Raw genomic sequence first — 71,821 nt, forward strand, 5'->3', positions numbered from 1 at the left:
GGTGCAGGGTCAGCGGCGGGGAGGAGACACGGCCCTGACGGCGGCTCCGGGAGCAGCGATTGGCGCTGGGCCGCCCGCACTGCAGAGAGCCGAGGCCCTTGTGCCTGCCCCTGTGCCCAGGGCGCCATTCCCCGCCGCTCGCCCGCCCGCTCGCCCGCCCGCTCGGGGGAACGCCCCCTGTGCCGCCCTCAGGGCCGCCCCTCGCCGCTGCCCCGGGGGCTCCCGGCGCCAGCTGGAGGGCCCCAGGCCTCGGCCTCACCCTGCTCAGCCCAAGGCCTGGAAAAGCAGATTCAAACACCCACCCAAAAAGTGCCCCAGGATTCCAATCTTTTCTCTACAGCACTGCTTTGCTATCAGAGTCTGCATGGGATTATAAAATCACCAGGAGAAAAGAGCATGAACAAGTTCTGTTTTGGCAGTACCTCAAGGCTTTGAGGGAGAGGGTGTGGTGCTTACTCGCTCACAGGGATGCACAGAAAGTGTTGAAATGGTAAAAATAGTACAAACCCCTTAGAATTTGGAAGGAAAACCTGAGGCACTGGCAGCTAGCACCTCAGAAACACCTGGCTTTTGCTCCTCTCTTGCACCTGAGAGCTTCCTGGGCAGGGGCTATTCTTCCAATGGCCATGGCTAGAAAGGGCAGCGAGCATGTGGATTTAGCTTCTCCTGCCAGCCCTGAAATGCCAGTTGTCATTTTTGTGCACGGAGGATTCCGTTTCAGACTCTGAACTGGCGCAGCTGCTCCTCGGGTGCTGCTCGCAGGCAGGCACAGTGGCGCTGCAGCAGCTGTCCCGCACACAGGGACGGCTCTGGATCCTCCCCGGGGCCACCAAGGAGCACAGGAGGGAACGTACCCGGGATCTGGTGCAGCAATCTGGGGTTGGGGGGATCCTTCAGTCTCTTTGATGGGAGGGGGAGCGGGGCAGATGGAATGAAGATGAGACAGGGATCAGACAGCCCCACACCAGGCAGCGTTTTCTCCTCTGAGAGCTCCTTTGAGCTGAGCGAGTTGGTGAAACCTGTGGAGCAAATGAGACCCAGGAGTGAGGGAAAGGCTGGCTGGGAAGGAGTTAGATAAAGCCTGTGTGGGCATTTCTCTTTCCAAGGGGCTCCTGGGAGACAAAGGAGACAAGAAGGATGTCCCATCCCACGACATTTCCTGGCATATGCTTTGGTGGTGGCCTTGGCAGTGTTAGTGGTCTTAGGTTATTGGGAGGACTCTATGATCTTAAAGGTCTTTTCCAATGGAAACAGTTCTGCAATTCTAAACCTCCATTCCTGCTTTGGAAGCATGCACTCCCAAATAGACCCACATTTGTGTTCTTAAGGAATTTAGCATCTACCGTTCCTTGAAAGTCAGAGAAATCAGGCTTTTAATGCTCTCAGAACACTTGAATTCCTTGATCTTAAGCTGTGTGTTTGAACTGAGGCGCTTTTATTCAGAAAGGTTTGACCATGGGATAAATGCAGGCAATTCAGCCACAATGGCACTTGCTTCATCTGCTTTTCTTCTTCCTTTCCCCATGGGTGGCTGATTTGGGACTATTTGTCTTGTACTTTAAGTTCTGGCTCAGACTTGCTCATGCATGTGCTGTAAAATCTTATCTACTCCTTTGTAGTGAAAAATGCTTGCAGACTGGTGGGAATTGCTAGAGACAAGGCTTACAAACCAGGCCCCAGTATGATTAGCCCACTATCCCTGCTTAAATCCCTGCTTGTGTTAAAAAGGAATGAGCTATTCTAACTCACTTGTCCCCTCCCCCTCCCCATTTTTTTTGTAGCTCTTGGGGCAGTCCTGTATGCCATTCCTGCTCTTTGTTATCAAATGTGTGAAGGCATGGTGCTGCTGTAGCTGCAGCCTGAGTTCAGTGGGAGCATGTCCAAAGCACTGGGTCCCACAGCAGTGGGCACGGTGAAAGACTGGCCTCTGCTGCCATGGCCATCCAGCCTGGGGAGGGCAGCTGCTGGGGCTTTCCCCATTCTGCCAACAGCAGTCTGCCTCCAGCACGTGGCCTGTATGGCCATGATTTTGCCAGAGTGTTGAAAATGCATTGTTTGAATGTATTTTGATGGTGTCCAGTCAGACATCACCTGACTGGAGCAGTTTGGTGGGCAGGGCCGTGGCAGGGATGGGTGGCTGGCACTGGCACTGGCACTGGCAGTGTTATTTTCCGAGACAGGCTCCTGGTACAGCTGTGGGGGAGGGCACCAGCAGCTGTGTCAGCCCAGTGAGCAGCAGAACATGGAGGAGACCCTCATCTGCAAAGAGCCCCTAACCCCTTTGCTCCCCCATGGCAGCGCAAGATGATTCCGCCACAGGTGAAGGGCTGCTGCAGGCTGGAGACTCCTGCAGCCAGGCCTTGTTGCAATCTCCTTGCTGCAGCTGTGCCTGGGGGATGTTGGCCTGCAGCAGCACTGCTGATGCCCGGGAATGCTGCTGGGCTCAGAGAGGCAGAGTGTGTACAAAAGCTGCATTCAAAGCGCTGATGGCGAGACCCCGGAGCCGCTGGCAAGGGCAGCAGCTCTTCTTCATTCTGTGCAGGTGAGAGCCCAGCCTTGGAGCCTGTCCCTGGGGACAGGGAAATGCCCTGAGCATAAGTTTGAATTTTCAGGGACAGTCCAAATGAGAATTGCTTTGTGTCGCAATGTTGGGTTTGGGTGTGTCTGCAGGAAAGAAAGTGGGAATAAACCCCTTGAACAACAAAGGAGAACTCTGCATGGCCAGTTTACACCCTACAGATACACTGATCATATTGGCCCACTGAAAATTGGGGGCATCTAATGCAGAGTGCAAAGCTTCTTTGAATAGATAGGAGAGATGAGACTTGAAGAAATAATTTTGCAGATTGAGAAAAAGGGATCAGCCCCAGGGGTCCCACAGATTGGACTTAGTTCTGCCAAATCAAGGATGTCAAGGATGAGTTGTTTTTACCTGCTCTATTGGGGAGTATTTCAAAATGACTGCCCCTTGCCATTTCCATTAAGAAAATTTGGAATTTTCAGGAACTGCCAGGATCAGAAATGTTTTGAGGCAGATCATGTTTATGTTGGGTTCGGGTGTCGGTGCAAGAAAGAACGCAGAGAAAAAAACTCCAGGGAACAATGAAGCAAAGCAAAAGGGGAACGTTTGAAAGGTCTGTTTGTTCCCTACAGCTCTCAGCCAACTGATTTTTGGGTCATCTACCTGGGAGTGCAAAGCTGCTTTTACTTCCACTGCCCGGTGTCAGAACCCAGGAAATTCCTCTGGCTGCCCTGGAGGACTGGAGCCCCTGCCCAGGGGTCTCAGAGACCTTGGCACAGAGCCCAAGACCCCTGTGCCTTTGATCTAGCCCTTGGAAAAAAGAATTACCAACCTTATATGAAGAATTACAAGCCATGAAATTTTCAGTAGAATAATAGTTAGCTTGTCACAGGGTGAAAAATAGATTTTTGAAGCTTTTAGAATGAGGGCTTGGTGTCCCAAGATGGAGGAATTTGGGTGTGCCTTGTCCTTTTTCCTTCTTCCTAGCCTCAATCTTCAGCTGTGATGTTGGCACTTTTAGACTGGTTTAGAGTAGAAAATTGTCTAACATAGATGACAGGTATTGGAAAGTAATTGTAAACATTGTACACGTAGTTTTTAGTAAAAAGAGATAACACTGCCTCAGAGGCAGGCAGAGTGCCTCTGACATTCTTGCTGAGCGGACCTCGGCAGGTGAGGAGAAAGAAGTTTATAGATAAGATACAAGAAACAACCTTGAGACCGAGAAATGAAGAGCTCTGACTCCTTCTTCAACCGCCTGGCTGGGAAAAGAGACTTTCTAACTTAACTTGGGGTCTTCTGACCAGCTAGAGTCCTGAGAGCCCGGTGCCATTGTTTGTGTCCCACCACTTTGTTTGATGTGAAGAGAATTAAACAAAATCCCACACCAACAAGCTGCAACCTAGAACTGAGTAGGAATTACAGAAATAAAGGCCCTGAAAAGTAGCTTTGGAAAGGGTCTCCTTCCTATGTTATAGGTAAAAGTTAAGTTAAATAAGGGTATAGTTCAATTATATTGTATTAATTATATTAATTGTATTATGTTAAGAGGGGGGGGGGCCTTATTAGAATGTGCTAGGAGAAGGGTCCAGGGTTTGGTGGAACAGTGGTCTGGTGGGGCAAGGCGAGGTCAAAGATGGATTGGATGGAAGATCTGACCAATCATTCGAAGCCCTGCAGAAACGACTGGTCCAGAATGAACGGTGTTAAGACCAATGAGAAGCCTGGAAATGGACCAATCGTCATGCGGATCCAAAATGGACCAATCCTGGACTCAAAAGGGGCTATAAATGGGGGGAGTTCGGTTAGGTTAGGGTTCTTCTTTTTGGGTACTTGTTTATTTTGGGGACAGTGCACTTGGGGTTAGCGTACTGTTCTGTTTTTGGCTTGCTGTGTGGGTGCCTGGGCTTATCCTGGGTACTCCGTTCCTTGTAGTTATTTTAATAAACAAGAACCTCTTTTTCTGGAGAAAGTTTGGTCTTGTTCATATTCATAACACCTAGACAGTGTGAAATGCTCAGGCCTGGCCTGGCTGGGCTTAGGACTGGCTGCCCTTGGCAAGGGAATGGAAGGGGATGGAGTTGGGGTGGGGTTTTGCAGCCATGGAAACGAGAGAACCATGGTGAGCGTGTCACAAAGGGGCAGCCCATGCTGGGCTGGTGCAGGTTGTGCTGGACACGGCCCCAGTGGCAGCAGACACGTCTGGCTCTGCCTCTCTGTGCTGAGTGCCGGCGACTGGAGTAACTTGGCCTTGTTCAAAGGCTGGGACTGAGCTCCCGGTGCTGACTGCTCTGAGTGCGTTCCTAAACTCAAACCCAGACACTTCTGCCAGGCAGAAGCACGGGTTCAAACATGGATTTTACGGGAAAAGGAAAGACAACTGAAGGAAAAGGTGAGGATAGAAAGGAGATGGAAGGCCAGAGCCAAATGGAAAAAAATCCCCCCAGATTTGAAAGAAAACTGGTCCGTGGTGGTCAATGCTGACTCTGTGTCAGAGTAGGTGGCTGACAGCTACAGATGATCCTGCAAGGATGCCCTGAGGCATCACAACATTCTATCATTAGTTTACTCTGCTTTCTCATTTTTGACAGTAGCCAAATCACTCCTACTGTCAGCCAGGACAGGGACTGTGGCCATAATTGACCACAGGTTGGACATGGTCGTGAGATGCAAATTCTGTTGTTTTCTTTGCCATCAATTTTGGGTCTCATTACAGATAAATTACCCATTCTTCCTCTGCTTGCTAATAAGGTCTGAGCCTGAGGGTGGGGTTACGGTGCTACAGATACACAATAGGGCCTGCCTGTTTGATTGGAGATCTTTGTGGTTTGCAGAAATAACATCACAACTCTGAGAGTTTTCCAGTGGATTCACAGGCCAGCCTCAAGAGGGAATCTTTTTTCCCCTTTTTAGCATTGGAGGCTTCCAGCTTTCCCTTCAAACTTGCTACCTCAATACTGCTAAGAGGAATTAAATGCAGGCTAGTTCCATGAGAAATAAAACCAAATAAATTTTCTCAATAATTAAAAATTATTCCCCTTGAAGACCACACCCATTAAGATGTGTTGATGATAAAGGTGGGAGTTCACCTAACTGACTTCTCCCCTTGTGAGCATGGCTCAGCCTCACACAGAGGTGAGGGGGGAGCTGGGCCAATCTCTGCTGGAAGGAAGGGTCTTGTGGCAGCCCAGAGAGGCTGTGCACATTGCCAGGGAACAGCTGTGCCCTGCATGTGCCCCTGCAATGAGCTGTGCTGCTGCCAGTGCCCCTGGAGCTGTAGGGCTGCTGAGCTGTGGGGCAGGGAGAGGAGCAGGAGGGTGCATGTGCAGCTGAGCCATTGCTGGAGAGCACAGGGCTCTGGGCTCCCTGCTGTCCCAGGGCAGCCCAGAGGCCAGGCTGTGCCTGTGCCACCTCTGGGCAAGTGGCTCAGAGTTTTGCCCTGGCCTGCCTCAAGTGTCTGCCAGCAGGAGCATGTTTCCCTGTGCAGCTGTTTAGAAGTTTGCAGGAAATGTGTCCTGTGAAATATGGAGCTTCAGCTGCTTTAGGTTTGCATTGTGGCCTCTGTTCTATTTTGTGTCTCCACTTTGCAGGCCTGACCGGCTACCCTCTTGCCAAGAGGTTTTCCCAGGCAAGTTCCTCCATGCTCCTTCCCTCCAAGCCGTTGCCTCCCATCCAGAAGAGCTCTCCTCCTACCAAGCCAAGCCCAACATGCAGCAGAGAGCAGGAGAATGGGGAAAATGGCACCGGCTGGGATGAGGAGAGGAGAAAAAAACAGGAGCTGAGTTCAGAGGGAAAAGGATATCAGGTAAGGAGACCGAGCAAAGTCCTGTGTGGCAAATGTTCAGTTTATGTGCTGTTGGCAGAGCTCGGAGAACTTTTCCCTGACAGGAACTGACCCTTTCAGTGAAGTTTGAACAGGTTCTGGTTTGTCTCTTTATCTGGGCCCGTAATGATGGGATACTGAGGATGAGTGTGCACCTGCCCCTGCTGCCTCCAGCCCCATTCCTGGCCATGGCATGGGGGCCCTGGAGCACCTTGAGCAGACAGAGAACTTGCAGAGAGCAGCAGGGCAGGGGAGCTCTGCTGAACTTCCTCAAAGCCAGGGAGCCTGAAATGATGGATGTGTGGGAGCTGGAGAGCAGCCAGCATGCTGAAAGCTCAACAGCACCTGGGCTCAAAGGCTGCTGGGGAAGTGTAGAAGGGAAGGGCAGCAGCAGAAGAAATGAGGGGCTTGAGAAAAGCAGGTTTTGACATCCTGCAGAATGGCTTTGTGGGGTCTTGGCTGGAGATCAGCCCTGTCTGTGAGACAGCTTAGGGGCAGGGAGAGAACAGTGATCTAAAGCCACTGCCATGCCATCCAAAAGGCCAGTAGAGGCAGTGGCACACCAGAACATCCTGATGTCAAACATGTGAATGCCAGCTGGGAATGCCACCACACTTGCAGAGGAGTGAGCACGAGGGCAGAGGTGGTAAATGTGTGACATGGTCTCTCCCTCACCACTTCGTGTTCCCTTCCCCATCCTGGGCCAAGCTGAACGATCAGTTTGACATTTCCTGGCAGGTCCCAGTTAAATGCATGGCTAAATGTCTTGAGGCATGAATGGAGGCAAGGCTGGATGCTTGATCTGATCACTATGTTCTACTCTTTCCAGACTTCCTTGCTGTATTCCAGGGGTGGGGATATGAAGAAGGGGTCACTGGGACCACCTCTGATCCCCCCCATACGCAGGGCAGTGAGTCCCCCTCTTGGCAGTGCTGCAGGGTCCCTGCCAAGCTCTCCTCAGCTGGAATTCCAGGAATCCCAGGAGATGAGGTAAGTCAATGTGTCTGCTGCTGCAGTGTGCTGTTTAGCTCTCTCTTCGTATCTCGTGGGGTCATTTTGCCCAGTCAGGTGTCCCATGTATTTAGGCAAACCTCTGTGTATTCTCCATTTTGGCCATCTATGATGATCCAGCACAATGTCAAAGGCAACACCAATGCCCTAAGAGCAGAGGTGGTGGTGGGGAAGAGGAGGCAGAGCTTCAAAGCACCTCAGATGCGTCATCTGCTGGACCTTGGCCACTGTTTCATACAGAGCTTGGCCAGCTCTTTGTGACTCCAGCATCTGAAAGCTTAAGGACAATGAATTAGCTGTGCATCCTGTTGGGTTTATGGGTTGCATTTCCTCCTTTATCATAGTGACCATCCTAAGAAGTTTTGCCTCCTTTCATGGTACGACCATTCTCTCCCTTCTCTTTCTACCTCCTCACATGTTCTTTTGTCCTCCATTTTCTCCAGGCCAGAATCCAGCAGCATAAACAAGGGAAAGAACTCTGAACATGCAGGTAGGTACAGGGCATGTCTGTCCTAAAATGACCATTGTAGTCTTGACTCAGAGTTGACATTTGGAAAGTTTGGTGAAAACCCATTAAATTTAAAAAAGGCCTTTAAGTTCATTTCAATTTCTTGATGGGCTCGGTGTTCTCTCTAAGAGCACAGTTACTGGGACTGTGGTCCAGTAGTGCAGTGAAAATTCCTCCAGTGTGAAGTGTTGAGCGGCAGTTGCTGGAGTGGTACCTTGGGGCCATAGGAATGCAGTGCAGGGCAAGGAATCATTCCTCTCCATCGTGCTCATTCTTTTTATGTCCGTGCAGCCTTTCTAGTGTCACAATTAGTAGGATAAAGAAGGCATTTAGCATGAAATGAGAAATGTTCCCACTCCTTCCTCCTGCTTATGAAGCAGAAAATCTTTCACTGGTGCATTTTCTGAGCACAACCCTTTGAGATGTGAAGAAGATTCATGGACATTGCCTGGTATTGTATTGGTAGAAATAGGGAAACCACCTCTGACAGGATGTCCTTATAAATTTTCCAGTTAGGGAGAAAGAGCCTTCCAAAGGGATGCATCCTACGCAGGGTGTGAGTTTGTCATCCTGTGACAGCACAAGCCCAAAGCCACCTATGGCAGGTTCACAGTGACAAATCTCTTCCCTGGCTCTCTCTGCCTGTGTCAGTGTTGCAGGCTGAGGCTGGGGCAGGAGATGCCTTCTGCCTTGTCTCTGTCCCTGCCTTGCCTGCTCCCTGACAAGTGGAATTGTGCCAGACAAAATGCAGTCTCTGGTGCATCTGGGTCAGGCAATGCTTTCAAGTTGAAAGCCTCAATGACGCTGTTGTTGTTCCTTTGGCATCTCTGGGTGCGTCATGATAGGAGAGATGAGACTTGAAGAAATAATTCTGCTGATGCAGAACAAGGGATCAGATCCCCTTGTCCCTTTGGGGGTCAGGGTTAGTTCTGCCAAATCCTGGCTATGGCCCCTTTGGAATGACTCCTTAATTACTGATATGAAGCTGGAATGCTTAATGCAGCTAGGGAATAGTACTGCTCAGTAAGTAAGGTGTCATTTTTTCTGGACTAATTCTGTACTAGAAATTACTTAACTCATTAAACATTACCAGTTGCAGTTTTAAAAATGATCTAGCCATTCTTCAGGAATAAAAAAATACATATTTAATAATGGGTTTCAATTTATGATCTGCCCTATGTAATCTCCACTAAAATTTTTTGAATTGTTATAAACTGCCATGATCAGAAATGTTTTGAAGCAGGTCATGTTTATGTTGGGTTTGGGTCTCTGCAGGGAAGACAGCAGGGAATAAAGCCAAGGAGCAATGAAGCTGAGCAAAACCGAAATATTTGAAAGCTAATTTGTTCCCTGTATATTTGGGTCTTTGAATACTGGGGATTTGTAATGGGGAGTGCAAAGCTTCTTTTACTTCTGACATGGGGTGTCATTGTTCATGTACCAGCACTTCCTTTCTTGTGAAGAGAAATGGAATGAGTTTGGAACTAAGCAAACCTAACCAAGAACTGAGTGGGAGCAAAGGCCATGAAAACTAACTTTGGAAAGCAATTACTTCCTAGGGGTAATTGTCAAATTCTGGAGACCACTGTGGGTTGCCAACTGTTCGGAAGGAAAGGGATTTCAAAGTAGTGGATGGGCAATGCGCAGCACCTAAGCAATGTAGTAGAGGCTTTCTGTCTTGGCTTGCCAGCTCCATACAGTTAAGAGGAATTCTAGTAATGCTAATATCATGAAAAATAAAAACAGAGTGATCTTCTGAATAGTAAAAAACCCTTGGATAACTAATCGTTCCTCGGAGAGATTGAGTGTAAGGGTGGGAGTTCACCTAACACACTTCTCCCCTTGTGAGCATGGCTCAGCCTCACACAGAGGTGAGGGGGGAGCTGGGCCAATCTCTGCTGGGAGGAAGGGTCTTGTGGCAGCCCAGAGAGGCTGTGCACATTGCCAGGGAACAGCTGTGCCCTGCATGTGCCCCTGCAATGAGCTGTGCTGCTGCCAGTGCCCCTGGAGCTGCAGGGCTGCTGAGCTGTGGGGCAGCAGAGGAGCAGGAGGGCGCATGTGCAGCTGAGCCATTGCTGGAGAGCACAGGGCTCTGGGCTCCCTGCTGTCCCAGGGCAGCCCAGAGGCCAGGCTGTGCCTGTGCCACCTCTGGGCAAGTGGCTCAGAGTTTTGCCCTGGCCTGCCTCAAGTGTCTGCCAGCAGGAGCATGTTTCCCTGTGCAGCTGTTTAGAAGTTTGCAGGAAATGTGTCCTGTGAAATATGGAGCTTCAGCTGCTTTAGGTTTGCATTGTGGCCTCTGTTCTATTTTGTGTCTCCACTTTGCAGGCCTGACCGGCTACCCTCTTGCCAAGAGGTTTTCCCAGGCAAGTTCCTCCATGCTCCTTCCCTCCAAGCCGTTGCCTCCCATCCAGAAGAGCTCTCCTCCTACCAAGCCAAGCCCAACATGCAGCAGAGAGCAGGAGAATGGGGAAAATGGCACCGGCTGGGATGAGGAGAGGAGAAAAAAACAGGAGCTGAGTTCAGAGGGAAAAGGATATAAGGTAAGGAGACCGAGCAAAGTCCTGTGTGGCAAATGTTCAGTTTATGTGCTGTTGGCAGAGCTCGGAGAACTTTTCCCTGACATGAACTGACCCTTTCAGTGAACTTTGAACAGGTTCTGGTTTGTCTCTTTATCTGGGCCCGAAATGATGGGATACTGAGGATGAGTGTGCACCTGCCCCTGCTGCCTCCAGCCCCATTCCTGGCCATGGCATGGGGGCCCTGGAGCACCTTGAGCAGACAGAGAACTTGCAGAGAGCAGCAGGGCAGGGGAGCTCTCCTGAACTTCCTCAAAGCCAGGGAGCCTGAAATGATGGATGTGTGGGAGCTGGAGAGCAGCCAGCATGCTGAAAGCTCAACAGCACCTGGGCTCAAAGGCTGCTGGGGAAGTGTAGAAGGGAAGGGCAGCAGCAGAAGAAATGAGGGGCTTGAGAAAAGCAGGTTTTGACATCCTGCAGAATGGCTTTGTGGGGTCTTGGCTGGAGATCAGCCCTGTCTGTGAGACAGCTTAGGGGCAGGGAGAGAACAGTGATCTAAAGCCACTGCCATGCCATCCAAAAGGCCAGTAGAGGCAGTGGCACACCAGAACATCCTGATGTCAAACATGTGAATGCCAGCTGGGAATGCCACCACACTTGCAGAGGAGTGAGCACGAGGGCAGAGGTGGTAAATGTGTGACATGGTCTCTCCCTCACCACTTCGTGTTCCCTTCCCCATCCTGGGCCAAGCTGAACGATCAGTTTGACATTTCCTGGCAGGTCCCAGTTAAATGCATGGCTAAATGTCTTGAGGCATGAATGGAGGCAAGGCTGGATGCTTGATCTGATCACTATGTTCTACTCTTTCCAGACTTCCTTGCTGTATTCCAGGGGTGGGGATATGAAGAAGGGGTCACTGGGACCACCTCTGATCCCCCCCATACGCAGGGCAGTGAGTCCCCCTCTTGGCAGTGCTGCAGGGTCCCTGCCAAGCTCTCCTCAGCTGGAATTCCAGGAATCCCAGGAGATGAGGTAAGTCAATGTGTCTGCTGCTGCAGTGTGCTGTTCAGCTCTCTCTTCGTATCTCGTGGGGTCATTTTGCCCAGTCAGGTGTCCCATGTATTTAGGCAAACCTCTGTGTATTCTCCATTTTGGCCATCTATGATGATCCAGCACAATGTCAAAGGCAACACCAATGCCCCAAGAGCAGAGGTGGTGGTGGGGAAGAGGAGGCAGAGCTTCAAAGCACCTCAAGGTGTGTCCTCTGGTGGACTTGGCTATTGAATTCCTCTGTAGTTTTTGTGGTGACATTTGGGGACTGTACTGCCTGGGATAGGGTCCTGCAGGTCTTTGAATGCTGTTATCCTTGGGCAAATACTGGCTACTGGAGAGGTGTCTGCAAATTCAGGTGCTGCTTCTGTAAACATCAGGTGTAACTTCACAGTGCCTGTGGCTCCACAGTGAAAAAGGATGCCAGATAAATTTTGCAGTATAGATGTAAAATCTGATGTATAATCTGATTGGTATTTAATATTTTGATCTGGGCTTAAGATCAACGAGGTAAAGGTGCTATGGAAGAGGCATAGGACTGTACCTGATGGAAAAATATTGGCTTGGATATGCAAAAGAAAATGAAGCTATTACCCTTATGCAAGAGCTAACAGTAAAGAGGGAGTCACAGAAGTATCATGCCAATTGCGAATCTTTAGTGGGGCTTTTAAGGTGGGATCTGAACATCCCTCCCTAGCAGCTGAGTTGGTAACCAGCCTTTGTCTTCTTGAAAGAGCCAGCAGGTGTAATATCATTCTCAGGAGACAGCAGTGCTCTGACCACATGTAGCACGAGGCTGTCACCAGGGTAAGGCACAAGCAGGCAAAGTCAAGCTTTGGCAGCTGTACAAAAGTAGCTGCCCTCCATTCAGAGTCATGATTCAGCTCAGCAGCTCCTGCTGCTTCAGAGAGGCTTCAGGAGCCACTTGGCTCCAAAAGGAGAGGCAGCAGAACTGGAGAGTTCAGACAAAGGTAGAAGAATTACTGCTGTGTTTTAGCTGGAGCTTGGCCACCTCTGTGTGACTCCAGCAATGGCAAACTTAAGGACAATGAATCAGCTTGGCGTCTTGTTGGGTTTATGGGTTGCATTTCCTCCGTTATCATAGTGACCATCCTAAAAAGTTTTGCCTCCTTTCATGGTACGCCCATTCTCTCCCTTCTCTTTCTACCTTCTCACATATTCTTTTGTCCTCCATTTTCTCCAGGCCAAGACCCAGCTGCAGAAGCAAAAGGAATTCTGAAAATGCAGGTAGGTACAGGGCATGTCTGTCCTAAAATGACCATTGTAGTCTTGACTCAGAGTTGACATTTGGAAAGCTGGGTTAAAACCAATTCTTTTCAAAATTTCTTTAAATTCATTTCAGTTCTTTGGTGGGCTAAGTGGACTCTCTGGTGGAACAGTGAAAATTCCTCCAGTGTGAAGTGTTGAGTGGTACCTGGGGGCCCCTGAAATGCAGCGCTGGAAGAGGATACCTTCCTCTCCATCCCGCTCATTCTTTTTATGTCCCTGCAGCCTTTCTAGTGTCACAATTAGTAGGATAAAGAAGGCATTTAGCATGAAATGAGAAATGTTCCCACTCCTTTCTCCTGCTTATGAAGCAGAAAATCTTTCACTGGGGCAGTTTCTGAGCAGAACCCTTTGAGATGTGAAGAAGATTCATGGACATTGCCTGGTATTGTATTGGCAGAAATAGGGAAACCACCTCTGACAGGATGTCCTTATAAATTTTCCAGTTAGGGAGAAAGAGCCTTCCAAAGGGATGCATCCTACGCAGGGTGTGAGTTTGTCATCCTGTGACAGCACAAGCCCAAAGCCACCTATGGCAGGTTCACAGTGACAAATCTCTTCCCTGGCTCTCTCTGCCTGTGTCAGTGTTGCAGGCTGAGGCTGGGGCAGGAGATGCCTTCTGCCTTGTCCCTATCCCTGCCTTGCCTGCTCCCTGACAAGTGGAATTGTGCCAGACAAAATGCAGTCTCTGGTGCATCTGGGTCAGGCAATGCTTTCAAGTTGAAAGCCTCAATGACGCTGTTGTTGTTCCTTTGGCATCTCTGGGTGTGTCATGATTGGAGAGATGAGACTTGGAGAAACAATTCTGCTGATGCAGAACAAGGGATCAGATCCCCTGGTCCCTTTGGGGGTCAGGGTTAGTTCTGCCAAATCCTGGCTATGGCCCCTTTGGAATGACTCCTTAATTACTGATATGAAGCTGGAATGCTTAATGCAGCTAGGGAATAGTACTGCACAGTAAGTAAGGTGACATATTTTTCTGCACTAATTCTGTGCTAGAAATTACTTAACTCATTAAACCTTACCTGTCTCACTTTTATTACTGACTACAGCATTCTACAGGATGAAGAAATCCAGGTTTAAGACACTCATCCTGCTTGGCTGCCATATGATTTTATTCTCTGTGCAGCCATGTAAAGAACTAGTTCTCTTAATTCTAACTGCTTTGTTGGAGAATATTTAAAAATTACCTACCCTCTGCTATTTCCATTAGGAATGTTTTGAATTGACAGTATTAGCCAAGATCAGGAATGTTTTGAGGCAGGTCATGTTTATGTTGTGTTTGGGTGTCTCTGCTGAAAAGACAGCAGGGAATAAACCCCTGGAACAAGTAAGTAGAGCAAAATTGGAACTTTGGGATGAGCACTTTGTTCCCTACCAATACAGGCTCACAGAATACTGGGTACATCTAATGCAGAAAGCAAATCTTCTTTTTTATCTAAAACGTGGTGCCATTGTTTGTGTCCCAGCACTTTTTTTGTTGTAAAGAGTAATGTAAAAATCCCAAAAAATGCAAAACCCGACCTGGAATTGAGTGGGACCTACAGAAACAAAGGCCTTGAAATTACTTTTGAAAACAAGTACTTCCTTGCCAGTGTCAGATTCTAGAGAGCACTGTGAGTTTCCAATTGTTTGGAAGGAAAGGGATCCTGTAGTAGTGGGGAGGCAACGGGCACCACAGGAACTAGTAGAGCCCTTCTCTCTTGGCTTGCCAGCTCCATATTGTCCAGAGAAATTAAACTGATGCTCGTTTCATGAAAAATGAAAAACCAAGCAATCTTCTCAGTAACTAAAATACACCTTGAATTCCTCACCCATTAGATGGGTTGATTGTAAAGGCATGCGTTCAATTAACTCACTTGTTCTCTTGTACCTGAATGTCAGCTTCTTCTGAGCCTACAGCAAAAAGGCAGAGGAAGAAGTGAAAGAGCTCTTGGTACAAGACGGAAGCTGGGATGCCTCTGTTCCCAAGGAAACCGGCTGAGCTGTTGGGCTTGGAGCCTCCTGTGCTGGAGCCCGGCCTTGGGAATGGAGGTCTGGGCTCATGGGCGGCTCAGGGGCCTTGGCCCAGGAGCCCCGGCAGAGCCACGGGGCAGCGCCGGCCCCAGGGGCACTGCAGGGAGGACAAGGACAGAGGGCAGGGGGAGCTGGGCTGCTGGCTGGCACGAGGAAGGGTCTTGTGGCAGCCCAGAGAGGCTGTGCACATTGCCAGGGAACAGCTGTGCCCTGCATGTGCCCCCGCAATGAGCTGTGCTGCTGCCAGTGCCCCTGGAGCTGTAGGGCTGCTGAGCTGTGGGGCAGGCAGAGGAGCAGGAGGGTGCATGTGCAGCTGAGCCATTCCTGGAGAGCACAGGGCTCTGGGCTCCCTGCTGTCCCAGGGCAGCCCAGAGGCCAGGCTGTGCCTGTGCTAGCTCTGGGCAAGTGGCTCAGGGTTGTGCCCTGGCCTGCCTCAAGTGTCTGCCAGCAGGAGCATGTTTCCCTGTGCAGCTGTATAGACATTTCCAGGAAATGTGTCCTGTGAAATATGGAGCTTCAGATGCTTTAGATTGCATCTCCGTCTCTGTTACATTTTGTGTGTCCATTTTGCTGGCCTGACTGGCAGCAGTGGTCCCAAGGAGGTTACCTTGGGATCTGTAGTTTCCCTGCTAACATCCCAAATTCTTTTACCTTCCAAGGCCCTCCTTTCACAGAGCTGCTATCTAAGTCTCCTTTTTTATTATTATGCTGACCATTCTGCAGGGGCAAAAAATCCTGATTTATGACATTGCTTTTTTTCTACTGCATTGCCACTTAATTTATCCTCTGTGAAGCTGTTGTATAGAATTGCAACTAGAAAATCAGCCTTTAGTCAGCCTGGCCTGAAAGTGGCCCAATCTCATACAGTTTAGAATAAAAATCCTTGGGGAAAATGAAATATCTAGTGTCAAGAACACAGTTCACACTTGGGTAACACTCCTGCACTCCTGCAATGCTCAGATTTTCTTTGAATGTCCTCTGAAATATTCCAACCATGAGAAGACAATGTTGGTCTAAATGCATCCAGGTATTAGAACCTGGGGCTTCTTTCAGGAACTGGAAAGATGATGTTTACTACAATCAGCATAATAAGGGCAGATAAGAATCTCTGTCAAGAGCAATCTTCATCTCTGCCCTTCTCTATCACACACCGAGGCTCTCCAGCATGCAGGGGCTGGGGCCTTCATCAAGCAGCAGGTTTCAGTCTGCTGGCCAACAGAGTCATGTCATGTTTGCTGCCAGTAGCCCATCCCTTGGGAGAGGGTCTAGGCATTGTACCTTGCTGCTCTCAATCCCAATCTCTGTGTCTTGAGAGCTCTGCACTCTGGAACCTGTCTTGCCTGTTGCCCAGCATTGTGTTTTTGGGGGCTTGAAGTCTGTCAGAGGTATACAGGAACCTTTGCTTCCATTCCCAGGCCTCCCACTGAGCCAGGCCAAGGAGACAGATCATCCCACCAGTCCTGGTCCTACGAGGGACAAAGAGCTGAGGGATGCCTTTGGAAAGGTAAGGGATAAGAACAGGGATGAGTGAACTTCCTTTCCAGTGGCTGTTTAGTGCTTGGCCCAAAATGTCACTGAAAATCATCATCTTCCACTCTTGGGGAATGGGGATTCCCTTGGGAATATATTGGACAGCTACAGAACCATTGCTTGGCTATTTGCAGTGGTGCCAAGGTTTCTGGTTTGGAGATGGTGCTAAGGTCATGCCAGAAGCATTCTTTATGTGCAAAGGCTGCTTTAGAGAAGTTCTGAATGACAGAGCAAGCTACACATCAGTGAATGTGGGCAAAGTGCATCCTTGGAAGCAGAGAAGCAAAGATTCTAATGTTGGGTGCAAGCAAGGCTGCAAAAGAAAATGGGAGAGGTTGATTTTTCCTGGTTACCTTTGTGGCTGTATCTCACAGCCCTCTCATTCTCAAGTTTTCTGCTCATGAACATCAATGCTTCTGCAACTTGTTTTCACATGACTCCTCCTTTTGGTCTCCTGGTCTCAGAGACCAAGCCCTTCAGAGCTGAGTCCTTCAGAAGCCAGGAAGTGAGAAACAGCTGCAATTCCTGGCCATGAGTGTTAAGCAACAGCTCATTAGCCCTCCTTGCTGGGTATTGCACATGGTTTTTATTCTCCTGCTATGGCCTGTAGGAGCTGAACTGCCTGCTCCCTGGCCATGTCAGCTCTTCCTCTGCCTTGGAGCACTGCTATGACTTTCATGCTTCAAGCAGGGCTTCCTGACATTGGTTGCAGTTGCAGCAGTGTAAGGGTGTGGCACTGAAGTGTTCCACCTCACTGTGTGTAATTGCCAAGGTGAGGACAGGAGACATTCCTCTGAAACTGTTGGAATGTGGATGGAGCTGCATTGAAGCCTAGGGTACTCTGTGGACTCTGTGCTCCTGATGAGATGTTGTGTGTGGTTTGTGTATCTCTGCTTACAGTCTATGATGTATTTCCATTGCACCCAGATCCGTGCATCTTTGTGCATGTTGGCTCAAAAGAACTTGGGGCGGAAGGACGCAGAGCTTTTGGAGAGAGAGATGAAGAAAAGGAGACAAAGGAAAACATCATTGCCACCTATTCCTGAGACAGTCAAGCGTGGGCATGCAGCTGAAGCAAGTAAGTAGTGGCTACACTTGTGGTGGTCCTTTTTGACCACTTGCTTGCCCTTTGCACAGTGCTGCAATCAGACTGGGGAGCTGCTCAGCTTGCATCTGAGTGGAAGCTTGCTTGGGATTTAATTCTTTTTCCCAAAGAAAAATACGGAGGCATGGAGTGTCTTGCCCACGGCCTCACTGAGTCAGTAACAGAATATCAGCTTCCCTCCTTCACCTCTAAAGTCTTTCAGAGAAGAAAATTCTGTCTTGCAAAGTACACTGGAGCTTTAGACTCTCTCCTAGAGAGCAGCCTCCAGGGAAGGGGAGTCCAAAAGAATGCTTTCCAACCAGGCTGCAGCCTGGAAGAAACAAAATTCAGCTCCTTGTAATGAAAACACCAGAGATCCTTCTGCCACTCCCTGCTGAGGAGCTGGCACTGTAGGGCTGTGCTGAAGCCCCAGCCAGGGCTTCTGTTGCAGCCCCAGGAGCAGCAGCAGAAGTTGTGGATCCCGAGTGGATCCCGGCTGAGGGGCTCTGCCTGCAGGGCTGTGAGCGCTGCCGGAGGGCGGCAGCGGGGCCCTGAGGAGGCAGCACTCAGCCCAAGGGCAGCATGCAGGGTTATCTGCACTTTCCTTTGGCAACTGCCCCTGCCAGCCTCTGGAACAGGAGAACAAAGGCAAAGCAATGCTGGGTTTCCTTGTTTCTTAGGGGAAGCATCACTGCAATTTGGTTTTAAGCTAGAATAAGGTAGATTTAGATTAGACATAAGGGAGAATTTTTTTTATAATGAAGGGGATGAAAAGCTGGAAGGTTTTCCCAGAGAAACTGTTGTTGGTCCATCCTTGAAGGTGTTCAAGGCCAGCTTACATGGGGCTCTGAGGAACCTGATCAGGATGAAGATGTCCCTTCTCACAGGGGTTGGACTAGATGATGTTTAAAGGTGCCTTCCTACCCAAACTCTTCTAAGATTCTGTGATCATTGTCCCATGTTCATTTTATACTTGGTATAAAGTGGTATTTCATTGTTATACTTGAAGTTCTTTGGCGTAACAAGCAGATGTTACCCAGCTCCAGCAAGTTTTCTGGTCCTTTCCATTGTCACCCTGTCCAGCACTCTCCCCTTACAAGCTCCTCTTTGGTCCCTGCAGCCATTAGCCTACCACCTGTTGATGGCACAGCTTCTAGAGGGCACAGAAAACACCCAGGTAGTGCCTTGAAGGAGAAGGTCTTGAGGAAGGAGGACAACGTGCCCTTACTGCCCAATTCACCCATCATCCATGAGGATGTCAGCTTCCCATGCAGCTCCTCAGGTAAGCCTGCTCCATGGCAGCTTTTCCCACTTGGGTTTTTCCTTGCACAAGGAGCACAAAGTGCCTCCTGCCTCAGCCAGCACTGCTGGGATCTTGACTCCATAGTCTGTCCTGAGAGTGAACAGCAAATCTACTTTTGAGTTACTCCAGCTTGGACGTACTGGAGCAGTTGGTTCTTAGAGATCCATTGGAAAGTTGAACTGAATAAAGTCGTGGTAAAGGCCTAATCTCTGGCTTTTGCCCATCCTAAGAGTCCAAACTACAGCACTGGTGCCAGGAGGCAGCTGTGACTGCAGGGATGAGCTGCAGGGCAGTCTGCTGCTGTGCTCACTGTGCTCCTACGAGAACCACCATGATCAGTTGTTCACTCACCATCTGGGCCCTGTGCCTGTGCTGCTGTCCAGTTCTGCAGCCAGCTGTTCTGCTCTCCAGCAAGGGCTGTCTCTGCAGGGCAGTCAGTGGCTTGGTGCAGTCGTGCTGCTGCTGCTCCCAGAAGTGCCCGATGGCTCCTCACTGCAGCCACCCCACAGCCTGCAGTGCCAAGAGGGAACAAGCAGTGCCTCCTGTGTCAGCCAGCAAATACAGCACCCCTGTGCAGCAGATGGCAGCCAGGAGGGGCTGCCTGCTGCTCCCAGGCTGTTTGCTGCCTGCAGCAAATAGACAGCAGAGAGTCCCAAGGGCTCTTGTCCCTCCTTTGTGGGTAGCCCTTGCCTGTGCTGTGATCCCAAGTAGGGTGAGATAAGAAGAAGGGAGCTGGCAGTGATACTTGAATGCTCTTCTCTAGTGATGCTACTTCCATGTTCAGAATTGACCAAAATTAGCCTGACGTGGCTCTCCATTCACAGTGAATCTAGATGTGTGTGTCTACATCACTGGTGTCAGTGGCTGGGGTACCTCAGTGAAATCCAGATTAGCTCCCCTCTGAATATTTTTGAAGTTGTCATTCCTCCATACTTTGTGAGAACATGCAAGGTAGCACAAAAACCCTACAGAGTCCAGAGCAGTTCATCTAGATTCTGTGCAATATTTATACTCCATCCTTTTAAACATCTCAAAGGTTTTAATCTACACGTTAGAAAATGAGCTTTTGAGTGCACAACATGAAATTTTTGATTGACAGTGCTTTTGATGACAAATGGGTTTCATAAGGAATGCATTTATCATCAGATTTTTCTCATATCTTGTAAAATTTTTTTCCTTACAAAAAAATTCAATTAAGGCAAGCCCAGGTCAACTGATTAACAAGAGAGTGCATCTGCCAACAATGTGGATCTGTATTTGCGTATTTTTATCCTCAGAATACATTTGGAAGGCTTTTTTATCAACTGTCTAGTCTGGAAATTGCATTTTTACACAAGAGAAAGCTTAGAAACTGCTGAGTTTACAAACATGTCCATTAGATGGCAAATAAATTTCACCTCAGCATCCTTGAAATACAGGCAGTGTGTACCTCTGAAAAAGGTTCATGATACTTGGAAAGAGCAAAATCCATAAAGTACTCCTTCCCAATAGCAGGCTAAAATGTGTGTGCACTCAGCTGCCTCTGTCTGGAATATTTGCAGTCAATGGGAACAGAGGCGCAGTCAGGTGGGAAGAGTCAGGTGTGGCTGTTCCCTGGCAGCTGCTCCGTGAGGATTGAGCTGGGCCCAGCAGGGCTGGGTTGTTCACTCTTGGCTTGGTGCTGTCTCCAGGCAGCTGCAGGGCTCTCCCCAGGGAGTTGCAGAGTGCCCGTGTCCTCAGGCTGGGGGCAATCAGGGCGCTGAGACAAGAGGGGCACCTGAGGGGTTCCCTCGTGGGCAGCCAGTGCTGCTGGTCAGCACTGCCTCGCAGGGAGCGGGAGCTCTGCGGCCGCAGGAACTGCCGCTGGCTGTGGCACCTGTGGCACTGGGGAGCTGGCGCTGCGAGGCAATTGTCAGCTTCAGCCTGGAGCTGGGCCCAGCTGGGGGAGGCTGGGAGCAAGCAAGGAGCCCCAGGAGCCCCAGGAGCCAGAGAGCAGGGAAGCCTCTGAGCCAGTGCCAGTTTGTAGCACACAGAGCCCTGGCTGGGAGATGGGGCTGAGGCTGCTCCATGGCGGGGCCTTGCCCGGGGCTGCAGCGCCCATGGCCGACCCTCTCCTCACAGTGACCTCGCAGACGGCCCCTGGTGCCAAGCGCCGAGAGGAGCCACTCCGTGGGCATGGGCAGAAGGACAGAGCCTCTGCAGACCCTCAGCAGTCCTTGCAGGAGGCGCTCTCCTTGCTGGGCAGCGATGACTGGTAAGAAAGGCCCCGTTCCCTCTGTGTCCCTCTCAGTGTTAAGGTCAGTCAGAAGCGTGTCTTGCTCGTGCCTCGGAGCCCCAAGAGCCCAGAGGGCCAAAGGGCACTGGTGAAACCACTCCAGAGTAGAGAGAGGATGAAGATTGGAGAGCAGCCTTTTCTTGGCCTTGCTCTGCAGCAGTGCTGCAGCTGCAGCAGCTCTGTGCTGTTTTCTTGCTTTGCCTGCTGCTCCATGGAGCTGCAAAGGAAACCTTGAGGGAAGAGAGAAAGCTCTGGAAGGAGATGATTTGGTGGCTGAAGGCAAATCAGGCAGAAGGCAAATCAGGCAGAAGCAGGATGGCAGAAGTTTTGAGTGTAGAGATTTGGGTGCCTTGGGCCACTGGCCCAGTGGGACTGAGTAAGATCCTCTCTGCTCCCACTGCTGACAGCAATGGCAGGTGACAGGGTCTCCCCATGACCTCCTGCATGGCAGTCCCAGAAGCAGCTTCAGGGAGCTCCTTTTCCTGAGAAATGGACTGAGTTGTGCTTTCAAGTTCCTCAGCCTGCCATTACTCCTGAAGGGCTCAATGGCAGAAGAGAAGGAAGAAGAAAGAAAATCCTCTAGGTATTTTGCACTTTTGGAATTCAACTTCTTTCTACTCACTTCTTCATATGGACCTGAGATGTTTTGCCAATACTCACCATGTGTCCCAAAATTATACACAGGCAGAAGGAGGCCCAGAGGTGACCATCCTACAAATGTTAGCTGATATTGGTTTTCTTTTTGATGGCTTTTTGGTCACTCTCTGCTGGATGCTTCATTCACACAGGGGCAAGGAATCCATTCCCACTGGGATAAGCATGAAAAATCTGCCACGATGCATCTCCTTGTGCAGTCACCTTTGCTTTGCCCTTTCTCTTCTGCTTTCTCTTCCCCATTTCTCTTTGGTGTCTTGTGAGGTGCAGAGAGCTTCTGCAGGTGTTGGGGGTCCGGATGACACTCAGGGTGCCCGGATGACACTCAGGGTGCCCGTGGGATCGGTCACCAGCCCTGGGCTTCAGCCCTGATGCCTCACAGACCTTCCTGTGGCTGACGGCCTGCACAAAGCAAGTGCTCAGAGACAGAGTTGTTTGCACCTTTTCAATATCCTGTTGCTGTTGAGGGGGTTGTTTTAGGTAGGGGTTTTTGGGAAAAGTGAGAGTTTCAACAGCTGTTGCCCAGGGGTGGAATCTCCTAGGACATGCTGCAGGCTTTTTTGGGGAATGTGTGATGTGGAGTGGAGGGGGTGACAGAGAGGCTGAGATCATAGAGTGGAAACTCAGCTCCAGAGTGGCAGTGCAGACTCTCCCTGCTGAATGCCTGCTGGGGCTGACAAAGAAGGAAAATGCCCCAATAACAGCCCGATGGCACTGTGTCTCAGGGACAGGTACAGGGAGGTGACAACAAACAGCAGCATGGCCCGGTCTCACAGCTTCTAGGAAGCAGTGACAGAGGGGCCTCATGTGCCAGAGATTTCAGAAAGACTGTCTTCTTAAATGGCCACTCTGAAACCCCTCTCTTTGCCTCTTGGGTTTGTGTATGCTTTTGACAGCCACAGCATCCTGGGGAAACGCGTTCCCCGATTTCATTAAGCACTCCTTGAAAAGCACCTCCCATTGTTCAACGGAGCTGCCAGCCTGGTCATTTCAGAGGGTGCTGCCTTGGTGGAGAGAAAAATCAATCTTCTGCCTTTCAGGGAGCTGAAGGAGAAGGGACTCTTCACCATCCAACACCTGGCTGGGGCCCATTCAGAGGTCCTGCTTTGTCGACTTCGTGAGGTTTGCTTGGCAGTTACCAGCGAGGTGAGAACATTGTTCTGAATTGCCCCCATACTTCATACACGGTGTGCAGAGTAGGTATGTGCTTGTTCATCTCCATGTGTGCTCAGGGTCTGCCTTCATTTCTGGTTTTAGACCTGAGATTTCTAATGTCTATCAGCTATCTGTAGGATCTGTGGGTACATGCAGCTGTATTTACTGGCAGGTCGGGTATCTGACACTCATCTTTGAGTGTGGTGCCTTTATAATGCAATGTGCAAATGCAGAAACTGAGACACTGATGATGTTAGTTGCCAGAGTCCCAGTCTCTGCCCAAGCTGTAATTAAACACTGTAAATTATTCTGTAGACCTGAGCCTGTGTTTTCTGTTTCCTGGCTGAGTGCTTCAACTGCTGGTGTTGCTTTTTTGAACAGGAGCACCTGATTCTTTTATCTTTATGACTTTTGCCTTTATGATTTGAAAGCCCTTGCTTAATTTTCTAGTAAAAGGGCCTATAATCAAAGCTGCGGACATTTTAGAAGGGTTAAGCACCCAATGAAATTTTTATTTTAGGCCTTCAGTGAGCAGGTCTGAGACCAGAAATTGGTGCCAGAGTAAGTGTCTTTCTGTGCTTGTGCTCTCCTGCTCTTCTTGTACTTTTATGTTCCTCTGGACACAGTGGGATGTGTTGTCATTTCCTGGGACTTCTGTTGAAGGTAACTGATTTTCTTTTCAAGGTGATTCTTATGTTTCCCCTTATGACTTCCCCAGGTGACCAACCTCCGGTCCAAGGTGTCCTACTCTGCCATTGTCACTCTGGGAGAGCTCTTTGTGACCTTGAAGAAGGACATGGACTCTGAGGTGGATGAGGTTGCTCGGATCCTTCTCCAGATGGTGTCCAACTCCCCAGAGTTTGTTCAGAAAGCAGCCAGTCAGAGCCTGGGGATCATGGTGGAGAATGTGACTCCTGCACGAGCAATGACTGCTCTCATGGACATGGGAGTCAAGTAGGTTCTTTTCTTTTAGTGATATTCTTCACCTTTGTGTGTGTGGGAGGGAGAAGGGATGAGACAAAGAATGGGAATGGTGGGAGGGAAGGGTCCTGTATCCTGCATCTTCTGTGAACTCAGTGACTTGATTCTCCAACCAACCTCACTTCTTTCCTCTTGTCACCTATTTCTGCCCTCCTGCAGCCCATTAGTTCTCAGAATCACAGAAGTGTAGAATGTGGGGAGTTGGAAGGGGCCCATCGAGTCCAGCTCCTGGCCTTGCCCAGAACAGCCCAAGGGTCACACCAGGTGCCTGAGATTCTTGTCCAAATGCTCCTTCAACCCTGTCAGGCTTGGTGCTGTGACCACTGCCCTGGGGAGCCTGTTCCAGTGCCCAACCACCCTCTGGGTGAAAAACCCTTTTTCCTGATATCCAAACTAAATCTCCTCTGACTCAGCTTCCTGCTGCTTCCTGGAGTTCTCCCAGTCTGTCAGAGTTTCCTAGATGTGGTGACTGGTGGGGAAGGGAAAGTGCCTGCAAAGGCCAAGGATAGAGCCTTGTGCTTTTGTGGGAAGAGGGACAATTGCAATTGCAGCTGTGAGCAGTGTTTGGTATTTCACAGTGCTAACCACAGAGGCCCTGGGAAAACCATGTCTCCTCATGATGCCATTAACTTGAGAAATGAGGAGGGTCCTTGCTGGGGCATGGAGCACATGGGGGACAATCTGCTGGGTGTGGCACAGCCTGCACAGCAGGTGCAGCTCCTGCCAAAGGAGTCTTGCATGACTGTCCTGGCTTAGAGCTCTACTTTCTATTCAAACTGATGTTTCATGTTAGCCTTGAGATGATGAATCACTTTACAGGCACCTCCACAGGCTGACTGCCATGGGACAGTTGGAGCAAATGCTGCCTTAAATGTTGGTGCTGGGCCTGATAGTTCCCAAGAGACACTCTCTAGAACAGGACAACCTGGCTAAACTGCCTGGCACCCTTTCCTCAGCTTTGCAATAGGGTAAAACATTCAGATGGATCCATTGCCAAGCCCCACAGAAGAAACAAGCTGCATTGCTGGATATTCTGCAACTTCATGGCCCACAATATGTTTTCCCTGCATTTGTTGTTTTCCAAAGGTCTGCAGATTTGGGGATAAATGGGTGGAAAGAGCCTCAATCCTACTTCAGCTCTGTGTACTGGGTGCTCTCTGATGGGTCAGCATCAATTGTCTCTAATTTCTAAATTATTCATATGTCATCTATTTCTTTAATCTTTCTCAGAGTAAATACTGTGAAAGAAACTGAGTATCAGACAGTGCAGGGAGACTGAATTCCTCCCTCTTCCGTGCAGGCAGGCCTTGTGTACAGTGCTAACTTTGTGTTTAGCTGAGGACAGAACCTTCTGCAGGGGTCTGAAGGTGCAGGGAGAGCCCAGGCTCCTTCCCCCAGCAAGGGCAGGGAGCAGGCTCTGGCCAAGGCCGGCGCTGCTGCTGCTCCTTGTCCCTGTGCCCAGGGTTTGCTCTCTCCTCCCCAGCAGCCGCCACGCCCCGGTGCGCCAGTGTGCGGCCCAACTCCTCCTGTCCCTGATGGAGAGAATTGGAGTCACCAAGCTCGCAGGCACACCCAGGGCTGAGAGGCTGCCACACGTGGCAGGGAAGCTTGCTCAGGACTGTCACAAGGACACAAGGTAATGATCTGCATTTCACCTCCCAAAACAGGAAAACCGTTTTGTGTCTGGCTATAAAGGTGAAACCACACAAGAGTGGAAACTAAAGGAAATATGAAGTGACCTCACAGTATGAATAAGGGTCATAGAATCATGGAATATGCTGACTTGGAAGGGACCCATCAGAGTCATCGAGTCCATCTCCTGGCCATGTGCAGGACACCCCAAGGTTCACTCCATGTGCTTGAGAGCATTGTCCAAACTCCTCTTGAGCTCTGTCAGCCTTGGCACTGTGACCACTGCTTGGTCTGGGTTGCCTGGGCAAATGGCTCTACTGGGTAATCTGAGGTTGGCCAGCAAAAAGGAGCATTGCCAACTTTTTCCTGTGGCTTGAAGGATTCTTTAATGAGATCAAAAGAGCTCAGATCAGCCAGTCCAACAGTTTTGATTTGCCTTAGGTGCGCAACACAAAGCCAAACTGTTGGCTAATGTTCATCACTGAAGGATCCCAAACATGCATTTCTCATTAACTTCAGACTATCCTAGAAATATTTCAGGGGTCTTTAGCCAATCTTTTCAGACTTTCTAAACCTGTTCTGAAGATTTCTAGAATGCTGTTATCTATGGTTCAGTGAGCTCCACATTTCTTCTTGAAGAAAACTGTGGTTTCCTAGTGGCAAAATCAACCCAAACCACCAAAATCCCCTTCCTTGATGATGAAATTGCCATGAATAGCTGCCAAGAACACCAGAGCAACTAGCTGTCCCTGTGCATACACATAGTATAGAATAATCAAGAGGATGCATGAGGTGTTTTGTCCTGGCTTCCCTGCCAGTTAAAGAAAGGCAAATTATTGTGCAATGGCAGCAAGACACTGCTAATAGGCTCTGACAACAAAGCAGATGTGTTTTGCTTGGTCCCTGGGATCCTTTGATGCCACAGAAGCACACCCTCAGTGTCAGAGTGAAATGATATTTTTCTGTTGCCCCACATTCTCCTCTTGCCTCTTGTGTTCAGCTCTGTACCTCACTGTGCAGTGTCAAGTGAGGTAAATCTTCCTCTTTGCTGAGTAGGTAATGCCTTCTCATGCACAGTTTGCACCTGATGAGTTTAAGGTATCAGCCTCTTCTGTTAACACTCTTCCTGTGTTTTACTTTTGTTTTGTTTCCTTCCTGCCTTTCTTCCTTCCTTCCTTAGGCATTATGGACAGGAGATGGTGAAGATGTTGCTCAGTCATCAACAATTTAAAATGCTTTTGGAACAATCTCTTCCCCCCCATGACCTGGAAGATATTCTGACAAGAATTAAGAAGAAAGTAAGTGCTTGGCAGGAGAAATGTCTCCTTTGTGCAAGTATTGCCACTGCTAATATGAGATCAAACATACCCAATCTGTCTTTAGCTCATTCCTCTTCTGCTGAATCATTTTGCTCCTGGGAATGAGCTGTTAATCCTCAGCCTGTTCATCTGCAGACCACAAAGGAACTGATATTATTAGGGAAAAAGTAGGGTTTTGAATATTTTCAATATCGGTCACAAAGAGGAAAGGGAAAGAGGAGAAAATGGGTTTACATTTAAGCATAGGCCCCCACCATGCTCTCCTTACTCTGCCCCCTGTAAAGCAATTAAGTGAGAATTGTGCTTCTGAAGATAACAGAGTCTTTGCAAAGGACACTGGAAATTGTAGTGCCAAGAAAATTTCCAAATTTACAGAAGATGTCCAGGTCAATCCTAGTTACTACAATGACGGTCTGTCTTTTGGGAATACTGCCCTGCTGTCCAGCCCTGTGGAGCTGGAAGAAGCTTGGTGAATTCAGCAGCATCCACTGGAAAATCCTTTGTTTGTTTGATGGGGAGGATTTTATTTTTTTAATCGACCTTACAGAAGGGAGCCTGCCTTTGTGCAGGCACAGGGAGAGTGAGTATTGAACCAAATCAACTTCCAACACAATGGGCCAACCCCCAAAGCGTCCAGTTTGTTCTGCTGCTTCCTTCACGAACACTCGTTGCCTGCCAGTTTGCATTACTCCCACTTATGCTCAAGACTAAGGAATTTGGGATTTTAGATTGGTGCTCAGACTAGTAGCATCCATAATCTGCCTTGGGCTGTTGAAAACAAAGAGTTGGCATCACTGAATCTCTGGTCTGTTTCCATCTGTAAGTTAGAAAATGTTTCCCTAAGCCTTGGTAGCAGTGATCCTGGTTCTAACTTGTGTTTAAAACTGGGAATTTCCTGGTTTATATTCTTAAGATTGATTTGGTTTCTCTATGTCTTTGTAGGGGATGGAAAACCAGAAGGCTGAAGGCCCATCTGTCAAGGAGCCGGTGAAGGAGAGGAACGATGGCTCAAAGGAGCCCCAGGCCACATTGTCTGCTAGCAAACGGTACTGAGCACTTTTGTCAGATGTGACAAAGCACATGACAAGCTTTACATGTCTCTTGCTCAGGAAAATCTTTCTGGTAGAGATGACCAATGCCACAGATTGTTTCCTTTCTCTACAAATGCTCTAGGATAAAAAATGTCTACTTCTGCATGGTGCTGACCACAACTTCTCTGGAGGGCTTTCCACAAAAATGGAGAGACAAACAGACACCCATTGGTTGCAGCTTAGATGATCCAGTGCAGTGGCAAGGGCAGTGTTGTGGAGGTTGTGAGAGGGTCAAGTCTCTGCTGCCTGACTTGGCACAAGTAAATTCAAACAGGGTTTTTATTTTCATCTGAGTGGAGTCCTTTCAGATGGGTGTTGTGATGAGAAATCTCAGTCTGGAAGCAAGATGCCATTCCACAAAGATGCACTTCTCATCCATGTGCTTTGGCCTGGCTGAATCATGCTTTCTTACCCTCATACAGTACCAAGTTTGAGTAGCAAGGAGCAAGACGATTCCTGAACAACTTCAGTCAACAGGTGTCTGAATGTGGACTTTTTGTCTTGATATTCCTGTCCTTCATGTAATTTGCTTGATGGACAGCATGTTTGGTTTATTTCTGTGCTGCAATCAGCATTTAAGACAGGAATTGCTCCTTGATGTCTCTTCATGGCAGTTGCAGAGCTACTTGTACCTGTTCTCCTCTGATAGCAGAGGGGATTTATTTAGCTCTGTCCTGATCATCAGTGGCAGGAAAGTGACCACATGCCTCAGTAGCACAGCTAGCATCTTCCTGTGCTCATGGAAGAGACAGCTTGATCAGGGGAATTGTTCCCAGTGGGGTTGTTAAGCTGTACATCTAGTCTCTAGGGAAACAAATGAAATGTAAGTGTAGTTCTGGGATGTCTGACTTCTGTTTTTATCTCTCTTACTGATTTTCTGAATCCTTCAAATATGGCCCTGTTCATCTGTTCAGATGCATCTGAGCTACTTTTCCAGATTGTCATGCCTGGTTGTAGAGACACTTCTCCAGAGTGATGAGTTTCCTTCTTCTAAGACACACACGTCCCATATGAGGAGGCATTTAAACTTGGAAATAGTGTCTCTCTTTCTCCACAAAGCAATGTGACCTGTGTGCCCTGGCAGCCATCTGAAGACAGATCAGATGCATCTCATCCTTGGTTTTCCTGAGTGAGCACTGGTGAGAATGTCACTGGCAGATTGTCTCCAGTAATGATTGCCATGAGGTCCACGTTGTTCTTCAGAGCCTCATGACTTTCCAGCTTGAAATCACATAATTAGGAAAGCTGCTCAAGATGTTTTGCTCACAATTAACTGAAGGTATTGTCTGTGGCTGCAGCTCTCTCCATAGAGAGCAGCAGGCACAACTTTCCCAGACATTGTCCTAGGGAAGGCTGTGAGAAGATCAGAGAAAAGAGTGAGAAATAATTCTTATCTTCACTTGCTGCACCTCTTGTTGTGAACATGTGGAATGTGTCATGGCGACTTGTTTACCAAAGGGTGATTTCTTAACTGGCCATTGGTGATGGTGTTTTGGATTCAATTGACCAATCTGGTCTGTCTCTATCAGACTGTCTGTAAGGGCGATGAGTTTCAGTATAGTATAGTATAGTATAGTATAGTATAGTATAGTATAATAAAGTGATTGATCAGCCTTCTGGAATCATGGAGTCAATGCTAATTATTTCCACTATGGGGATGCCATGCTACAATAATTATCACCACCAGGTCCTCATTTGGTTTTATTTTCCAGGGTGAAATCTCCCTCTGATGGACACCTCCTACACAGTGCACAAGCCCAGGTCACGTCACCTCCAGCTGTGGATGAAACGGAGCTGCTCCAGAAGCTTTACCATCTCCTGGAAGCCAAGGGGTTTCAGACAAGGATGGAAGGAGTGGAACTCCTCCGAGACCTGTGCAAAACCAGCCCCCAGCTCATCTCCACTAACATTGCCCAAGTATGTAGGGTATCTTCACTGCTCCTTTCCTTTAACTCCTTTCCTAAGCCTGTAGCAGTAAAGTTCATTCAGTGTGTCTTGGCACTCTGTCCTGGCTGTTTGGGACACGCTGGTCCCTCTTACCCAGACAAATTTAATTCAGGTCCAGGCTTCAGGACAAGTTATTTCAGTCCAGCTGTATTTGTCTGGCAGGTGCCTATTGCTGCTGTTCATCAGATGATGGCAGAATTTTCTGCTGGTGTAACTGCTGCTCTCTCCTACTCCCAGTTGGGTTAAGTGAAGGGAATCCAGCCCTTGAAAGCATGGCAATTATTCTCTAGACCAAAATGGGTTTGCATAGGGAAGAGAAGTATCAGGCTGGGTTGGTTTAGACCCAGTAGATTTTTTAAAAACAACACTTCTATATACTCCATCTTGTCTTACACAGGCACAGCTCTGGCTACTCATTTCCATCCTTGTTCCTATTTCTCTTTGTAAAGACAGTGCTCACCCTTCTTGGGGGTCTTTTTTTCTCTTTGGAAAAGGAGGAAAACAGCTAAGGACTCATCTCTGCCTTCTCCTCCCAGTACCTGCTTTTCCCCTTTTTCCAGGAAAAGGTGCCTGATAATGTGGCTGTCAAGGGACTGAACCTGCTCTAATGAGCGCTGAACAGCACATTACATTTCAGAAGTCTACCTGTTACTTAGAGAAATGATCTGGATCCTGGAAGAGTTGATCAGAGCCCTGCACTTCTCCAGACACTGGCTCTAAGGCAAACAAAAGAAAACTTAGATCTCCTCCAGCCATAGTTTTGGCAAAATCATAACTGCCCTCAGTACTTAAAGCAACTGTATAGAAAACTGGGCATTGTAAACATCTGCTTCCATTCTGCTTTAGCATTAATAACTGGAATTGATTTAATGATTTATAGATGGAGAGAAATACCATAGGAACTATCCTGTCCCCAGCCAAAACTCCTAAAAACAGAAGAAAATCTTTCAACCAGCATGAGGTTGTGCCACCATTGCAGTGAGTGGCCCACAGGAAAACAGTGAAATTGTGCAAGCGAGGGCTGACCTGACAGAAAGGATCACTTTCATCTTTGACATTGCTGACTGCTACATCCACTCTTCAAACAAGGACATTTGAATCCAGCTTTCACAGTGCTTGTTCTCTTCACAGATTTTTGATTATTTTGTCCTGAGAATATCTGACAGCCACAAGAAAGTGAAGCAGAGGGCGCTGGATGTGCTGGCTGAAATCACAGGAGCCCTGAAAGATGCCTTGAACCCGGTGATCATTGGTTTGGTGGAAGGAATAACAAAGAACCTGAATTCAAAGGATCCCAGGGTTCGTGGAGCAGCTGTGAAAGCACTGGAAGAATCCATTGCTCATTTGGGTAAGGCTGAGCCCTGGCAGGGACTCTCCTCAACTTCGTCTCTGTCTCTCCTGCACAAGACAGCGCTGAGTGCCTCGATAGCTGCTCTTGTCTGTGGAACCCTCCAGCTGACAGCCACCAGAGGCTGTGCAGGTGCAGTCCTTATGCACCATCCCCAACAGGCTGGAATGGGATCAGCATTTCCCAACAGTCCCAGGAGCCCTTGGCTCTGTGCTGCTTGTCTGAAGAGCAAGTGCTGGGCTACAGCTCTGCTACAGTTCAGAGGCAAAGGGGGTTTGGAGTTTGCTTGGGCCCCGTCTGACTTCCCAAATGAACAGCTTTGCTGTTGGCATGAAGGGACACTGATCCATCAGAGCTTCTGCAGGACAGCCACCTGCAAGGCTCTACATTAGAGGCATTAGCTGCCTATTTTTCACTTTTCTTCTTTGTCTTCTATTTTCAAAGGGGAACTTGTGATTCACCAAGTTCATTTCTTTAGAACAAACAGGTATAAATCCAGCTGTCAATGATGCCTTGTTCCACATGTTGTTTTGCATGGGGCAAGATGGCCACAGCAATTAACTACATAGGCAAGGGCTGCTGTAAATTCCTTTGCCACACAGATTTATGTCAGCTCTGAGAATGCTGCACTGGGGAAATATGCCTGAAAAAAGGAGTGTTGAAGAGGCAGGGTCTTCAAGGGGAGTTTCCACTTTCTCCTCCCCAGCTGCTCTGTGAGCTCAGGAACTGCCTGACTCAGTGCCTTTCTGTGTCCCAAGTGTGGGGCTCTTCCTTTTTGCTGTGAAATGCAGAACCTTTTCACTGCTTCCATGTGACTGAACTCTTGAGGTCCCTGATGTGAAATGTTTTAACACAGCTCCTGCTACAGCAGAAAAGTCTGGATTTACAAATGTGAAAGGAGAGCTTTTCTTTTGGAATTTAAAACCCTGCCAAGCAGGCTGGAAGGAAAGAAGAAAAGGATTCAAATATGCGCACAAATGTACTTGATTTTATAAAACGGGGTTGGCCCTGCCCTTTCCCTCCCCACTGTCCTTTCTCCTGTGACCTGAGAAAAGTGAGCAGAAACATGTGTTTCCCTTGTAGATAAAGTGTCACTGCTGAAAGAGTTCAGCTACCAATGGAATCACCTGAGTGGCCAAGCCCTGCTGGATGTCACCGAGCGTATCACAGGTATGGCCTCCCCTTCTGAGCCAAGAGCTCTTCCCAGGGAGTATTTACAGGGAATGCCTGTGAGCAGACAGCAGAGCAGCTCCTCCAAACCAGGAGGTGCTGAGCGTGTCCCTGCTGCCCCATAGCCAAGGCAGGTGGGTTTGGCAGGTTTTCCCTGGCTGCTGCAGAGCTGGGCAGCACCTGAGATGGGGGCAGCACTCGGCCTGGGGCTGAGCTCTCACTGGGGCATCTCAGAACCACCTCCAGCAAAGGGAGGGCTAAAAATGCCCCAGCTGGCTCCTCTCTGGGAAGCTCAGGGACATCTGTGATCTTTGAGGGGAAATGGAGGCAAATGCTCTTTCAGGGCATCAGTTTGTTTTGTCCTCACAGAATTCTTGCTTTTCTCTTGGAAAGTTTTGAGGCTGAACCGTGCAGAGCCTGGGGGTCACAGCTTAGGCCAGAACTCAACAGAGGTATCAGAGGCACAGGTTTAGTGCAAGGCAGCCTCTGGGGGCACAGGGACAGGAGCAGAGTGCTGAGGCTCCCTGCCTGTGCTGTCAGAGTGGCCTTGGACTGAGCCTTTCAGGGTGTGCAAACAGTGTCTGCCTGTGTCAGCGCTGTCCAAAATGCTACAAATGCAGCTGATAATTGATTCCTCAGAGGAGCTTGCTATGCCAGCAAGAGCCAAGGAATGGAAAAATGATAATCTCAATATATAGTAGAGAAGACGATTGATAGCCTTGCTTTAACTGGGGCTAAATCCACTGCTAATTATGCCAACATCTTTGAATGCAAGGTTTACTACACTTTGTGTCTTCATTAGGAATCTCAAAAGGGCATGTTCAGCAATTGGGAATGTCAAAGGCCTTTTAAAGAGCATTTGAATAAAGTAGATCTCCAGCAATAGGGAATTTAGTTTAACAGTTCTTTTGATCTCTTTTTCAAATAAAGGAATTAACCATAAATTAGGACTACTTTAGAAAAAGCAGATGTTCTCTCTGAGATTTAGTAGGAACAGACAGCTGTTCCTCACATTCAATAGTCACTGATGTCTTTAATTGCATTTAAACTCAAATGAATTCCCATTTTAAAATGGGTACCATAACCCTCTCCTGCTTAGCAGAATTGGTTTTGGGTACTTGCAGGAGCTCTTTGAATGTTGATGACTGCTGGTGGATTAACAGCATAGAGAAAATGAAGTCTCTTCCACCACAGAATATTAAATGGCTGCTAGATAACATTTTGTCTGATCAGAAAATAAGAATGGTCTCCAGAGCATTTCAGGTTTTGATCTATCAGCCAAATCTGCCATGCAAGAAGCCTGTTGGTACTAACTTTTTGTCTGTGTTTGATACAGTTCAGTTGAGAAAATGAGCAGAGAGATTCCAGAGACAATTTGAGAAAACACTCATGTTTTGGTTATATTTCAGTCCCCTGTGTAACATTTTTCTTTCTCTATGCCCCTATTTCAGTGGACATTATAAGAGAAAATGCCATTACCATTGGGAGGGGAAGTGGCATTAAAATGTGGAGATGCTCAAATGCCACAGCAATGGGGTCTGGGTAATTATCTAAGACACCCTGAGGTTTGAAACAGCTCTTTGTTGGAAGCCCCAAAAGCATTCTGCCAAAGACACCAGCTGGTCACTGATGTTGCTCATCCAGCTGTCAGGCAGCAGCCATCTCTGGTGGGCTGGAGTTTTGAGGTGTGTTCTAATCCTGCCCTTTGCTGTGTGCCACTGAGCAAAGGGAAGAGCCAGATTAGACATTTGGCACTTGACATCAAAGTTACAAAAATGGAATCATCTCTTTTATTAGAAATCTCTCCCTTTCCTCTCTATGGTGCATTTCCAAATCTTCAGTGTGGGTTTAGACAACTTCTTAATGGAAATCAAAGGCAATTGGACATTTCATTCATTGTTCATGCAGAAAGAGATTGTGAAATAATTTAGTAAAGGTAGGAAGTCTGCAACAGGGACAAGGCTCTGGTTGGAGCAATTAGTCCTGAGGGGTTGGTGGTTCTGTTTCCAGGATGATCAGCTGCTTTGCCCTTTTCTGGATCAAGGGGCTGTGGTTGCTATTTTGCTGATCTTGGCCAGAGAGGCTGGCAAGAAGCAGAAGCAGAGGCAGATCCTTGTTTGCAGTGAGGCTGGTGGGTAAGGAGCTGTGTCTCTGTCCCGGCAGTGCTTGTGCAGGGGGTTCATGCCCGGAGCCCTGAAGTCGTCCAGCGCGACGCCCTGCCCGTGCTCTGGTCCTTCCTGGGGAACAAGGCGCTGCCTGTGCGGAGCGCCAACGTCCGCACCGTGGCCACCAAGCTCGCCTCTGCCCTCTACAAGGTGATGGGCACCCAGCTGAAGAAATGTGCTGCCAGCAAGCCTCCACATGTACGGGAAAACATCTCCAAAATGTTGGGCTGGTGAAGGCAAGATGTTCTCCAGAAGGCTGAGGAAGCGCTGAGTTGGACACCTCTGGATTTGCCTTTTGAGCTGTTCCAAAAATGACTAAATCATAAGGAACGATGTGCAACTGCTCCCACTCTCTCCATTGCCCTTCCTAGTCATGGCATGGGCGGCCTGGAGCAACTCCAGATGGAGGACAAGGTGAAGGCAATCATGGCTCAGCCTCACACAGAGGTGAGGGGGAGCTGGGCCAATCTCTGCTGGGAGGAAGGGTCTTGTGGCAGCCCAGAGAGGCTGTGCACATTGCCAGGGAACAGCTGTGCCCTGCATGTGCCCCTGCAATGAGCTGTGCTGCTGCCAGTGCCCCTGGAGCTGTAGGGCTGCTGAGCTGTGGGGCAGCAGAGGAGCAGGAGGGTGCATGTGCAGCTGAGCCATTCCTGGAGAGCACAGGGCTCTGGGCTCCCTGCTGTCCCAGGGCAGCCCAGAGGCCAGGCTGTGCCTGTGCCACCTCTGGGCAAGTGGCTCAGAGTTTTGCCCTGGCCTGCCTCAAGTGTCTGCCAGCAGGAGCATGTTTCCCTGTGCAGCTGTTCAGACATTTCCAGGAAATGTGTCCCATGAAATATGGAGCTTCAGATGCTTTAGGTTTGCATGGAGGCCTCTGTTTAACTTTGTGTCTCCACTTTGCAGATCTGACTGGTTACAGTCTTACCAAGAAGTTTTCTCTGGACACTTTCAATGTTCCTTCACCCACAAAGTCCTCGCCTCCCATCCAGAAGAGCTCTCTGTCCTCCAAGCTCAGGAAGAAGCTGCCGCCTGTATGAAGAGTGTTTGAAGAATAGGATTGATGTGTTAGGCTTCATAGTTACAGCTGTACATATGTTCTGATCTTTAGATGTAGTTATGAATTAATGTGTTTTGATTGTATCTTTAAAATTTGATGACATATTTTTAATTGTATATATATTTTAAGATGAAAAAAAAGTAAATAAATAAATAAATAAATGAAATTTAAATAAACTAAGAGAAGAATGTGAGACCAGGACCTGCTAGCCTAGAGATTATGGGAGTGCAGCTCACTCGATGTGCCAGTGTCTCACCACATCCTTTCCTCATTGAGCCTCTCCTCTTCCTCTTCGGCCATGTTTTCTTTGTGTCATTTGTGCTGCTCTTTGTTACTTGGCATTACAACGGGGTCACCTGTTGACCTGTTTGGGGGACAATGGATCCAAAAGATCCTGTATAGTCAAAGGTTTTTGTCTTGGTTTGGAAAGACAGGAGTCTGGTAAGGAAGGCAGGAGCCTCCCCTGAAATGGAGAATGTAAACCCTCCCCACCCCTCTCAATTGCTATAAATTTTAAATTAAGGGACGCTCAGGCAAAAATATGGGAGCAGGAAATAACAGTTCTTTAATAGGGACAGGAAAAAAAAAGGATAAAATAAACAATGCATTACACTAGAACAACACTGACGGAGTCAGAACCCAACCTGACACCCTGTGGGGTGTTGGTGGCAATCCAATTGGAAATGTGGCTGCAGCCCTCCTGAAGTGTCAGGTGTGGTTCTGTTGGAGCAAGGGGGATCTGTAGAGAAGGATGTATTCTTCCTCTGAAGATCCAGTCGAAGAAGAGACAGCTGCTGTTCCTCTGGGGAATCCAGTGGAGAAAGCCGCGCTGGTGTCTCAAAAACCTCTGGATTATATCTGGGCAGCAATGCTTAGCTCCTCCCTCTGGGCAGCATCTCACAGTGGGATGTTATAGTTCTTATCAGTCATGCAGTGACATTCAATAGCCTGTTTTCAGCAGATGTCTCCTCTTGAGGGAGGAGTGGGAGTGAGCGCTCAGAAAGAGAGATAAGGCAAACTGCCCACTTGACAAAAGACAGCTGCCATACAGATGGTAATAGAATACATCTTGCCTTGCAATCTGGAACATTATCCACCCCTTATTCTATTTCCATCTGCATCACAATGAAACCTTACACACAGTTCTCACTTAAGACTAAGTTTCCCTGTGGTACACAACGGCTTTCTCCATCTTTCTGCATTACCCACCAAGTGTAAACAGGTCCTTGAGCAAAAACAATTCCATGCATGGGTTTGTCTTTGCCTGAAGTGGGAGTAATCCAAACAGTTTTTCCTAAAATACCTTTCACATGTACAACAGGGACTTTATCTCCACCCACTGTGTGCAGGGGTTCAGACTGGGCAGGACCAGCTCTATTTATGGACCCTCTGGTGTTGACCAACCAGGTGGCTTTTGCTAGGTTCATTTCCCAATTTCTAAAAGTCCCCCCCGCCGAGTGCCTTCAGGGTTGTTTTAAGTAGTCCATTGCATCATTCAACTTTCCCGGCAGCTGGTGCGTGATAAGGAATATGATATATCCATTCAATACCATGTTCCCTGGCCCAGGTGTTGATAAGGCCATTCTTGAAATGGGTCTCATTGTCTGACTCAGTTCTCTCAGGGGTGCCATGTCTCCACACGATTTGCTTTTCCAGGCCCAGGATGGTGTTCCGAGCAGTGGCATGAGGCACAGGGTAGGTCTCCACCCATCCAGTGGTGGCTTCCACCATGGTCAGCATGTAGCACTTGCCCTGGCGTGTCTGGGGCAGTGTGATGTAGTCAATCTGCCAGGTTTCCCCATACTTGTACTTGGACCACTGCCCACCATACCACAGGGGCTTTACTCACTTGCCCTGCTTGATGGCCGCACACATCTCACAGTCATGGATGATCTGAGAAATACTGTCCATGGTTAAATCCACCCCTCGGTCTCATGCTCACTTTTAGGTGGCATCTCTGCCCTGATGGCTGAGGCATCATGGGCCCATCGACCTAGGAATAACTCCCCCTTATGTTGCCAATCTAAGTCTTATCTTTGACACCTCCATTTTTGCTGCCTGATCTACCTGCTCGTTGTTTCGGGGTTCCTCATTAGCCAACTCTTGGGGACATGAGCATCCACATGGTGGACTTTCACAGGTAGCTTCTCTAACCGAGCGGCAATGTCTTTCCACTCATCAGCAGCCCAGATCAGTTTTCCCCCATGCTGCCAGTTGGCCTTTTTCCACCTTTCCAGCCAGTCCCAAAGAGCATTGGCTACCATCCATGAATCAGTATAAAGACAGAGCTTTGGCCATTTCTGTCTCTCAGCAATGTCCAGGGCCAGCTGAACAGCTTTGAGTTCTGCAAGTTGACTTGATCCACCTTCTCCATCAGTACCTTGTCCAACCTGTTGTGTGGGGCTCCATACGGCTGCTTTCCACTTCTGGTTCGTCCCTACAATGCAACAGGAACCGTCAGTGAAAAGAGCGTAGCGTGTTTCTTCTGGGGGCAGTTGGTTATAGGGAGGAGCCTCTTCAGCACGTGTCACTGGTTCTTGTTCCTCTTCATCATTCAGACCAAAGTTCACACCTTCTGGCCAGTTTGTAATTATCTCCAAAATCCCAGGGTGATTCAGTTTACCTATACGGGTACGCTGTGTGATAAGAGTAATCCATTTACTCCATGTAGCGTCAATGGTGTGGTGAGTGGAAGGAACCTTGCCTTTGAACATCCACCCCAGCACCGGTAGTCGGGGTGCCAGGAGGAGTTGTGCTTCCGTGCCAATCATCTCTGAGGCAGCCTGGACTCCTTCATAGGCAGCCAAGATTTCCTTCTCTGTGGGAGTGTAGTTGGCTTTGGACCCTCTGTATCTTCAACTCCAAAATCCCAGTGGTCAGCCTCGAGTCTCCCCAGGCACCTTCTGCCAAAGGCTCCAGGACAAGCCATGGTTCCCTGCTGCAGAGTAGAGCATGTTCTTTACCTCTGGTCCTGTCCTGGCCAGGCCAAGGGCTACTGCATGAGTAATCTCCTGCTTGATCTGGGCAAAGGCTTGTTGTTGTTCAGGGCCCCAGTGGAACTCATTCTTGCAGGTAACCAGGTAGAGAGGGCTCATGATCTGACTGTATTCGGGAATGTGCATCCTCCAAAAACCTATGGCACCCAGGAAAGCTTGTGTTTCCTTATTGCTAGTTGGTGGGGATGTAGCTGTGATCTTGTTGATGACCTCAGGGGGAATCTGACGCCGTCTGTCTTGGCACTTCACTCCCAGGAACTGGATTTCCTAAGAAGATCCCTTGACTTTTCTCTTCCTGATGGCAAAGCCGGCTTCTAGCGGAATCCTGATGATCCTCTCTCCTTTCTCAAATACTTCCATTGCTGTGTTCCCCCACACAATGACGTCATTCATGTACTGCAGGTGTTCTGGAGCCTCACCCTTTTCCAGTGCAGCCTGGATCAGTCCATGGCAGATGGTGGGGCTGTGCTTCCACCCCTGGGGCAGTTGGTTGCAGGTGCACTGCACACCCCTCCAGGTGAAAGCAAACTGAGGCCTGCATTCTGCTGCCAGAGGAATGGAGACAAACGTGTTAGCAATGTCAGCAGTGGAGTATCACTTTGCTGCCTTGGACTTCAGCTCGTACTGGAGTTCCAGCATGTCCGGCACAGCAGCGCTCAGCGGTGGAGTCACTTCATTCAAGCCACGATAGTCCACAGTCAATCTCCATTCTCTGTCAGACTTGTGCGCAGGCCAAGTGGGGCTGTTGAAGGGTGAGTGAGTCTTGCTGACCACCCCTTGGCTCTCCAGCTCTTGGATCATCTTATGGATGGGCATCACAGCATCCCGAGTGGTTCTTGTACTGTCGTCGATGCACTATGGAAGTGGCAATTGGCACTCGTTGCTCTTCTCCCGTCAGGCATCCTACTGCAGATGGATTCTCAGACAGTCCAGGCAAGGTGTTCAGTTGCTGGATGCCCTCTGTCACTACAGCTGCTATTCCAAATGCCCATCTGAGTCCTTTTGGGTCTTTGAAATACCCACTTCGGAGGAAGTCTATGCCCAAAATACATGGGGCCTCTGGGCCAGTCACAATAAGATGTTTCTTCCACTCATTCCCAGTCAGGCTCACATCAGCTTCCACCAAAGTGAAATCCTGGGATCCCCCTGTCACACCAGCAATACAAACAGACTCTGTCTCCACATGTCTCGATGGGATTAATGTGCATTGCACAGCAGTATCTACCAAAGCTTTGTACTCTTGTGGTTCCAATGTGCCAGGCCAACGAATCCACACAGACCAGAAAACACGGTTTTCCCTAGCCTGTACCTGGCTAGAGGCGGGGCCCCTCTAAGCCTTCTTATCTTTCTTTCCCTGGGCATATGTCTTGGATGTTCCTTCAAGGGGATCGGACATGTCGTCATCATCATCATCATACCTGGCAGTTCGGCTATGGGCAACTGGAGCTGCTTTCCTTCTGGTGGCTTCCTTCAGTTCATGCACCCGTTGTGCCAGAGCAGCAGTAGATTTTCCATCCCATCTCCTCATGTTTTCTCCACAATCACGCAGGTAGAACCACAGCTCATCTCATGGGGTGTACCTTCTCTTCCCATCTGGGTAACCATCTGTGTTGGCTACCAGAACCTCTGATCTGTACTGCTGAGATTTGGAGAAGGTCTTCTTTAATCTCCTCTCTGAACTTCTTATGATTCTCCTCTATCTTGTCCTCTAATTTCTGCAGACATGTTTCTACTGCTGCGATTCTGGCATGTGTTGGGCCATGCACAGCATCTGCATATGCTCAGAGCTTCTTTGCCATATCCAGCACAGTCTCATCCCTCTCACACCAATTCATTATGGCTAAAGCAGAAGCATATTCGTGTGGCACAAGTTGTACAAGTTTCCACCACATCACAGACCTGCATGGTACCAAGTCTGGGTTCCTAGTTGTTACATCATCTGAGAAGATAATCTCTGCCACTGCCATTTCTCTCAGGTGTTGGATCCCTTGCTTTATGGTCTTCCACTGGGTTTGTTGCATAGAGATCATCTGCACACAGGTATCTTTGTGCTACATTTTCCAAGACCCATGCCCAGAGGCTGTGTGGAGTAGTCCCCCTCATCATTCCTTGGTCTATGGCAGGATCCTGTGACAGGGATCCCAAATGCCTGGCTTCAGTACTGTCCAGAATTGTAGCCTCGCCTGCAGCATCCCAGAGATGGACTAACCAACAAATTATGGATTCATCAGGTCGTTGGGTGTAATCCTTCTGTAGGCCACAAAGGTCCTTCAGAGAAAAGGACTCAATATTGGCTTCTGATCTTGTGCCTGCTGGTTTGACTCCTGATTTTATGTCAGGAGGCATTGAGGGTCCTTCTCCTGCTGCATCATCATCATCATCATCATCATCATCATTATCCACTTGTCGATCAGTCTTGTCCGTGCATTTCCCGCTTCTAGTGCTGGTAGCAACAGCAATTGGTTGAAGCTTATTGTCTGGTTTAGCTGCTGGCTTAGGCTCACTAACTGGTTTAGCTGCTGGCTTTGAGCCTGGGCTGTTGGCTGTAGCCTGACTGGGATAGCTGCTGATTTATCTCCCTGCCCCCCTGCCTCTGTCTGCTGCCCGACAGTATCTAACAGAGTGGGATAAGCATAGGCCAGGACCCAGCTTATTGCAATGAGCCTTTTCTCTTTAGACTGATCATGGCACTTTGTTTTTAGGTATTTCCCCACCTCAGCTGGGTTCTGAATTTGTTCCCGTGGAAAATCCCAGTCTACAGGATCAGAAAATTCCTTCAGGGTTTAGCCTGTATTTTCCCATTCTCCACACCACTTAGGATTTTTCATGCCTGCATCTGCTTCTGGGTCAAGGGTCTCACCAACTCCTCTGGATATCTCAGCCCTCATTCTAGAGAAGCTGCAGACCATATAGAGGAAGCTTGATTAAATACCAGATTAAATACCAGAAAGATGGTCTCTTTAACATTCAGGGGAAACTGAACATTCTCAAAAGGTGACATAACAGATTCAAAGGAGAAGAAGGAAAGGAAAGGCTGGAAAGCCTCATTCCCTGCTCCTCCTCTAACAAACTGGGTGCAATTACTAATAAATTCCCAAAACATACTACTGGAACTGGGATGCAGGGTAGGACGAAGAAACCATAAACCATAAATATCATAAACAGACTCCAGTATCTTTGTAAACGCCCTATAAATCATTATCACCAAGGCCAGCACAACAGCTATTCCAATCCATGCCTACCATAAAAATTTTCATGCACTACCATAAAAATTACGGGATATGGACAATCATCCTAGTGACCAGAGAGGTATTGAAACCTCAAAAAGCTCTAGAGACCAGAACCACGTGAAGGCCTCCACCCCAAGAGACATTAGGAATTCAAGCAACATGGCTACTGACTGCTTTAACTCACTAGAGAGTGAGCACAACCAACATACAATCAATAAAGCTTTTTTCCACCTTCTTGAGCCACGCATTGGGCACCAATAGATGTATTTGTCCTGGTTCAGAGCAAATTTGGAAGAGAATCCCAAAGGGGCTCCAGTAGGAAAGCAGATTAAATCAGCTCCTTCCCCCAACCGGTCCTGGAGAAAATACCACCTTGAAGAAAGGTGGAAAAAACCTGTTTATTAAACAATAAAACCAAAACAATATTAAACAATAAAACCCCTTGCCGCTCCAAAAGAGATGACAAACTGAGAAAGTCCCCTCCCTGGGTTGCAGCTCAGCTCACTCAGTCTCTGATCAGTCCCTCTGGTGCTGGAAATGTCGCAGGCCAGGCCTGGCCCAGTGGCCACAGGTGTAGCTGCCGGTGCTCTGCTGGTGTTCAGTCCAGAGCAGGTTTGAACAGCTCCAAAGAAAAGGGAAAAAAACCCACAGTCCAGGGAACTTCTTTGTCTCCTTTGCCTCAGCTAGCTAAACTAACTAAAAGCAGAAGACAGCTCTGTCCCGCTGTCTGTCCATCCACAGACAACACAGTCCAGAGCAGGAATGTGGAGGAGTGAGTGCAGTGTCTGAAAAAAACCTGCCGCTTCTTCTCTCCCCCCTTCACTCTCTGGAACAAGTCTTAAAGGTGTAAAACTTATTATTCAGCATAAACAGAATGAGACAATTGCAGATAAAAGCATCATTTAGTCAACCCAGGACATCCACCCATTACTTACTTTTTTCTTACTTTCCCAAGCTTGCTGACAAACTTGCTGAGTCCTGATGACTCTTCTTCTTGTATCTCTTTCAAGGATATACCAACCCCATTTCTGAATATGTCCATTATTCATTGTTTGTGCATGTGTCCATTGTCCATTAGTACAAGCAGGCTGGATTGTGCTTCGGCTGAATATGGCCATTGTCTAACAAAAACTCCTCAATCTGCAAAAACCCTCAATATGTAACCATACTGAGATGACTGGAACCACACAGGAACAACCAGGACCATGCTGAAGAGAACTGGGACCATACTGGGGGTAACTGGGAGTGAGTGAGACCATGCTGGGAGGGACTGGGATCATATGGGGAGTGACTGGGACTATACCAGGGAAAACTGAGTTCAATTGGGACCATACTGGGAGTGTCTGTAACCATAGGGGAGTGATGGAAGCACACTGGGAACAGCTGGGCCCATGCTGGGACAAACTGGGATCACTCTGAGAGGGACTGGAATCATGGAGGGATTGACTGGGAGCAACTGGAATGATGCTGAAAGCAACTAGGAAGAAGTGGGAGTGACTGGGAACAAGCTGGAAGCAACTGGGATAAACTAGGAGAGACAGGGAGACATTGGGATCATACTGGAGGCTACTGGGGTCATGCTGGCATTGACAGGGAGCAACTGGCATAACACTGGGGGCACTGAAATGGTACTGGGAGTGTCTGAGAGTAACTGGGATTAGACTGCAAGTGACTGGGATCATACTGGGAGTGGCTACAATCATACTGGGATCAGAGTGGGTGTGATTGGACCCTGACTGGGTGTCGTGGGGTGACAGCGCTTATCCCAATATCGTGTGTTGGGTCTGGCAGCTGTGCCTTTTTCTCTCTCTCTCTCTCTTCCCCCCCCCCGCCCCCCCCGGCTGTCTTGCCGCGGCGGGGCGGGGAGGGAGGAGTGAGTGCGACCGGGGCACTTGCACTTTGGGCTTTTTTGGCTGCTGCCTTGCTGCTGCTTGCTTGCTTGCTTGCTTGCTTGCTCCTGTCTTGGCCCCTAGCTGATAGCTGTTTTCTTTGCTGCTTTTTTGCTTTCTGCGCTGTTTTTTTTTTTCCTTTTTTTCTTTTCTTTCGTTCCCTCTTTCTTACCCTCCCCTGAAGATACTGGACCGGCTCCGGACCTGACCTGGGATGTCCGGGACCCCCGGAGTCTGCGAGAGAAGCTCAACGCCCTCCACAACACTGCCTGGTTTCTTTTCTTTTCTTTTCTTTTCTTTTCTTTTCTTTTCTTTTCTTTTCTTTTCTTTTCTTGTGTTGGGGAGTGTTCTTTTGTTACTTGTCAATAAATAGATTTTGTTTTCCACTTTGCTCCTCCGAGAAACTCCTTCCCAAACCCGGTATTGGGGGAGGGGTGGTTGGAGGTTTGTTTTTTTGGGGGCTCCCTTTTGGAGATTTCCCCTAATTTGTCCTAAACCAGGACAATATATATTTTGGTGCGTTGGCCGGGAAAATCGGAGGCCAAAGACAGTGGAAAAAAAACCTATAACAATAATATTTTGGTTGTGGTTGTTTTGTGGGCATATTGGTAATTCATAATGTCATTTGGAGTGGAAGCTTGCCAGTATTTCTGGTCCCTAGGGGTTTTTGAAGTTTTAATACCTTTGTGGTCCCTAGGGTTATTTCCTTACCCAGAAATAGCTCTGGTGTTGTCCCTAATAAGTAGCTCTTGTAAGCGGGGGGCACTAACCAGAATAGTCATTGGGCTGGTCTTATGTGTGATGATTTGTCGGAGGTTTATAAAAATGCTGGACTTTGTTTCAGGAATGTATGGATTGTTGTTATGGCTGTGTACTCAGTTTGTTTGGGGAGAGGAAGGGGAAGGGGCTTCTCAGCTTTTGTCTTCCTTCTTCTCCCCCAAATTGTTGACATCTCTATTAGGAAATGTTGAATTTCCCCTGAGTTTAAAAGAAACCATCTTTCTGGCATTTAATTTATTAAGCCTTTTCTATACTGTCTGGAGTGTATATAAAATGAAAGCTGAGATTTCTAGAGGGGTTAGAGAGACTCCGGATTCAGGAGTAAAACAAAGCAGGAAAAATCTTAACTGGAGTGGGAAATGGGAGGATATGGGCCAGACTTTAAAGGAATTTTCTGATCCTATAGACTGGGACTTTCCATCTGATCAAATTCAGAACCCAGTCGAGGTGGCAAAGTATTTGAGGGAGAAGTGCCATGGTAATACTAAGGAGGAAAGGATTACTGCAGTGAGCTGGGCCCTGGCATTTGTTTACCGTGCTCTGCTAGATACTGTGGAGCAGCAGATAGCAGAAAGGGAACGGGGAAATAAGTTAGTTACTATCCCAGTGACCCAGGCTGCAGCTAACATCCCAGGCTCCAGGCTAGCAGCTGAATCAGACAATAGGCCTCAACCCATGGCTGTTGCAGCTAATACAAGAGGTGGAAAGTGTAAAGGCAAGACCGATCGACAGGTGGAGGATGATGATGATGATGCAGGAGAAGGACCCTCACCAAAATCAGAGGCCACATCAAGGGGCACAGATTCTGGAGCTAATATTGACTCCTTTTCTCTGAAGGACCTCAGAGGCCTAAGAAAGGATTACAGACGACAACCTGACGAATCTATAATTAGTTGGTTAGTCCGCCTTTGGGATGCTGCAGGGGAGGTTACGATTTTGGATGGTACTGAAGCGAGGCATTTGGGATCCCTGTCACATGATCCTGTCATCGATCAAGGTATGATGAGCAGGGCTAGCCCTCACAGCCTCTGGGAACGGGTCCTGGATAGTGTAGCACAAAGATACTTATGTGCAGATGATCTCTATATACAGCAGACACGGTGGAAGACCATAGAACAGGGGATCCAATGCCTGAGAGAGATGGCGGTGGCAGAGCTCATTTTCTCAGATGATATAACAACTAGGAATCCGGACCTGGTACCATGCACACCCGTAATGTGGAGGAAACTTGTGCGACTTGGGCCACCTGAATATGCTTCTGCCCTAGCAATAGTGAAGCGGGATGATACATATGAGACTGTGCTCGATATGGCGAAGAAGCTTCGAGCGTATGCAGATGCTGTGCATGGCCCAACTCATGCTAGAATTGCAGCAGTGGAAACCCGACTGCAGAAACTAGAGGACAAAATAGAGGAGAATCATAAGAAACTCCGGGAAGAGATTAAGGAGGACCTTATTCAAATCTTGGCTGTACAAATTAGAGGCCCTGGTATCCAACACTGGCGCTCCTTTGATGGGGAGAGAAGGTACACCCCACGGGCTGAGTTATGGGTCTTTCTGCGTGAGTCTGGAGAAGACATGAGGAGATGGGATGGAAAACCCACCACTGCTTTGGCACAACGGGTGCGTGATTTGAAGGAAAGAGGAAGTATCATCAAAAAGAGAGCAGCTACGGTTGCTCGTAGCCGAGATGTTAAGTATGATGATGACGATGACATGTCCAATCCCCTTGAAGGAACTTCTAAGGCATACGCCCAAGGAAAGAAGGACAATCTGGCTTAGAGGGGCCCTGCCTCCAGCCAGGAAGAGGCACGAGAAAACCGGGTTTTTTGGAAGGTGTGGATCAGATGGCCTGGCACATCAGAGCCACAAGACTATGAAGCATTGGTTGACACTGGATCACAGTGTACCTTAATGCCATCGGAACACGTGGGGACAGAACCTGTTTCCATTGCTGGAGTGACGGGGGGATCACAACAGTTGACTTTGTTGGAAGCTGAGGTGAGTTTGACTGGGAAGGAGTGGCAGGAACATCCGATTGTGACTGGTCCAGAGGCTCCGTGTATTTTGGGCATAGACTTCCTCTGGAATGGCTATTACAAAGATCCTAAGGGATTCAGGTGGGCTTTTGGAATAGCTGCAGTGGAGATAGAGGGTATTAAACAATTGAATACCTTGCCTGGACTATCAGAGAACCCATCTGCCGTAGGACTGTTGAAGGTAGAGGAGCAACGAGTGCCAATTGCCACCTCAACAGTGCACCGCAGGCAGTACCGGATGAATCGAGATGCCGTGATCCCCATCCACAAGATGATCCGAGAGCTGGAGAGCCAAGGGGTGGTCAGTAAAACCCACCTCACCCTTTAACAGCCCTATCTGGCCTGTGCGAAAATCTGACGGAGAATGGAGATTGACTGTGGACTATCGTGCCTTGAATGAAGTGACTCCACCACTGAGTGCGGCTGTACCGGACATACTGGAACTGCAGTACGAGCTGGAGTCCAAGGCAGCAAAGTGGTACGCGACCATCAATATTGCTAACGCGTTTTTCTCAATCCCTCTGGCAGCAGAATGCAGGCCTCAGTTTGCTTTTACATGGAGGGGAGTGCAGTACACCTGGAACCGACTGCCCCAGGGGTGGAAACACAGTCCTACCATCTGTCATGGACTGATCCAGGCTGCACTAGAAGAGGGTGAGGCTCCAGAACATTAACAATATATTGATGATATCATTGTTTGGGGCAACATGGCAATAGAAGTGTTCAAGAAAGGAGAGAAGATCATTCATATTCTCCTGAAAGCCGGATTTGCCATTAAGAAGAGCAAAGTCAAGGGACCTGCCCGAGAAATTCAGTTCTTGGGGGTGAAGTGGCAAGACGGATGGTGTCAGATTCCTGCGGATGTTTTTAACAAAATCACTGCTATGTCCCCACCAACTGATAAGAAGGAAACACAAGCTTTCTTAGGTGCTATAGGTTTCTGGAGGATGCACATCCCTGAGTATAGTCAGATTGTGAGACCCCTTTATCTGGTTACCCGCAAGAAGAACGACTTCCATTGGGGCCCTGAGCAGCAGCAAGCTTTCATCCAGATCAAGCAGGAGATTGCTCATGCTGTAGCCCTTGGTCCAGTCAGGACGGGACCAGATGTGAAGAACATGCTCTACTCTGCAGCCGGGAGCCATGGTCTGTCCTGGAGCCTTTGGCAAAAGCTGCCTGGCGAGACCCGAGGCCGACCATTGGGATTTTGGAGTCGGAGCTACAGGTGGTCTGAAGATAACTATACTCCAACAGAAAAGGAAATCTTGGCCACCTATGAAGGAGTCCAAGCCGCCTCGGAGGGGATTGGTACAGAGGCACAACTCCTTCTGGCACCCCAACTATCGGTGCTGGGATGGATCTTCAGAGGAAAGGTTCCCTCCACCCACCATGCCACCAGTGCTACTTGGAGTAAGTGGATTGCCCTCATTACGCAGCGCGCTCGAATTGGGAAGTTAAATCGCCCTGGGATTCTGGAAATAATTACCAATTGGCCCGAAGGTGAAAGCTTTAGTGTCGCAGATGAGGAACAAGAGCCAGTGACGCGGGTTGAGGAAGCTCTGCCATACAATCAGTTGCCAGCAGAAGAAACACGTTACGCTCTATTCACTGATGGTTCTTGTCGCGTCATAGGGATGAAACGGAGGTGGAAAGCAGCTGTATGGAGTCCCACTCGACGGGTTGCAGAGGCTACTGAAGGAGAGGGTGAATCCAGTCAATTTGCTGAAATCAAAGCTATTCAACTGGCCCTAGGTATTGCAGAGAGAGAGAGGTGGCCAAGGCTCTATTTGTATACCGATTCTTGGATGGTAGCCAACGCTCTATGGGGATGGCTGAAGAGATGGAAAGAGGCGAACTGGCAGCGCAGAGGAAAACCAATTTGGGCTGCGGAAGAGTGGAAAGATATCGCTACTCGGTTAGAGAAGTTACCTGTGAAGGTTCGCCATGTAGATGCCCATGTCCCCAGAAGTAGAGCTAATGAAGAGCAGCAAAACAACCAGCAAGTACATCAGGCTGCAAAGACAGGGGAGTTGAAGATAGATCTCGACTGGGAGCACAAGGGAGAGTTATTCTTAGCACGATGGGCCCATGATGCCTCAGGCCACCAGGGTAGAGATGCCACCTATAAGTGGGCACGAGACCGAGGGGTGGATCTAACCATGGACAGTATCTCTCAGGTTATTCGTGACTGTGAGACATGCGCTGCCATTAAGCAGGCCAAATGGGTGAGGCCCCTCTGGTATGGGGGGCGGTGGTCTAAGTACAAATACGGGGAGGCCTGGCAGATTGATTACATCACACTGCCTCAAACCCGCCAAGGCAAGCGCTATGTACTAACCATGGTAGAAGCCACCACGGGATGGTTGGAAACCTACCCTGTGTCTCATGCTACAGCCCGTAACACTATCTTGGGCCTTGAAAAGCAGGTCCTTTGGAGGCATGGTACTCCCGAGAGAATTGAGTCGGATAATGGAACTCATTTTAAAAACAATCTTATTAATACTTGGGCTAGGGAACATGGCATTGAGTGGGTATACCATATCCCCTATGATACACCAGCTGCAGGGAAAGTGGAAAGGTACAATGGATTGTTAAAAACCACCTTAAAGGCATTGGGTGGGGGGGTCTTTAAAAAACTGGGAGCAGCATTTGGCAAAGGCTACCTGGTTAGTTAACACTCGAGGTTCCACCAACCGAGTGGGTCCTGCTCAGTCTGAGCTCCTTAATATAGTAGATGGGGATAAAGCCCCAGTGGCCCATGTCAGAGGTTTGTTGGGAAAGACAGTATGGATCAACCCTGCCTCGAGTAAAGACAAACCCATCTGTGGGATTGTCTTTGCTCAAGGACCAGGTTATACATGGTGGATAATGCAGAAAGATGGAACAACACGGTGTGTACCTCAGGGAGACCTGATTGTGGGATGAGACTCATATATGAATGTCATTGTTTGTTGAATGTGAGACAGAAGGAGACTGTAAGTGTCAAAGGTCTGAGCAAGTAAGATGAGAGGAATGCATAAGTGTCAAAGGTGTAAGTGAAATGAAAGTTTTTCTATTGTATGTTCATGATATGGGATAAGGGGTGGAGTGTCGTGGGGTGACAGCCTTTATCCCAATATCGTGTGTTGGGTCTGGCAGCTGTGCCTTTTCTCTCTCTCTCTCTCTCTCCTTCCCCCCCCCCCCCCCCCCGGCTGTCTTGCCGCGGCGGGGCGGGGAGGGAGGAGTGAGTGCGACCGGGGCACTTGCGCTTTGGGCTTTTTTGGCTGCTGCCTTGCTGCTGCTTGCTTGCTTGCTTGCTTGCTCCTGTCTTGGCCCCTAGCTGATAGCTGTTTTCTTTGCTGCTTTTTTGCTTTCTGTGCTGGTTTTTTTTTCCTTTTTTCTTTTCTTTCGTTCCCTCTTTCTTACCCTCCCCTGAAGATACTGGACCGGCTCCGGACCTGACCTGGGACGTCCGGGACCCCCGGAGTCTGCGAGAGAAGCTCAACGCCCTCCACAACACTGCCTGGTTTCTTTTCTTTTCTTGTGTTGGGGAGTGTTCTTTTGTTACTTGTCAATAAATAGGTTTTGTTTTCCACTTTGATCCTCCGAGAAACTCCTTCCCGAACCCAGTATTGGGGGAGGGGTGGTTGGAGGTTTGTTTTTTTGGGGGCTCCCTTTTGGAGATTTCCCCTAATTTGTCCTAAACCAGGACACTGGGGGTTACTGGGAGCTACCAGGCCCATGCTGGGAGCCAACGGGGGACATAATTAGAGGAACTGGGAGCAACTGGGATAAAACAGGGGGCAAGTGAACCACCCTAAGGTAACTGGGAGTGCCTGGCAATGACTATGAGAATGTTCAGGGCAACTGGGATATACTGGGAGTGTCTGAGCCCATATGGGTGGTGACTGGGACCGGACTAGGAGCCACTGGGAATGTGCTGGGGGAACTGGGAACACGCTGGGGGCAAGTGGGAAGGACTAGGGACCTGGTGGGAGAGACTGGGATCATACTGGGAGTGCCTAGGACTATGCTAGGGACAACTGGGAGAACTGGGAACACACTGGATAAAATTGGGAAGAACTGGGACTGTGCTGGGATCAAATTGCATCATCATAGGGAATGACTGGGAGGGACTGGGCTCATACTGGGAGCAGCCACTGCTGGCCCTGGGACCCTCCAAAAACACCTCCTGGGGACCCCAGATGTCCCCCCAAGGGCCATCTGCGGCTTGGCTTTGGAGCCCTGCCAGCTCCAAACTTCCCCTGAAAAAAACCCCAAACCCAGGCACCCCCAGCAGGTTTGGGCCGAGCTCCCCCTTCTCCAGGCACCTGTGGGATGGGGGGTGATGCTCCCGGGGCTGCGGCGACCCCAGGGTTCCCTCTCCCCTTCTCCAGCTGCTTCTGCTGCCGCTCAGCCTCTTCCTCCCTCCCTCCTCCTCCTCCCCTGTTCCCGAAGGTCGAACCGTGAGGGCAAAGGGGGCAGGGAAAGGGTGGGAACCAGGAGGGGAAAGGAGGCAGGGAAAGGGCGGAACCGTGAGAGGAAAGGGGCAGGCTCAGGCCAAGGGCGGCAACTGTGAGGGGGCACTCTGGGAGGCGGCACTCTGCAAACAGAACTGCAAGGGACTGAGCATGAACGGGAGAGAAAGCAGTAAGTCTGAGAGTTTTATTTGCTATCAAATACATCCCACACACCCAGCCCCACACAATCCCCATCCAATCCCTCCTACGCTCCCATCCCATCCTATCGCTCCCAAATTGGGATCCCATCTCCTTCCAACCCCATCTCACTCTGGTACCTGTAGAATGGAGTGAGTTTGGCATAGGATTGAGATTTTGAGGTGGGAACAAGCAATTTGAGGTAGGATTGAGCCCTTTTGTGTTAAGATTGATCTGTTTTCAGTATGATTTGAGTGGTTTTGAGGTGAAAGATTGATCCCTCTTCACTTTTGGACTGCAAAGAGATGGAAAAGACAAGAAAATTAAGGCCAAACCAAAAGAATAAGAAGCCAGGTGTGTTCCCAACATGGATCACAGGGAAAGTGGGTCACCAGAGCTGTGCCCCAAGTGCCTCCTCCAGTGGGGGATGGAGCTGGAGCAGAGCACGAAGCTCTTCCTGCACTCGGGGGACTCGCAGGGCTTCTCTTACCGGTGGCTGTATTGGTGTCGGGTCAAATGAGAGCTCTGTGAGAAGCTCTTCCCACATTCTCCACACTTGTAGGGTCTCTCCCCTGTGTGGATGCACCAGTTGTACTTAAATCCCTTCCCACACTCAGGGCAGAAGAAGGGCCTCTCCTCTGTGTGACTCAGATTGTGCAGGAGGAGATGGGAGTTGAACCGAAATCTATTCCCACACTTGGAACACTCATAAGGCCTCTTCCTAGTGTGGATCTTTTGGTGCCTGATCAGGGTGTCATGGTCCCTAAAGCTCTTCCCACATTCCCCACACTCGTAGGGTCATTCCCCAGTGTGGATCCTCTGGTGCTTATCAGGTCAGAGCTCCCCCTGAAGCTCTTCCCACACTCCCCACATTTGTAGGGCCGTTCTCCAGTGTGGATCCTCCGGTGCTTGATCAGGTCACAGCTCCACTTGAAGCTCTTCCCACACTCCCCACACTCATGGGGCCGTTCTCCAGTGTGGGTTCTCTGGTGGCTGATCAGGCTGGAGCTCTGCCTGAAGCTCTTCCCACACTCCCCACAGTCGTAGGGCCTCTCCCCAGTGTGGATCCTCTGGTGGCTGGTCAGATGGGAGCTCCGGCTGAAGCTCATCCCACACTCCCCACACTCTTAGGGCCGTTCCCCAGTGTGGGTCCTCTGGTGCTCGATGAGCTTGTAGTTCCACCTGAAGCTCTTCCCACACTCAACATATGTGTGGGGCTTCTCCCCATCATGGAGCTGCTCATGGAGCACCAGCTCCGAGTTCTGGCTTGATCTCTGGCCGCCTTCCCAGCCCAGACTGGCTCTTTCCTCCTCAGATCCCCGCCAGCTGCGTTTGCAGCCCCTCCTCGTGCGGCATCTCTGGGGCTTTTCCTCCCCGTTGGCTTCCTGCGCCGTGGAGCCGCTCAAAACAGACTCTTCCACCAGGTTCTGCTGCGGGCATTTGTCCTCCCTGCTCTCCATGCTCAGCTCCTGCTCTGAGGGAGGAAGGACAAGGACAGGATGGGATTTGCGTCTGTGCCCCAGGCAAGGGCAAGGAGATCCCCCCAGGACTGTGTTGCAGCCAGGGCCATACTGGGCTGGGCTATGGAGCAGCACAGAGGGGAAAGGGGCACTGACTTCCTCCTCACCTGCCTCAGTGCCCCAGGGCATCTTCCTCACAGACTCCCAGGGGTTGACAATGGGAAATCCTGGTTTGGGGAAAACAAGGGATGAGCATGTTGAGTTTGAAGGTCCCTCTGCCCAAGTCCATCTCTACAAGTCACCGGCCATCTGTGCTTCATGAAAACCTCCCAAACACCAAGATTCAGCCCTGGAAAAGCCTCCCAGGAGTTCCCCATCCCTGGTCCCTCCCCTCTGGTGTTTGGGGGCTCCCCCCTGTCCCAGCTGCTGGGGTCACGCTTGGATTGGGGGTCCCCCTTCTCCTCGGTGCTTGCCCTGCCCAGGCTGCTGGCAGTCCCAGCAATGCCAAAAGCTTCCCCCTCTTCGCTCTCCCCATTTCGGGCTCCCGGGCTCCCTTCTCCCCTCATTCTCTGCTCGGGGCTGCAGCGGCTCCAAGGAGTCCCCCCAGCCCCTCTCCAGGCTCTTGAGGCTCCCACCAATGGCAGCGCTCCCCCCTCTCTGGGCTCCCCACTTTGGGCTCCTGGGGGACACAGGGCTCTGCTCCTCCAGGCTGCCTCTGCCGGCAGCCGCCACCGGCACCCCCAATGTCCCCCCGAGGGGCCTTTTCCACTCAGCCTTGGACTTCTTCATTCTCCAAACATCCCCCCAAAAACCCAGTTGGGAGCAACTGGGAGTGACTGGGAACATGCTGGAGGGAACTGGGCTATACTGGGACATACTGGGAGGGACTGGAACAAATGAGGGTGAAAGAGAGCAACTGGAACCATGTGGAGCACAACTGGTTCTTACTGGCAGGGACTGGGAGCACAGTGGGGCTATCTTTGGATCATACTGGGAGGGACTGGACTAATACAAGAAAACCCTCAAAAATCCCAGAGAATCACCAAAAATCCCAGTGGAACTCACCAAAATTTTAAAAAACTCCCAAAAATTTCAGTAAATCCCCCCCCAAAAACCCCCACAACTCCAACAAAACACCCCAAATCCAAAACCCCCCAAATCAACAAAATCCCCCAAATCACATAAGCATCTCTAAACCAAATAATTCTCCCAAAAAACCCCAATAATTCCCCCCAAACTCCCAACAAAATCCCCCAAAGCTCAAAAAAGCGACCCTGAAATTCCCAAACAGCCTCGCAAAACCCCAAAATCCCCACAAATCCCCCCAGAACCCGCCAGACTCAGTGGGGCTGTCCTGGATCAGGGGGCACCGGCCGGTGGAACAGGAGCCACTTCAGGAGTCCCTGAGAGCTTCTAGGGGAGGGGGCACCATGGGAGACCCCCCCCAAAAACCAGGGGGGGAGGAACCCCTGCTGTACCCCCTCCCCCTGAAACCCCCAGACCTCAGTTCAGGGTGGGCCTGGGACCCCCCGGGACCCCCAATTCTCCCCCGAGACCTCTCCAGGAACCCCAAATCCCCCAGAGCCCCCCAGGGTTGACCTAGAATCACCCTGGACTCGCAAACCCTCCCCAGGACTCTCAGACCCCCCCATTTCCCTCCAAAATTCACCCCAGAGCTACCTGAAACCCCCCTGTGAAAAATGCATGTATTTTATGATTGGCTTTTTGCAAATATTAAAATGAATATTATATGTGTTGTGTTAGAAAGAAATGCTGTATTAAGTCTCTTAAGTACTGTGTTAAATATAGTTTTAGGTTATAAAAATTGTTAAAACAGAAACTATGCTATGTAAGATGCTTTGTTTAACAGAAAGGGCTTGCAGCGAGATAGCAGCCACAGGACACCTAAATCTTTCAGAGAAAGGGAATTTATTGCCTTCTTATCAGAAGAAATTAACTTCTTCCCGCCTTGGAGGCGCTGTTAGGATTAGAAGGAAGAAGCTGACACTGACCAGAAGGAATCCTGTGTTTGAATGGAATTTATGCATTATGTATTTAGTGTATGAATATGCAACGGGCTATTGTTCTTAATGGTTAATCCTTTGTTAGCAGGGGTCTTTTTCGGGCTCGTGATGACCAGAAAAAGGTACCCAGACGTCCGTAACTCTTTGTTTTTATTGTCTCATATTGTCCTAATTCAATTTGTCCAAATTGTTATTACTCTAATTGTGTTACTATTTTTATAACCATTTTTTTTACTATTAAACTTTTAAAATTTTGAAAACAAGCGATTGGCGTTTTTCACAATTTGGTAGCAGAAGATGATTGCTAACACCTCGCTGCCGGTGTTTTAGGAGAGTCAGAGTGGGGAAGGCGCGCCCTGCCCTATTTGGCAGCCTTGCTTTGTTTCCTCTGAAGTGACCGACAGACGCAGGTTACAATCTGTGGACAAAAGGAGGCAATAAAACAAAGAGAAGGGGAAAAAAGGCTCCCTACAACCGCGGTAATTGGCCCCCTAAGAGTAGTAGTGCGCACGAAGAACCCGGGAAGGAAAAAGGATTGGTAAGTATTTCTCGGGCGGGGGGCAGGTACGGGGGGGATGAATGTGTGTGAATGAGAGGCGGGCTGGTTGTCCCAGACCTGCCAAGTGAGTGCGGAGTCTCCCATGCTGTGTTTTCCTCTTTTTGCGAGAAAAACAGCCAGTATAGAGACGAAGCGAGTGGTAAGAGAGTGAAAGAATCCCCCGGGGTGACTGGGACTGGGTCTCAGGGAGGGGTTGGACCCCTCGGAGGTAGGCAGCAAGTTTTCCTAGCCCAATCCACTAGGAAACGGGACAGGAGGGGCCCCTAAAACCTGCTGGGTTGAGGGATTTATATTCCAAGAGCATCCAAGAGCAGGGTTGAGCAGAATTCTGTCGGAGTGAGGATATGCCCAAGAACACTCAGGGTGGGACAACACAACTAGATTGAGGGATGAAAATGTTAACCAACAGCATCCGGGGTTGGACAACACAGCTAGATTGAGGGATGAGAATTTTGCCTAACAGTATCCAGGGTTGGACAACACAGCTAGATTGAGGGAAAAATTTTTGCCCAACAGGATCCAGGGTTGAACAACACAGCCAGATTGAGGGATAAAAAATGCCCAAGAACATCCAGGGTTGGACAACACAGCAAAACAAATTAAATACCCAAGAGCATCTGTAGTTGTACCACACCGCTGGGTTGAGGGACAGAAAATGCCCAAGAGCATCTGGGGTTGAACAACACGACTGGATTGAGGGAAAAATTGCCCAAGAGCATTTTGGGTTGGATAACACAGCTGGGTTGAGGGATATCCAATAGCACCGGGACTGGCCAGTAACACCTAAACTTGTAATAGGTGATGTGAAAGTAAAAGGTACCTTATTGTTGTTTTGTGGTGTGTGTGAGTGAGACCCACACAAAGTCAGCCTCAACTTCCCAGGCAGGTGGGAAGGGGGAGGCAGCGGAAAGAGGAGTGAGTTACCTACACACCAGGCCATAGCTCCGGGTAGGTGGGGGCTTCTGGGCCGAAGAGCAGTGAGTGACCTGCGAACCAAGCCAGCGTTCCCTGGGTGTGTGAGGGGCCGTAGCTGAAGAGTCTGAAAGACACGCAGACAGCCTCACAGGTGAACGGACACCAGAGGCAGCCAGAGTCAGGGCCCTTCTAGGGGGCCCGGTGACACTGAGACCTGGAGGTAAACCCCAAAGCGAAAGAGGGGACCACAAGGACCTGTCATTTTCTAGCAATAAGGATCCACTTTGTGACTTGAGAGTGTGAAGGAATGTGTGAAACTGAATGGGAAATAAAAGTGAGTGAATGTAGACAAATGAAAGTATAGGTAAATGTCGATTTTGCATTTTAAGCCTTACCATATCTCCTTGGAGGGAGGTGGATTGTATTGAAAAGCAGTGTGAGAAAAAGGGGGTTTTTTGGGTGTAAGTAGTTGAAAGAAAAGTGGTATTTAAGTTGTGAGTAAAAAGTGAAAAACGGAAGCAGGGGACGAATAGATAGAAAATTGAAAAATGAGACAGAAATCCAGTAAGGTGGATACAGGAAAAGAAAAGCAGAAAAAATTACCAACAGAAATACCCCAAGATAGCACTTTGGGAGTTATGTTAACAAACAGAAATACAACTCCTTGCAAAATACAGGGTATGCAGAAGTTGATGAGAAAAAACATGCAAACTTGTGAATTATATACTTAAAAAGAGCATTAGAAAATTTAACACAAAAGAAAGGAGTTATATATTGATTCAAGGGATGCCTTTAGAGTAGCACATGCCTCAAGAAAAATTTAAAAAGGGAGATTACTTAATTAGAGATGAAAAAGATTAGTACATGAGAGACTTATTTTCGAGGTTGTAGAGGCATTAAAATTACCTAAGAGAGATAGCAATAGTACATATTAAATGACACCAAAAGGTAAAGACCCAGAAATAAGAAGAAATAATTGGCAGATCAAGAAGCTAAAGATGCAGCAGAAAATAGAGCTGAAAGAGCTAATATTAACTCCAAATGAAGAAAAATTGGAAATTCCAAAGTCTAGAGAAGCAAAAAAAAAAAAAAAAGGGAATTAAAACAAGATAGGTGGCGAACAAGATAAATCGGGGAAATAGAAACATCTTGATGGAAGACAATTAGATAATAAAACACCTACTAGGGAATAGCAGAGGACACGTATCAAAAAGCCCGGTGGGATACTCAGGCTTTGTGTGATAATTTTTTTAAGGCACTATGGGTGCACTGAGATTTTTAGAGTAGAAAAACAAGTACCTGAAAGATGCATAATTTGCCAAAAGATAAATAAAAGGGTGATGAGAAAAACAATATGAGAAGGTCGTGAGTTAGCTCGTCGACCATTTCAAAGTATCCAATCAGAAGTTTAGATTTGGTAAGCTCTGGATTTATTTGTAAAAACCGTTTAATCCAGAAGAAAAAGAGTATACCACATGCTGGGGAGGGGGGAAGCTGTAAGAAAATAACATTTTTGAAAGGCAATAAAAGCAAAACGGGGAAAGCACAAAGCTGAGAACAAATTACGTCATCCATTCCCGTTCGTTCCCCCACTCATTCGCACCAGCCCTCCCAGCCCCTGTGCCAGCTCCGGCACAGTCCGTCTGTCCCAGTCCGTCAGCTTCAGTCCCGGCCGCGTGGCCCGCGGCCGCTCCGCAGTTCGTGCCGGGGCTGGGGGTCTGTCCTGCCGTGTGCACCGCGGTTACCGCGCTGATCGCACCGAGGGGGGTCCCGTCTGTCCCATCCCAGGCTGCCCTTACTCTGTCGGCTCCCGCAGCCGGGGTCAGTCGGCAGCTTTGTCTCTGCCGGATCAGCCACCGTGAGCCATGCGGGAGCTATCCACGCTCCAGCTCGGTCTGCACCGGAGCAGCCCCTCAGACGATCCCGGCTGCAGATCCCGCCTTTGGAGGACCGAGACTCTGAGCTGTGCCGATCCCCTCGGGCGATCCCGGCTGCACACCCTGCGTTTGGAGCACCCAGACCCTGAGCTGTGCCGATCCCCTCGGGCGATCCCGGCTGCACACCCCGCCTTTGGAGCACCCAGACCCTGAGCTGTGCCGATCCCCTCGGGCGATCCCGGCTGCACACCCCGCCTTTGGAGGATCGAGACTCTTGAGCTGTACCGAGTCTCCCTGTCCTGCCCCGAGCCCTGTTCCCTTGGGTAACCACAGCTCCGGCTGCTCAGAGAAACTCTCTAAAGGAATCACCTTATCGAAACACTAAAAGTTCAGTTAGAAGAAAGCCCTCTCCTGATTCTTCCTAAATATACAGGAGAAAGGCTATAGAAGATAAAAATCCAAAAAGAATGGGATAAAGGGATTGGTCTATTTCCATTAAGAGAGGTTCTCATAGGAGGGGACAGATCAGAGTTTGTAAATGCTCCTTTGACTTCGTCTGAAGTCTTAAATTTTAAGAAATAAATAAAAGAGATATTTGGAGAATCCCATAGGCATAGCTGAACAATTAGACCAATTTTTAGGTCCAAACATTTATACTTGAGAAGAGATGCGGTTGGTAATGAAAATAATATTTTTCTCAAGAAGAAAAGCAATTAATCAGAGCAACTGAAATAAAAGCTTAAGAAAAAGATAATCCGCAAGGACCCCCAGAGAAGACAAAATGCCAACTGTACCTCCTGAGTGGGGTTAAAATAATGAGGCGGGTAGTAAATACATGAATACTTATTGTAATTACATAACCAAGAGAATAAATGAGACAGCATATCAAAGACGAAATGTGAAAACAAAAGGTTTTTGAGGGACAGCTTTTCGAGGGAAAAGAAGAAACTCCAACTAAATAGATAAACAAACTTTAGAGAAAAAGGAAAATGGTCCTAAGTAAGCAGAAGATCTGAAAATCTTTAAAGAAATTGGCACATAAAAAAATAAAAAAGTCATAGGCTCTAATTTTTTGGGGGGGACAAATACCATCTGGAGCCTGTGATAACTTTAAAAGTGGGTCCCCGAGAAGAAGAATTAGAATTTGTAATAGACACAGGGGGAGAGAGAACCTGCCTGTTAAACATTCCAAAAGGTTATAGTGTGAGCAAACATATAGTGAAAGTAACAGGGGCAAAAAGAGAAAGTTTTACATTTGTAGTCATTAAAGATGTGGTAATTGAGGGAAGAAACTAAAATTTAGATGGGAGATGTGTTATTGGTCCCAGGGGCAGGTAGCAATTCATTGGGAAGAGTCTTACAAGTGCAATTAAGAATAAGAGTTATATCAGAAAATAGGAAAATGACAGCAAGAATTTTGAAATTACGCCAAGAGGATGAAGAAAAAAAAATCAACAAAGAAGTTTGGGCTAGAGAAGGAAATAGGGGAGGATTAAATATCGACCCCATAACGGTTACAATTGAGAGAGAAGAAAGAAGTTGAAGTAGAGAGGTAGTTAGGAAACTCTGAGATGTTAGAATGTGAAGTGATGACATCTTGGTGCTAGAAGAGAGCAGAAGTGTGAATGAAGGTTTTTTGCATGAAAGGCAGGGAAGTGTCTTAACACATGGTTGTTAGGAGGTTATTCAATGCCACACTGGTGTCCAGAAAGGCCTTAGCAGAACAGGCCCTGCTTGAAGGGAAAAGAGGATAAGTTGACGAGAGAGAAAAAGAATGTCAGGAGCACCTGGGCAAGCCAAGTTTGGGGTTGTCAAGGTTGGGAAGTGTCTGACCACTCCCTACGAACAGCAGGGTCTCGGGGGCTGCGGCAGGGACCGATCCATGGAGGTGACCCGGGCGGTGCTGGCAGCAGAGGACACAGGTTTGCGGCCAGGAGCGGGCTGGCTCCGTGGCAGAGCTGCCGGGGGGGCTCCCAGACTGTCGGGGTCCCGAGCCCAGGATGGCAGCGTGGGCCCGGTAAGTGGGCCGAGAGAGAGAGAGAGAGAGAGAGAGGGAGGGAGAGAGAGGGCAAAAGAGACCCAAGGCAGCCCCCAGGGTCCCCATGCCCGTGGCTGCTCTCCCCTGCTCCGGCCCTGCAGCCAAGGGGCAGCACCGGGGGAAGGGCGAAGAACAGCACTGATAGCAAGGCCGTGAAGAGATGGGGAGGGGGGACTAGCACTAAAAGATAAAAATCAAAGCAAAGATTGATGACTCTCCAAACCTCACAAAGCGTTTTGTTTTTCTTAAGTAAGAAGTTTTTTGGTTTTTTCTTTTGTGTGTTTTGTTTGCTGTTAATGACAAGGTTTTTCTCCTGAAGAAGAAGAGGCTGCTGTAGAGAAAGCTTTTAGCTAAACCCAGAAAGTTTGGAAGAAAAGCAAATGGTAAAAGTTAATGCAGTATTATCTTTCTTTTATTACTATGCTATTAAGAAGTCCTTTCCAGGTACTACTGAAGCAACCATCAGAATCACGGAAAGAGGGTGGATTCATGCCAGCAGAATCAAAGGACTTGTGAAGAAACCTGAGGAATGGACTATCACATTCAAACCGTGTGATACCGAACTGACTTTCCAATGGGGACTGAGTGGTAATAGTTTGGGAAAACCCAAATGATCCGAGAAATGTACAAAGAATAACACTGAATTAAGAAATAAGATAACACTTATATCACTGGTTTTGAACACTGCCTGAATAAAACATCTCCTTCGGGGAGGAATACTTCAGATAGAAGGATCAAGACTGGTTTTGTATTCTGACCTTAGCCTGGGAATTGTACAGGGGAGAAGGGGAATTACCATTTCCATCGGTAAACTTTATTTGGTTCATTCCAATACTGGGTATGCTAGCTGGGTTATAAGTAAATGCTGGAATTGTAAGAGTAATTAGTATTGTGGTTCACAAAATTTATGCTCTTATTGCAAAAAGTGTTAAAGTAATAACTTGCTTTTGTGGATGGGAATCATTAGTGCCTGTTGAATGAGAGATACCTGAGGAACAGTAGAAGACCATAGTTAAAGGGTGTCAAAAACAATTTGCCTGGAAATTAGTTAAGAGAAAGTGACAAGGAAATGGAGGGCGAGACCAGATTGGCCTCTGTATTTTGCCACCAAGAAGATCAAATACACCTGCTGTGGGTTGCAGACTCACAGGCATGGGAGGTGGGAGTATAAACCGTACTGGACCTCTGTTATTCCTGTTTCTAGCACTCATTTGTTGTCTTTTCCTTTTCAGGATACCAGCAAGATTGTGTCAAAAATGCTACAGAAAGTATCACATGGAAAGAAAGGAAAGTTCCTGTTTTATTACACACACCCATGTCAACAGCCACTGTTATAACCCATCCAAATTAAGAACCTGTAGCCAAAACGGAGTAAATTATTGGATTACAAGAAACTTAGGAAAAAGTGGTAATAGATTTGGAATTGAATGTTGAAAAGGAGGGAGATGGATTTGTTTTAAATTTAATCTCGAAGATACGGTTCAAGATTTAGTAAAAAAACAAATAACAAAGGAAAAGGTAAAACCAGCACAGCAATCTAACTCTATATTGACTCCAAATCATCTGTTGAATCGTATTACAAGACTCCAAGCAGTTACAGAAATGGTAGCAAATAAGGCTGCCCGAGCATTTGAGTAAATATCAAGTCAGCTAAGTCAAACAAAAACTCTAGGGTATGAGAATAGGTTGGCTTTGGACTATTTATTGGCCAAAGAAGGGGGTGTTTGTGGAAAGTTCAATATATCAGATTGTTGAAAATTGATGACCACAGAAAAGTCATTCTAGAAAAAGCAAAAGAAATCAAAGAAGAAAAATACATATATACATAAAATAACCCAGGTACCAGTCTAAAAATTAGAAAACAATGTTAAAACCTAGCTGGTGGGGTAATGTATTGAAGAAATGAATATCCTTCATTTTATGTGTTACAACTGTTTATATGTATTTTTTCCTTGTGTAATCCCCTGTTTTATTTTGCCAGCATAGTCCAGAAGATGCAAATAGATAAGAAATATTGCTCAAGCCAAATGATTTACAAAGAATAAGAGTGGGGATTTTGAAAAATGCCTGTATTTTATGATTGGCTTTTCGCAAATATTAAAATGAATGTTCTATGTGTTGTGTTAGAAAGAAATGCTGTATTAATTCTCTTAAGTACTGTGTTAAGTATAGTTTTAGGTTATAAAAATTGTTAAAATAGAAACGATGCTATGTAAGATGCTTTTTTTAAAGAAAGGACTCACAGCGAGATAGCAGCCACAGGACACCTAGATCATTCAGGGAAAAGAATTTATTTCCTTCTTATCAGAAGAAAGGAACTTCTTCCTGCCTTGGAGGCACTGTTAGGATTAGAAGGAAGAAGATGACAATGACCAGACAGAATCCTGTGTTTGAATGGAATTTATGCATCATATATGAAGTGTATGAATATGCAACGGGCTATTGTTCTTAATGGTTAATCCTTTGTTAGCAGGGGTCCTTTTTCGGGCTCATCATGCCCAGAAAAGGTACCCAGACGTCTGTAATTCTTTGTTTTTATTATCTCATATTGTCTTAATTCAATTTGTCCATTTGTTATTACTCTAATTGTTTTAGTATTTTTTTAACCATCTTATTACTATTAAACTTTTAAATTTTTAAATACAAGTGATTGGCGTTTTTCACACACACATAACTATACATCTACAAAACTTCTCTTAACATATATTTACTATTCACTCTTTAATTGTGAGACCCAACCATCCATCTCATTATTCATCTACAGCAACATTTTCTAATGTTGTTGACTTTCTCAGCTTCTGTGAATACTTGTGATTTTATAACAGAATGTTCTTGTATGGGATTTTGCAAGATTCTGTCATCAGATTTCTGTTTTGTTCTTGGATTTCTTAGTGCTGGGTCAGAACTGAATGCAGCATTTTGGGAGGAAAGCTGTCAGACTCAGTGGGGCCGGGACCCGTGGGGCTCTGAGGGGCTCCTGGTGTGAGAATCCCCAATCACTTGTGTTAAAATTTTAAAAGTTCAATAGTAATAAAATGGTTATAAAATAGTAATAAAAATTAGAGCAATAAGAATTTGGACAATCAGAGTTAAGACAATAAAGACAATAAAAAGCAAAGAATTACTGACATTTGGATGCTTTCCTCTTGAAAGCATGGCATGCTAACAAAGCATTAACCCTTAAAAGCAACAGCCTGTTGCATATTAAAATATCTCATACATGATGCAAACATTCCTTTCAAACTAAGGATTTTTCTGTTTATTGTCAACTTCTCCCCCTTCATCTTGTAAATCATGGTTTGGCTCCATGGAGTCTGAAAGCAGGTAGAAAAGCCTGGTTCTTCCTGATAAGGAGGCAATAATTCTTCTCTCTGGGATTTTGGGTGTCTTGTTGCTGTTATTTCTGTGCAAAGAATTTATTTATTATCTTATCCATTCTTTGAGCCAGTTAAAAGTATCTTACATGGCATGGTTTCTATTTTAATATTATGTTGTAGCCTAAAACTATATTTACCACACTACTTCAAAAATACAGTACTACTAATTAATACAATATGGCACGTATATTATTCCTTGTAATATATGTGAAGAGCCAATCATGTAATATGTATTTTTCAGGCAGGGAGCTATTCTTGTTGCTATTACTTTTAATATATTTTTTTAAAATTAAAATAATTTATTTTTAAATAATTAGCAGCAACCCTTCCATGCCCGTTCACAGCCAGGTCTAGGGTGAAAGGAGGTGGAAGTTGGTGCAAAGCAGCTGTAACAGGATCCAGTGGGCAAGTGTCATGTCACAGACAGTGAGGCAGGGCCCAGGTGGCCACTGAGACAAAGGGCTGGGGCTGGAGGGGATGGGCAGAGTTGTCCATCCCGTGTTGAGGAGCTGTTTTTCCACTGGGCATGGTCTCTTTAGCATACCCTGGATCAGTGCCAGCTGCACAGTGCTGTTATCACCTCTTCAGAGTGGGCACTGCAGCCTTCATCTCCAGCCCTCAGCCCTCTCTAATGAGCTGTACAATGGTTGAGGACTTGACAAGGGGGGAGGTTGTAAGAGCCTAAATGAGAGATGTGGGACTCCAGGCGGCTCTCCAAAATGCAGTTTATTGTATACAAACTGCAGTTTATTCCATCCCAGAGGTTACAGCAGTCCAGGGTCGTGGGTGACAGAGCCTGTGCCTACAGCTGTCAGCTGCAGCTGCACACAAGCCTGGACACCCTTTAATTTTGGTCACAATGCATTATATACTTTTCTTTGCTGAGCATAAAGATTTCTTTCGCTAACTGGAGAGCTTAATTGGATAATCCTTAAATGATGAAATACATAACAGACTGAAAGAGAGCTATGAAGTCAAGTGTCATTATTTTATCCTGTGATATGGTGTGAGTATTGAAATTTCAGATTTTAGGGTGCAGGTGAAATTACAGGACTCTCTCAAGGGGCCTGTATTCCTTTATTTGCAGTATACGAATAATTTAATACAGCACAACCAATCTATACCTTAACTTTTACCTATAGCCTAACTACTATGTCGTATCATATGATATTATAACTACTATATCAATCATATCATATCATATCATATCATATCATATTCATAATGATACCTATATCATAACTACTATAATTACCATATTCATGTTACTATTCTCCAATCACCAAAAGTTAGTACATTACAGTTAAAGCTAGAAGTTGTTTTTCAGTTTCCTTGCAGTGGAAAATTCTGAGACCTTTTTTCTACTTGCCACATGTCTTGTTTGCCTGTGGTATCCTTCTGCTTGGTAAAAACATCTTCTTGTTTGAGGTGGGTTTATCCTTTGCTCTAAGCCATAAAAACCCCTTCTAACTAACACACCCTTTGCCTCCTTGGTTATCCAGTGAGACTGGCTCAGCAATTCTTTTCTTCTCTATCAAAACTTGCTTCCATCTCTATTCCATTCTCAGGTTCTACATTCAGAGATCTTTCTGCCAAGCACACATATCTGAGACTTTCTTGTCAAACTTTCATCCTTCCCAACAGGGAGTCTGTGGTGTTGTGAGGTTCCCAGGATGAGGTGAGAGATAAGAATTTCACTCCATGTTCTCAGAAGGCTGATTATGTTATGTTATGTTATGTTATATTATATTATATTATATTACATTACATTACATTACATTACATTATACTAAAACTATGCTAAAGAAAAAGGAAGGCTAAATCAGAAGGCTAGAAAGGAATGAATAATAAAAACTCGTGACTCCACAGAGAGTCCAACACAGCTGGCTGTGATTGGTCATTAAGAAAACACAATTCACATGGAACCAATGGAAGACTCACCTACCACATTCTAAAGCAGCAGAACACAAGGAGAAGCAATGAGATAATTATTATTTACATTTTTGTCTGAGGCTTCTCAGCTTCCCAGGAGAAGAAATCCTGGCTGTGAAAAATGCATGTATTTTATGATTGGCTTTTCGCAAATATTCAAATGAATATTATGTGTGTTGTGTTATAAAGTAATGCTCTATTAATTATCTTTAGTAGTGTGTTAAATATAGTTTTAGGTTATAAAAATTGTTAAAATAGAAACTATGCTATGCAGGATTCTTTTTCTTAGAAAGGACTCACAGCGAGATAGCAGTCACAGGACACCCTAAATCTTTCAGAGAAAAAGAATTTATTGCCTGCTTATCAGAAGAAAGGAACTTCTTCCCACCTCTAAGGCGCTGTTAGGATTCAGAGGAAGATGTTGACGATGACCAGACAAAATCCTGTGTTTGAATGGAATTTACGCATCATGTATGACGTGTATGAATATGCAACAGGTCATTGCTTTTAAGGGTTAATCCTTTCTTAACGTGTGTTCTTTTTTGGGCTCGTGCTGCCCAGAAAAAGGTACCCGGACGTCTGTAACTCTTTGTCTCTATTGTCTCATATTGTACTAATTCAAATTGTTCAAATTATTATTACCCTAATTGTATTACTATTTTTATAAGCATTATATTACTATTCAACTTTTAAAATTTTAAAAACAAGTGATTGGCGTTTTTCACATTGGCAAAGGGATTTTTCAGAAAACATCGCAGTGACACTGTCCCAGCTGCAGGATCTGCTTCCCATCAGCCCCGAGCCCAGCCTGGTGCTGAACACAGGGGCTGGGCCGGGGTCATCTCCTGATGGGGGCTGTGCACCCCCTCTGCCCCCTCCCCAAATATCCTTTGGGGAGCAGGAGCTGGGGCAGGAGAGCCCTGTGAGGAGGGACAAGGGGGTGACACCGGCATGGGGGGGACACACACAGCCCCTGGGGACCCCTCCTCACCTTCTCCTGCAGCACCAGGAGGATGAACCCCAACATGGAGCCACAGAGCCCTGGCAGCATCTTGGGGGGTGGGGTCTGGTGGCTGCTTTGGGGGGTCAAATCTGCCCTAAAACCCCTCCCAGACCCCCCAAACCACCCCACAGCTCCTGGCCAGGACTCCCCCAAAGCACTCCGTCTGTGGTGATGTTTGAGGGTCCCCAGGACGAGGGAAGAGATGAGAATCTTGACTCCATGTTTCAGAAGGCTGATTTATTATTTTATGATATATAAGAAAATTATATATTAAAGCTACACTAAAGAAAGAGAAAGGAAACATCAGAAGGCTGGCAAAGAAAGCAATAAAATCTTGTGACTGCTCAGAGTCCTGAGACAGCTGGACCTATGATTGGTAATTAATTAAAAACAACCACATGAGATCAATCAAAGATGCACCTGTTGGTAAACCATCTCCAGATCACATTCCACAGCCATCACCTAGTTATTTTTTACATTTCTTTTCTGAGGCTTCTCAGCTCCTCAGGAGAAAAATCCTTGTGAAAGGATTTTTTAGAAAATATGTCCGTGACACTCCCTGCAATCTAAATGGCCCTAAGAGCCACCAAATCCCCTTCCCATCTCCCCCAAATCCCACCCAAATTTTCTCCAAGCCACACAGCCCGGCCAGGACCTCAACCCCCCCTCACAGTCTGCCACAAAAGCCCCCCAAACCCCCTCCCAGCACCACAAACACCCCAAGAGCCACAGAAGCCTCTCCCCATTCCCCCAGGACCCCTCAAACCCCCGCCCACCCCCCTGGCACTGACCACGAGAGGTTGGTGGGCAGGAGCATCCCCAGCCAGGGGCAGCTCAGGCACTTCAGCAGAGATTTGGGCACTTTGGGGGGAACACCCCAAATGGGGAGAGCCAGGCCAGAGACTGGGACAGAACCAGAATTCCTGGAGAACAGATGGGCTCAGGGGGACAAACTGCCAGCACAGCTACGAGATTGTGGCCCCACAGCCCTACAATACCCACATCCTCCTGGATATTCCTCTGAACCCCCAATTCAGCTCCAAATCCCAGTGAAGTGGTGCAGCTTTAGATCTCTTTGTTTAATTTCTTTATTGTTACCTCCATTTTGGGTGTTTTGATAGGATAAAGATGGAAAATAATCAGGTTGGAAAAGACCTCCAAGGATCATCCAGCTATGCTCAATGCCACCAGAAGAAACGATTGGACAGAGCAGAATTTTTAGGGTGCAAAGGTATGTTGGGGGGTCCATTTGTTCCTTTTTGCTTAGAGAATTGCTAGGAAACACTAACAACTGGATACTTAAGAAAACAAAACATGTGATCAAGCTCAGGGAGGAGGGCATCTGGCTGCACTTCTCTTATTTGGGAGTTTCTCCTGAGCCCAGCCCAGAGCTGCTTCTCCAGCTGTGGGTTAGAAATTTAACTCGGGGTAGAAAGCAATTTTAGATTTAGCTGAAGTCTGCTGTTTAATCTCCTGTAGTCTGTTAACTTGTGTGCTCCCAAAAAAGCCTGCAGAGAAAACAAAGGAGATTCAAGGCTACCTAGAAAGGATTGCAAACATCCAAGATGAAGAGAGATAAGGAGAGGGGGCCCCCCCACCGACCCTGAGGGTGAAGCAGATGGAAAAACTGAATCTGGGTTACAACTACGTGACTAAACGACTGGCAGGCTCATAAAATTTATAAGACAGTTTAATACGTGTGTGCCAGGAAAATGAATCCACAAACATCAGAGGTTTATGTCCAGAAAGGAGACAGAGGAGTCCTTTGACTTTATTTGAATAAAGGGAGAGACCATGGGGCATTCCCCTGGGGTCTCTCAAAATTTTGGAGGATGCAGCCTCCTTTTTATCCTAATTTCCCTTCTCTCTTCCCCCATTGGCTGCAGTGTTTGAGAGGCACAGACTTCCTGAAATACCTGATACCAAAGATTTCCTTCTAACGTATAACCTCCCCTTTTAGTTTTTAAATCATATAGAATTTAGGGGTTTCCTCCATTGTTTCTTTCATCTTGCAATGTACAATTTCATTTATCAGTAACCCTAAAGTTTATTTGTAAAAGCAAGTATCTTTTCCCATTGATCAGTGGAATCCTTCCCATTGTTTCTTTTATCTCTCAGTGCTGGTTTTATCTAGCAGCAGACCCACAGCAGGTTTGTAAAGACAAATCTGCTGTTCCTCTCATATGTACATGTCTTTTATGCATATGCAACAAGTTAAGAGGTAAAATAGACTTGGGAATTTTTGGGGGTGCCTATGTCCTTAGGGAGCACCATCCAGTGCTGAAGTTGATCATACTGGCTATGTATAGTTTCTACAAATTGTGGGGGTTTTTTTCTGCAAATCAGGGTGAGCCTCTGCTTGTGAGACTGCACTGGGACCTTATTAACGCCCACCTCACTGAGAGAAGGACCCATCACCGTCTGCCTGGGACCCTGAGCTCGGCTCTCCCTGCCCTGCTGCCCCTAGTAAAGATACATATTATAATACTGGCTTTTCACAAATGTAAAAATGGATTTTATATCTGTGGTGTTAAAATAACTTTGCTATATAGTTTCTATTTCTGTTGCTAATTAAGGTTAGACACAGAGTGAAATACCTAATATAATTATGATTGTGCTAAAATGCCTGCTTTGGTTGGGATAACATCCAATTGAGAGGAACAGCAGATTTGTCTTTACAAACCATCTGTGGGTCTGCTGGTAAACAAAAATAGCACTGAGAGATAAAAGAAACAATGGGAAAGATTCCACTGATCAATGGAAAAAGATATTTGCCTTTACAAATAAAAAAAAAAATTAGGTTTGCTGATAAATGAAATTGGACATTGAAAGATGAAAGAAACAATGAGGGAAACCCCTAAATTCCATAAGAATTAAAAATGAAAAGGGACGGTTATTCATTAGAGGGAAATCTTTGCTATCAGGTATTTCAGGAAGTCTGTGTGTCTCAAACACCACAGCCAATGGGGGAAGAGAGAGGGGAGATTGGGATAAAAAGGAGGCTGCATCCTCCAAAATTTTGAAAGACCCCAGGGGAATGCCCCATGGTCTCTCCCTTTATTCAAATAAAGTCAAAGGACTCCTCTGTCTCCTTTTTGGACATAAATCTCTGATGTTTGTGGATTCATTTTCCTAACACAATGAACACAGGATGAGGACACCTCTACAGATCTGCCAAGTATCAGCAACCACTGTCTGAAGGCACAGGACAGTGGACTGGACCCAAAACTGAAGATGATGATAAAAAAAGGACTAAAACCACAAGCCAGGAACACTCATGCTCTAAAACGGCAGATCCAAGGAGGAGATATGCTAAGGAGTTCTTGGAACATGTAAACTGGTTTGGGGAAATGTTTACTATGCATAAGGGTCTATGAATATTCAAAAGGTTGGTGTAAGGGAAAAGGTATTTAAGGGGTATCCCCAGCTGAGTGCCAAGATGCACTTGGCTGTAATAACCTTTGCTATATGGTCCTTGTTTCCTATTGCTCTTTATTAAACTTTTTAAATTTTCACAGAAGGCTGAAGGTGTTTGTCACACCCCACACCCCCTGCCTGCTGATACATCTTGCCAGCCCAGCCTGGTGCTCCCTGAGCCCTGCTGGGGCACCGGGATCGGCTGCCCCTGTGGGTTTGTGCAGCAGAGCCTCTGTCAATGCTGTAGTTGTTGTTCTTTGTTTGCTTTATTATACACACTAATAAAGAACTGTTATTCCTATTCCCATATCTTTGCCTGAGAGCCCCTTAATTTCATGATTCTAATAATTCAGAGGAAGGGGGTTTACATTTTCCATTCCAAGGAGGGCTCCTGCCTTTCTTAGCAGACACCCATCTTTCAAACCACAACAAGGAAAAAAATCAGCTCTTCCCAAGGAGTTTCCAATATGGAGCTGAGACCCAATGGATGTTCCTGCCCCAGCGCTGAGTCAGGTGCCTATTGGGATCCAGGATGATGTAGAGACCACCAGCCAGGTGTCTTCCCAACTTGGATTATTGGGAATGTGGATTACCAGGGCTTTTCCAACTTGGATTATTGGGAATGTGGGTCACCAGGGCTCTCTGCAATGACGGTTCTCTGATGGGGGAGGAAGTTGGATCCCAAGACACCTTGGGATGCTCGGAATGCCCGTGTGGCGCCAGGGCCCGGTCAGGCCTTGGTTTGTGGTGGGACAGAGCCCCGCCCCCAGCCCTGACCTGGCAGAGCTGAAAATCACATAGCAGACATTGTGGCAACCCCACTCTGATTGGCTGAGCTGTCAATCAATCACATACTACCAGCTGGTGCCTACCCTGGCTCTGATTGGACAAGCAACTGGCAGTCCCATCCCAGGGGCGGGCCCATGAAAGCCCAGGGGGTTAAAAGCCGGAGGACGAGGTCAGCCCATGGTCTGGATCCTGCCTTCTCCTGGGGTTCCTCTGTTAGCGATGCTGGAACCAGAGCAGTTGGTACCTATGTGTGTGTGTCTTTCTATAGATCTTCTGTCTTTCTGTTGTTCTCTATTTGTTCTCCTTCTAATCCTACTTACCTAGAATATTTTGGGTAATTAAACATCTTAAGGGTTGAAGGTTTTTAGGTTAAATGGGCTAAGTTAATGAAGTTAATGCTTTGATAAGAGTTTTATGTTGAAGTGGATGTTGTATTAAACTCTATGCCAAAGTTCCTTGACTGTCCACATTTTGCCTGTAAAATTTTGTGTCATTTTGAACTCTTAGCTCAGCTGGTCAGAGCATGATGCTGGTATCATGGAGGCTGAGGGTTCAATACCTGTGTGGGCCATTCCCTTAAGAGATGGACTTGATGATCCTTGTGGGTCCCTTCCTACCAAGAATATTCTTTGCATCTGGCCATATTGAGAATATCTGGTTGGTGTTTCTCCTGTGACCCAAACTCAAGGAAAGGAACCTTTGGTTACCCCCAGCATTTCAGCATTCTGGGGTGTTACAGTCCAGCAGGCTCACAATGGCCTCTTGTTTCCATGAGGCCCCACAGTATCCCACTGGCCTCTTGGTTCCCTGAGGATCTGGAGTGTCACACAGGTTTATGACATTTGTCCTTGCTGCCCCTCACATCCCAGTGCCCCAAAAACAGCCCCGAGCCACCCATGAGGGACAAGCCCTGCTGTCCCAGGCTGGGCTCAGGGCTTGGCCTTTCTGCTTCCCCCAGCCAGCCCAGATGTTGCTCAGCATTGCAGTTCTCTGCTCAGAGCCTTTGGCTCCCTGCAATCCTGGCCTCAAGGATCTGCTCTCAGCAGTCCCTGGACAGCCTTGGGCACTCCCTGCCCTCAGTGAGGCCCAGTGATGCTCCAAGGGACTTGGAGTTTTGCTCCTGACTCCTTGAGCAGCTTCTTCAGCCTTCTCTCAGTGCCTGAGGGTCCTGGAATCAGTCCCAAATCCACCATGGGGCTCAATAAAATACATCAAGACCTTGCTGGCTCTTTGTCTTCCTTCAATGGTCTTGAAGTCTCCAGTGCTTGAACAGCTGATTAGAGTCAGTTTGGAGTTCTATTAAGGAGGAAGACTTCCAAGTGCACCTCATGACTCTTTTTGTTTATTCAATGAGTCTTTTTTTATTTTCCAGTTCAGAGAAGAGGTGATAGAAGCATTCCCCAGGTGATCCTAATGCTGAGTGTCTCCTTAGGAGGACTG

This window comes from Melozone crissalis, unplaced genomic scaffold (assembly GCF_028551555.1).
Source record: "Melozone crissalis strain CALT ecotype California unplaced genomic scaffold, PUWL_Pcris_2 ptg000010l_1, whole genome shotgun sequence".
NCBI classification, from domain to species: Eukaryota; Metazoa; Chordata; class Aves; order Passeriformes; family Passerellidae; genus Melozone; species Melozone crissalis.